Source organism: Arachis hypogaea, chromosome 19 (assembly GCF_003086295.3).
Source record: "Arachis hypogaea cultivar Tifrunner chromosome 19, arahy.Tifrunner.gnm2.J5K5, whole genome shotgun sequence".
NCBI classification, from domain to species: domain Eukaryota; kingdom Viridiplantae; phylum Streptophyta; class Magnoliopsida; order Fabales; family Fabaceae; genus Arachis; species Arachis hypogaea.
The window spans coordinates 84,237,416-84,309,504 of NC_092054.1; the positions used below are offsets into that span (position 1 = coordinate 84,237,416).

Genomic DNA, 72,089 nt, shown 5'->3' on the forward strand with positions numbered 1-72,089 from the left:
TGAGGTCAAACATTGGCTAAGGAATATCCTGGGAGGAGCTCAACGTTTATGCCAACGTTTGCCTCAAATGTGAGGTCAAACGTTAGCTTAAGAACACTCTGGAGGAAGAGCCACGATTGCACCAATGTTTGCCTCAAACGTGAGGTCAAACGTTCGCTGAAGATTGCCTTGGAGAAGCTTCAACGTTTGGCTCACGTTTGACCTCAAACGTGAGGTCAAACGCCAATGACAGCAGCTGGCTGGTTCTGCATAACTTACACAAAGACGTTTGAGTCAACGTTTGACCCAAACGTTGACTCAAACGTGAAGCACCAACAATCCAATTTGCACACAGATTTCTCCTAAAAGACCAAGAGCGATCAACTGGATCCATTCTTTCTCAAATCCAAAGCAAGCTAAGCCCATTACCATCACTCAAAGGCACAAGAGATAGTTAAAATAGAAATTTTATTTAATTGTAATTTGTTTTTAATTTCAATTTCATTTTCATTTTTATTTTGTAAAGCCTATATAAGGCATCATTTTCATCTTTGTTATAGAGGCTAGCTCTACTAGAGAGCAGTGGTAGTAGGAGCTCTCTTATTTTCTTTTTTGAATTTGATTTTTGGGAATTGGGAAGGAGAATTGATCTCTCTTCTTCCTTGTTCTTGCTTCTGCACTCTCCACTTCTTGTCTTGGATTTTGGGTGGAGAATTGAAGAAATTCTGTTTCAATCTCACCTTGAGATCTCCTTCTGATTAGTTGTCGACATAATTCAAGGAATTTTGATTTGGGATTTGAATTCTCTTTACTGCTTTCATTTTCTACTTCTTCTGCAATTTATTCTTTTACTTTTCTGCAATTATTCTCTTGTTGGATCAAGGAAGGACTTGAGATCTAGACTTGTTTTTTAGTCTCCTCCACCCCTGAGATCCTCAACTTCCCTTTAACTATTGCAATTAAGCTGCATTTTACTTTCTGTTTGGTTCCTCAATTCAGTCTACATTAAGCTTGCTGCAAATCTCATTTACATTTCCTGCACAATTTTAAATTCCTCTGCAATTACTCTAAAATCCTGATTCACTGCAATTTTGCTTCTCTGTTTACATTGCTCTCAATTTACTTTCCTACAATTTAAGCTTTCTGCAAGGGTTCTAAGCCTTGATCTATTGCTTCCTTTAATTTCCAGCACCCAGCCCCCCTTTACATTTGATGCAATTTACATTTCTTGTCATTTAAGATTCTTGCAATTTACATTTCTTGCTCTTTAAGTTTCAATACAATTTACTTTCTGCAACTTTAAATTCTCTGCACTTTACATTCTGTTCTCAAATTTTCACACAATTCACTCAATGTTAGCTTGACTAAACTAATCACCCACTAAAGTTGCTTGATCCATCAATCCCTGTGGGATCGACCTCACTCTAAGTGAGTTTTACTACTTGATGCGACCCGGTATACTTACCGATGAGTTTTAGGTGTTGGAATTCGGTTCCAACACATCAAGTTTTTGGCGCCGTTACCGGGGATTAATTTAGATCAACAATAATTAAGTGGGTGAGAAGTCTAGATCAAGCATTTTCTTTATTTTTGTTTTCTGTTTTAGATTGAAACCAAGGTGTTTGAGTTTTTGCCTCACTAAGAAATTCTCATCTCTGATATGAGCAATTTCAATTTTCAATGGTGTTGTGTTTTCCAAAATTCAAATGGAGTTCAACTCATCTTATGATCAAATAAATTTTATGGGATATTACCCACCATCACCAATCTCTAATGGTGGCTAGGAATATCACCAAGAAAATACAAATTCTAAGCACTCCAATCCATGGAGATTTGCTTCAGAGACACAAGATGAGCAGGAGAATCATATGGGATACCAACCACCACCACAAAATCATTCATATTATTATCCTCATGGTAGATGGGAGTATCATCAAAGAATGAAAGAGCATCCACCCTCACTTCCCAGTTGCTCATTTGAAAGTTCTTCATCACTTGATTATGCCTCAACACAAAGTTTCCTCCAAAATCCATACACGTCATCCCACCAATCACACAACTCATTCCACACCCCTCAACACAACTTCACCACAACAAGCCAATGCCAAGCCATTGAAATACACAGACAACTCGTGAAAAGACACACACAACCCCAATCCTAGAAAGAAATCCTCTTCAAGAAGATGAATAGGCCCTTAGAGCAAACAAGGAGGACCTTAGAACCATTAAACAGAGAGGATGAAGACCAATTTGTAGGTGAGAAAGTGGAAAAGCAAGATGAGGAAGCCTCTGTGTCAAGTGAAATTTCAATGGAAAAGCAGGTTATGGAGGTGTTTGAACCTGTGGCTTCATATTCACAGAAGCTAATTGAGGTGATAGAGGAACATGAGACTTCACTCCCAAAAGACTTAATGGAAGATCATGTAAAAGAAGAGGAGGAAGCCAATCAAGAGAAGTCACACTCAACTGAAGCAGAGAAGTGCAAAGAGGAAAAGCTCATGGAACCACCAATGTAAAAAGCTCTTGATGAAGAAATCACTCCAACAATCACACAACCACCAAGACTTGGACTCAAGGAAGTGAAGGCAATTAACAAAAGCACCGAGAAGAGGATTGTGACCAAGCTACAAAGGACAATATTCATGAAGAAGAGAAGGTCAACTACAAGCAATCCTCCCCCTGATTCAGCAAGCAAGCTTAATCAAGTCATTAACAAAAGAAAGCTTGCTAAGGAGAGACCAAGACAGGGGGCAATATATGAATCTTCTCCTCCCTTGAGGTCATTCCTCTTAACAAACTGGAAGAAGAGGAAGAAAGTGAAGAACAACATGCCAACAGTAGGTATAATTTCTCTTCTCTGCTTTGTTTTCTTTCTTTGCTTTGTTTAAATTCAATAAATTGGCATATGGTTACATTCTAAGTTTGGTGTTGCCATGCAACACTTTGTTTTCAATCCCCCTGGATGATTGCATCAATTTTAAAGTGTCACACTAAGATTCTAAGTTTGGTGTGCCACTTAATTTTATATGCAAGTCATCCAGCAGCACCACTTGTTTGCATAATCACAATACCTCTATAGTTTTATTTTTCTCTTTTGATTTAACACTTTTTCATTCTACTTGCTTTAGTTATTTTTCTGTTTTTAAATGCTTTCCTCTAGTTTGCTTATTAACTGTCTTTGTTAGTACATCACCAAGAGATCCTTATTCATGACAGATTCTTGGCTTGGTGATTGTACTTAACAAATAACAGTTTCATTTGCTTAGTTTTAATTCAAATAAATTGACATATGATTGCATTCTAAGTTTGTTGTTGCTATGCAACAAAATTTGGTTCCAATCCTTACTAGATACTTGCATCAATTCCAAGTGAAAGTGTCACACTAAGTTTGGTGTGCCACTTATTCTTTATGCAAAGTATTGTGCACACCTTCTTATGCTTGCAATCACAATGTTTCTGTTTCTCTGTGTCTTGATGGTTACTCTTAATTTCGCTTGCTTAAAACACATGTGCTACTAATGTTTCATTATGTAAGACCATCATGATCCATCTTAGCCCATAGCCATTGTTCTAAATTATTGCTTGAGGATGAGCAAGCATTTTGAGTTTGGCAAGGAAAAGGGAAGAATAAGAGGAAAATGACAACAATAGAGAAGATGAACTACAAGGTTGTAAAGTTCCTTTTCCTTTCATTTATTTTCAGCACTTTAAATTGCATGATTGTCTGTATCTCCTCTGTATGCATGTGTGTTATGAATAAGCATGGTTTGATTACCGATTTCTAACATGTTGTTGTGCCATTATGACTACCAATTTGAGTTTTGTGAGTTCAAAAGCAATAAAGCATCATGATCATAAACAAACAAGGAATTAAAGAAGAATTTAGCATGTGCATACAAGCATTGGAAGGCTAGTATGGTTGATTGTTGCTCAATTGCATTAGATTTTATTTCATTGAAGTTTTCATCTAGGACATTTTGTGAAATCTTTTGAAATCATGAAAACCTTGAAGAAGCAATTGCAAATTAAGACACGAAAAGCAAAAGGGAAAGAATGAGAAAGCTGAAGGCTCTGAGTACCAATGATAATTAATTTGTTAAGTACTTGTGGTGTTTATGTATCAAGCAAAAAGCTTGAAAACAAAACCTTTAGAGTCAAGGTTAGGCTCAAAGTGCAAAAAGCACTCCCTCAAAGCTCAAGGCTCTAAGTATCAATAATTAGAGAGTAAAGAAAAGAAACAAATGAACTTAAAGAAGTCCTCTAATTAAATGCTTGTGGTGCTTATGTATCAAGTGGTAAAACTTGAAAACAAAGCATTTAGAGTCGTAGCTTTGTTATCAACTCATGGGGCAAAGCACCCAAAAGGAGAAGCTAATAAGAAAATCAAAAGCTTGTTTCAAGGAAAAATTATAAGAAAAAGATTTCATAAATTGAGCTAGATAGAAGCATCAATCATTTACATTTCTTTTGTGATTGTAGCTTGCATTGAAAACTAGCTTACCATGAACATTGAGTTGCTATTCTTCTTACCTTGGATTGTCAATTTTTATTACATGATTCTTTTCTTGCTTGGGGACAAGCAAGGTTTAAGTTGGTGTTGTGATGACATGTCACCATGTCATGTTTTTCTATGCTTTTTCATACAAAAAATTGATAATTAGTGCTAAAATATTACATTCTTTTGTGCTTAAATGGTATATTTTCTTGATCTTTTGATTTGATAAATTTTGTAGGAAATAAGAAGAAAAAGAAGCAAAAGAGCACAAAATAAGCTAAAAAGAAGAAAATAGGAATTTTGGACACACTTTGAAGTTGAGCACGCTTTGGAGCCTTAGGCCACGCTTTTAAAAGCGTGGCCTATGACCATGAAACCATGGCATGTATTAATGCCTTATGCATGCATGGCGTTGCATGAATGAACACTAGCATTCACCAATTGGCTAATAAGGCCGAAGAATGCTTGCAAGTAATATTACATCAATCCTTTGACAATGCATTAATGAAAGCATGCATTTAATTATTAATATGGATGCATGAATTAATAACCAAGGCTTGCATCGTATTTAGAATGAATTGAATGAAAGCACAGCATGCATTTTCATTCCACTAATGCCATTGGGTTATTAAAGCATGCATTTCATTATCAATGCCACTAAAGCCATCATGCTTTAACGTAATGCATTAAATTAATGAAAGCATGCATTAAAGCTAAGCCAATGAAAGCAAAGGAAGCAAGCATTTCATGAACCAAGCGCTACAATGTGACAAGGAAAAAAGGCTTGGAAGAGCTCAACGTTTGCACCAACGTTTGCCTCAAACGTGAGGTCAAACGTTGGCTAAGAAATATCCTGGGAGGAGCTCAACGTTTGCGCCAACGTTTGCCTCAAACGTGAGGTCAAACGTTGGCTTAAGAACACCCTAGAAGAGGAGCCACGTTTGCACCAAAGTTTGCCTCAAACGTGAGGTCAAACGTTGGCTGAAGATTGCCTTGGAGAAGCTTCAACGTTTGCGCCCACGTTTGACCTCAAATGTGATGTCAAACGCCAATGACAGCAGCTGGCTGGTTCTGCATAACTTACAGAAAGACGTTTGAGTCAACGTTTGACCTAAACCTTGACTCAAACGTGAAGCACCAACAATCCAATTTGCACACAGATTTCTCCTAAAAGACCAAGAGAGATCAACTGGATCCATTCTTCCTCAAATCCAAAGCAAGCTAAACCCATTACCATCACTCAAAGGCACAAGAGATAGTTAAAATAGGAATTTTATTTAATTGTAATTTGTTTTTAATTTCAATTTCATTTTCATTTTTATTTTGTAAAGCCTATATAAGGCATCATTTTCATCTTTGTTAAGGAGGCTAGCTCTACTAGAGAGCAGTGGTAGTAGGAGCTCTCTTATTTTCTTTTTTGAATTTGATTTTTGGGAATTGGGAAGGAGAATTGATCTCTCTTCTTCCTTGTTCTTGCTTCTGCACTCTCCACTTCTTGTCTTGGATTTTGGGTGGAGAATTGAAGAAATTCTGTTTCAATCTCACCTTGAGATCTCCTTCTGATTAGTTGTCGGCATAATTCAAGGAATTTTGATTTGGGATTTGAATTCTCTTTACTGCTTTCATTTTCTACTTCTTCTGCAATTTATTCTTTTACTTTTCTGCAATTATTCTCTTGTTGGATCAAGGAAGGACTTGAGATCTAGACTTGTTTTTTAGTCTCCTCCACCACTGAGATCCTCAACTTCCCATTAACTATTGCAATCAAGCTGCATTTTACTTTCTGTTTGGTTCCTCAATTCAGTTTACATTAAGCTTTCTGCAAATCTCATTTACATTTCCTGCACAATTTTAAATTCCTCTGCAATTGCTCTAAAATCCTGATTCACTGCAATTTTGCTTCTCTGTTTACATTGCTCTCAATTTACTTTCCTGCAATTTAAGCTTTCTACAAGGGTTCTAAGCCTTGATCTATTGCTTCCTTTAATTTCCAGCACCTAACCCCCATTTACATTTGATGCAATTTATATTTCTTGTCATTTAAGATTCTTGCAATTTACATTTCTTGCTCTTTAAGTTTCAATGCAATTTACTTTCTGCAACTTTAAATTCTCTGCACTTTACATTCTGTTCTCAAATTTTCACACAATTCACTCAATGTTAGCTTGACTAAACTAATCATCCACTAAAGTTGCTTGATCCATCAATCCCTGTGGGATCGACCTCACTCTAAGTGAGTTTTACTACTTGATGTGACCCGGTATACTTGTCGTTGAGTTTAGGTGTTGGAAATTTTGTTTCCAACAAATCAATAAGCAGATAGCCAAATAGATACAAAGCACTCAAAGCAAACCATATTCATGAAGTGAACCAAAGAAAGGAGATTTCTTGGAATGCAAGCCAAATCTCAAACCAAGAATTCAAACCATATTTTGCACATTACTTGTTCATCAAGCTTAGGAAACACCATATCCAAAATAATGATAAAAAGACTTAGGTTGAAAACCAAAAGAAGTTAGTTGGTTAAACAAGTCAAAGTTAGAGATCAGTTTGAAAATCAGTGATATGGTGGTTACTAGTTCAATTCAAAAGAGAATGTACAAAATAAGAATATAAGCACGTTCATGGTGCACGAAATTGTGATCATCAATGGCGCCATCAACATGGTACGCACAATTGTAATCTCAACTCTTTATCACAACTTCGCACAACTAACCAGCAAGTGCACTGGGTCGTCCAAGTAATAAACCTTACGCGAGTAAGGGTCGATCCCACGGAGATTGTTGGTATGAAGCAAGTTATGGTCATCTTGTAAATCTCAGTCAGGCGGATTCAAATGGTTATGGATGATGAATGATTAAAAGATTAATAAAACATAAAATAAAGATAAAGATACTTATATAATTCATTGGTGAGAATTTCAGATAAGCGTATGAAGATGCTTTGTCCCTTCCGTCTCTCTGCTTTCCTACTATCTTCATCCAATCCTTCTTACTCCTTTCCATGGCAAGCTGTATGTTGGGCATCACCGTTGTCAGTGGCTACAATCCCGTCCTCTCAGTGAAAATGTTCAACGCACTCTGTCACAGCACGGCTATTCATCTGTCGGTTCTCGATCATGTCGGAATAGAATCCAGTGATTCTTTTGCGTCTGTCACTAATGCCCCACAATCACGAGTTTGAAGCTCGTCACAGTCATTTAATCCTTGAATCCTACTCGGAATACCACAGACAAGGTTTAGACTTTCCGGATTCTCAAGAATGCCGCCATCAATTCTAGCTTATACCACGAAGATCCTGATTAAGGAATCCAAGAGATAAACACTCAATCGAAGGTAGAACGGAGGTGGTTGTCAGGCACACGTTCGTAGGTGAGAATGATGATGAGTGTCACGGATCATCATATTCATCAAGTTGAAGAGCAAGTGATATCTTAGAACAAGAACAAGTTGAATTGAATAGAAGAACAATAGTAATTGCATTGATACTCGAGGTACAGCAGAGCTCCACACCTTAATCTATGGTGTGTAGAAACTCCACCGTTGAAAATACATAAGAACAAGGTCTAGGCATGGCCATGAGGCCAGCCCCAAAATGTGATCTAAGGTAGCATAGAACTACTCAAAGATTAGCCTACAAATACAATAGCAAAAGGTCCTATTTATAGAGAACTAGTAGCTTAAGATTTACAAAAATGAGTAAATGACGTAAATATCCACTTCCGGGCCCACTTGGTGTGTGCTTGGGCTGAGCATTGAAGCATTTTCGTGTAGAAACTTATCTTGGAGTTGAACGCCAGCTTTCGTGCCAGTTTGGGCGTTTAACTCCCACTTTGGTGCCAGTTCCGGTGTTTAACGCTGTGAATTCTGATGCTGACTTTGAACGCCGGTTTGGGCCATCAAATCTCGGGCAAAGTATGGACTATTATATATTGCTGGAAAGCCCTGGATGTCTACTTTCCAACGCAATTGAGATCGTGCCAATTGGGTCTCTGTAGCTCCAGAAAATCCACTTCGAGTGCAGGGAGGTCAGAATCCAACAGCATCTGCAGTTCTTTTAAGCCTCTGAATCAGATTTTTGCTCAGGTCCCTCAATTTCAGCCAGAAAATACCTGAAATCACAGAAAAACACACAAACTCATAGTAAAGTCTAGAAAAGTGAATTTTAAATAAAAACTAATAAAAATATAATAAAAACTAGCTAAAACATACTAAAAACATACTAAAAACAATGCCAAAAAGCGTATAAATTATCCGCTCATCACAACACCAAACTTAAATTGTTGATTGTCCCCAAGCAACTGAAAATCAAATAGGATAAAAAAGAAGAGAATATACAATGAATTCCAAAAACATCTATGAAGATCAGTATTAATTAGATGAGCGGGGCTTTTAGCTTTTTGCTTCTGAATAGTTTTGGCATCTCACTTTATCCTTCGAAGTTCAGAATGATTGGCATCTATAGGAACTCAGAATCCAGATAGTGTTATTAATTCTCCTAGTTAAGAATGTTGATTCTTGAACACAGCTACTTTATGAGTCTTGGCCGTGGCCCTAAGCACTTTGTTTTCCAGTATTACCACCGGATACATAAATGCCACAGACACAACTGGGTGAACCTTTTCAAATTGTGACTTAGCTTTGCTAAAGTCCCCAATTAGAGATGTCCAGGGTTCTTAAGCACACTCTTCTTTTTTTTGCTTTGGACCTCGACTTTAACCGCTCAGTCTCAAGTTTTCACTTGACACCTTCACGCCACAAGCACATGGTTAGGGACAGCTTGGTTTAGCCGCTTAGGCCAGGATTTTATTCCTGTGGGCCCTCCTATCTACTGATGCTCAAAGCCTTGGATCCTTTTTATCACCCTTGCCTTTTAGTTTTAAGGGGTATTGGCTTTTTCTGCTTTCTTTTTCTTTCTCTTTCTCTTTCTTTTTTTTTTCTGCAAGCTTTTCACTGCTTTTTCTTGCTTCAAGAATCAATTTTATGATTTTTCAGATCATCAAATAACATTTCTCCTTTTCCTTTCATTCTTTCAAGAGCCAATAATTTTAACATTCATGAACAATCAAATTCAAAAATATGCACTGTTCATGCATTCATTCAGAAGAACAATAGTATTGCCCCCACATCAAAATAATTAAACTGTTTTAAAATTCGAAATTCATGTACTTCTTTTTCTTTTTCAAATAAAAACATTTTTCATTTAAGAAAGGTGATGGATTTATTTTCATGGCTTTAAGGCATAGACACTTAGACACTAATGATCATGTAATAAAGACACAAACATAAATAAACATAGAGCACAATTTTCGAAAAACAGAAAATAAAGAACAAGGAAATTAAAGAACGGGTCCACCTTAGTGATGGCGGCTTGTTCTTCCTCTTGAAGATCTTATGGAGTACTTGAGCTCCTCAATGTCTCTTCCTTGCCTTTGTTGCTCCTCTCTCATGATTCTTTGATCTTCTCTAATTTCATGGAGGAGGATGGAATGTTCTTGGTGCTCCACCCTTAGTTGTCCCATGTTGGAACTCAATTCTCCTAGGGAGGTATTGATTTGCTCCCAATAGTTTTGTGGGGGAAAGTGCATCCCTTGAGGCATCTCAGGGATTTCATGATGAGGAATTTCCTCATGCTCATGTCCATGAGTGGGATCTCTTGTTTGCTCCATCCTTTTCTTAGTGATGGGCTTGTCCTCATCAATGAGGATGTCTCCCTCTATGTTAATTCCAACTGAATTACAGAGGTGACAAATGAGATGAGGGAAGGCTAACCTTGCCGAGGTAGAGGACTTGTCCGCCACCTTATAGAGTTCTTGGGATATAACCTCATGAACTTCTACTTCCTCTCCAATCATGATGCTATGAATCATGATGGCCCGGTCTATAGTAGCTTCAGACCGGTTGCTAGTGGGAATGATTGAACGTTGGATAAACTCCAACCATCCCCTAGCCACGGGCTTGAGGTCATGCCTTCTTAAGTGAACCGGATTTCCTCTTGAATCTCTCTTCCATTGAGCGCCCTCTTCACAAATGTCTATGAGGACTTGGTTCAACCTTTGATCAAAGTTGACCCTTCTAGTGTAGGGGTGTTCATCTCCTTGCATCATGGACAAGTTGAATGCCAATCTTACATTTTCCGGACTAAAATCTAAGCGTTTCCTCCAAACCATTGTAAGGTAATTCTTTGGGTCCGGGTTCACACTTTGATCATGGTTATTGGTGATCCATGCATTGGCATAGAACTCTTGAACCATTAAGATCCCGACTTGTTGAATGGGGTTGGTGAGAACTTCCCAACCTCTTCTTCGGATCTCATGTCGGATCTTCGGATATTCACTCTTTTTGAGTTTAAAAGGACCTCGGGGATCACCTTCTTCATGGCCACAACTTCATAGAAGTGGTCTTGATGCACCCTTGAGAGAAATCTCTCCATCTCCCATGACTCGGAGGTGGAAGCTTTTGCCTTCCCTTTCCTCTTTCTAGAGGTTTCTCCGGCCTTAGGTGCCATAAATGGTTATGGAAAAATAAAAAGCAACGCTTTTACCACACCAAACTTAGAAGGTTTGCTCGTCCTCGAGCAAAAGAAGAAAGAAAAGAGTAGAAGAAGAAGAAGAATGGAGGAGATGGAGGAGGCTTTGTGGTTCGGCCAAGGGGGAGAAGTGGTGTTGAGGTTGTGTGAAAATGAAGGAGTGAAGATGGGGTTATATAGGAGTTGAGAGGGGTGTAGGGTTCGGCTAGTATGGGTGGGTTTGGGAGGGAAAGTAGTTTGAATTTGGATGGTGAGGTAGGTGGGGTTTTATGTAGGATGGATGTGAGTGGTAAAGAGAATGGTGGGATTTGATAGGTGAGGGGTTTTTTGGGGAAGAGGTATTGAGGTGATTGGTGAATGGGTAAAGAAGAGAGAGAGTGGTGGGGTAGGTGGGGATCCTGTGGGGTCCACAGATCCTGAGGTGTCAAGGATAGCTCATCCCTGCACCGAGTGGCGTGCAAAATGCCCTTTCTGCCAATTCTGGCATTAAACGCCGGGCTGCTGCTCTTTTCTGGTGTTTAACGCCAGCTCCTTGCCCATTCCTGGCGTTAAACGCCAGTCTGGTGCCCCTTTCTGGCGTTAAACGCCCAGAATGGTGCCAGACTTGGCGTTAAACGTCCATTTGCTGCCCTTACTGGCGTTTAAACGCCAGCAAGCTTTTTCTCCAGGGTGTGCTATTTTTTTCTCTGTTTTTGCTTTTTCAATTGTTTTTGTGACTTCACATGATCATCAACCTATAGAAAACATAAAATAACAATGGAAAATAAATAGATATAATAGAATTGGGTTGCCTCCCAACAAGTGCTTCTTTAATGTCAGTAGCTTGACAGTGGGCTCTCATGGAGCCTCACAGATGTTCAGAGCAATGTTGGAACCTCCCAACACCAAACTTAGAGTTTGAATGTGGGGGTTCAACACCAAACTTAGAGTTTGGTTGTGGCCTCCCAACACCAAACTTAGAGTTTGACTGTGGGGGCTCTGTTTGACTCTGTTTTGAGAGAAGCTCTTCATGCTTCCTCTCCATGGTTACAGAGGGATATCCTTGAGCCTTAAACACAAGGGAGTCTTCATTCACTTGAATGATTAATTCTCCTCTGTCAACATCAATCACAGCCTTTGCTGTGGCTAGGAAGGGTCTGCCAAGGATGATGGATTCATCCATGCACTTCCCAGTCTCTAGGACTATGAAATCAGCAGGGATGTAGTGGTCTTTAACCTTTACCAAGACATCCTCTACAAGTCCATAAGCCTATTTTCTTGAATTGTCTGCCATCTCTAGTGAGATTCTTGCAGCTTGTACCTCAAAGATCCCTAGCTTCTCCATTACAGAGAGAGGCATGAGGTTTACACTTGACCCTAGGTCACACAGAGCCTTCTCAAAGGTCATGGTGCCTATCGTACAAGGTATTGAGAACTTTCCAGGATCCTGTCTCTTTTGAGGTAATCTCTGCCTAGTCAAGTCATCCAGTTCTTTGGTGAGCAAAGGGGGTTCATCCTCCCAAGTCTCATTACCAAATAACTTGTCATTTAGCTTTATGATTGCTCCAAGGTACTTAGCAACTTGCTCTTCAGTAACATCTTCATCCTCTTCAGAGGAAGGGTACTCATCAGAGCTCATGAATGGCAGAAGTAAATCCAATGGAATCTCTATGGTCTCAGTGTGAGCCTCAGAGATCCCATGGTTCCTCATTAGGGAACTCATTAGAGGCCAGTGGATGTCCATTGAGGTCTTCCTCAATGGCGATCACTGCCTCTTCTTCCTCTCCAAATTCGGCCATGTTGATGGCTTTGCACTCTCCTTTTGGATTTTCTTCTGTATTGCTTGGAAGAGCACTAGGAAGGAGTTCAGTAACTTTCTTACTCAGCTGACCCACTTGTGCCTCCAAGTTTCTAATGGAGGACCTTGTTTCAGTCATGAAACTTTGAGTGGTTTTAATCAGATCAGAAACTATAGTTGCTAAGTCAGAGTGGCTCTGCTTAGAATTCTCTGTCTGTTGCTGAGAAGATGATGGAAAAGGCTTGCCATTGCTAAACCTGTTTCTTCCACCATTATTGTTGTTGAAACCTTGTTGAGGTCTCTGTTGGTCCTTCCATGAGAGATTTGGATGGTTTCTCTATGAAGGATTGTAGGTGTTTCCATAGGGTTCACCCATGCAATTCACCTCTTCCATTGATGGGTTCTCAGGATCATAGGCTTCTTCTTCAGATGAAGCGTCCTTAGTACTGCCTGGTGCAGCTTACATTCCAGACAGACTTTGAGAAATCATATTGACTTGCTGAGTCAATATTTTGTTCTGAGCCAATATGGCATTCAGAGTATCAATCTCAAGAACTCCTTTCTTCTGATTTGTCCCATTATTCACAGGGTTCCTTTCAGAAGTGTACATGAATTGGTTATTTTCAACCATTTCAATGAGTTTCTGAGCTTCTGCAGGCGTCTTCTTCAGATGAAGAGATCCTCCAGCAGAGCTGTCCAATGACATCTTGGACAATTCAGACAGACCATCATAGAAGATACCTATGATGCTCCATTCAGAAAGCATGTCAGAAGGACACTTTCTGATCAATTGTTTGTATCTTTCCCAAGCTTCATAGAGGGATTCACCTTCCTTCTGTCTGAAGGTTTGGACTTCCACTCTAAGCTTGCTCAATTTTTGAGGTGGAAAGAACTTTACCAAGAAGGCATTGACTAGCTTTTCCCAAGAGTTCAGGCTTTCTTTAGGTTGTGAGTCCAACCATATCCTAGCTCTGTCTCTTACAGCAAAAGGGAATAGCATAAGTTTGTAGACCTCAGGGTCAACCCCATTGGTCTTGACAGTGTCACAGATTTGCAAGAATTCAGCTAAAAACTGATGAGGATCTTCCAATGGAAGTCCATAAAACTTGCAGTTCTGTTGCATTAGAGAAACTAATTGAGGCTTCAGCTCAAAGTTCTTTGCTCCAATGGCAGGGATTGAGATGATTCTCCCATAGAAGTCGGGAGTAGGTGCAGTAAAGTCACCAAGCACCTTCCTTGCATTGTTGGCATTGTTGTTGTTTTTGGCTGCCATATCTTCTTCTAGTTTGAAAATTTTTGTTAGGTCCTCTTCAGAGAGTTGTGCCTTAGCTTCTCTTAGCTTTCGCTTCAAGGTCCTTTCAGGTTCAGGGTCAGCCTCAACAAGAATGCCTATGTCTTTGCTCCTGCTCATATGAAAGAGAAGAGAACAAGAAAGTATGGAATCCTCTATGTCACAGTATAGAGATTCCTTGAGGTGTCATAGGAAAAGAAGAATAGAAGGAGGAGGTAGAAGGAGAGGAATTCGAACTTATCAAGAGGGATAGAGTTCGAATTATTGATAGTGGAGGAGTGTTAGTCCTTAAATAGAAGGATGTGAAAAGAGGGAAAGAATTTTCGAAAATTAATTAAAAGATTTTAAAAAGATATTTGAAAATTTGATTGAGATTTTCGAAAACTAAGATTGGGAAAGAAATAAAGTAATTTTTGAAAAAGATTTTGAAATTAGAAAACAAAAAGATATGATTGAAAACTATTTTGAAAAAGATGTAATTAAGAAGATATGATTGAAAAGGTGTGGTTTTAAAAAAGATATGATTGAAAAGATATGATTGAAAAACAATTTTAAAAAAAGATTTGATTTTTAAAATTAATGACTTGGCTAACAAGAAATTTAAAAGATATGATTCAGACATTAAACCTTTCTTAACAGAAAAGGCAACACACTTGAAAGTTTTGAATCAAATCATTAATTGTTAGCAAGTATTTTTGAAAATGGAAAGAAATTGATTTTGAAAATATATGATTGAAAAGATATGATTTGAAAAAGATTTGATTTTGAAAAATTATGAAAACTTGAAAAAAATGTGCATTAAAAACAAAATCTTCCCTCTAATGTCATCCTGGCGTTAAACGCCCAGAATGGTGCCCATTCTGGCGTTTAACGCCCAAATCTCTACCTTTTTGGGCGTTAAACGCCCAGCCAGGTACCCTAGCTGGCGTTTAAACGCTAGTTTTCCTTCTTCACTGGGCGTTTTGAACGCCCAGCTTTTTCTGTTTGATTCCTCTGCTGAATGTTCTGAATCTTCAATTCTCTGTATTATTGACTTGAAAAGACATAGTTTTAAAAAATATTTTTGAATTTTTTTGATGATGAGAAACAATAAAAATGCAACTAAGATCAAATAAACAATGCATGCAGGACACCAAACTTAAAAATTTTCATATAGGAGATACTAACAAATTGAGAATGCATATGAGAAACAACAAAACACACTAAACAAGAGAATTTAAAGATCAGAGCAAGGAAATCATCAAGAACAACTTGAAGATAAATGAAGACACATGCATGTAATTTTCGAAAAATGCAAGAAAAATAGAAACATGCAATTGACACCAAACTTGAAAATTAATACTAGACTCAAACAAGAAACATAAAATATTTTTGGTTTTTTTTATGGTTTTACAAATTTTTTTTTGTGATTTTCGAGAATTATATAGAGAAGAAAATAAAGAGAATCAAAACTTTTAATAAGAGTTCCAGGAATCATTGCAATGCTAGTCTAAGACTCTGGTCCAGGAATTAGACATGGCTTACTAGCCAGCCAAGCTTTCAATGAAAGCTCCGGTCCAAAACACTAGACATGGCCAATGGCCAGCCAAGCTTTAGCAGATCATTGCTTTCAGCAGCAAAATTGATAGAAATCAACAAGCTCTTGTGATGATAAGTTGAAACCTCGGTCCAAAAGATTAGACATGGCTTCTCAGCCAGCCAGACTTCAACAAATCATCATGAAACTCTAGAATTCATTCTTAAAAACTCTGAAGAACAAAACAGAAAATCTTTTTGTATTTTTGAAAAAAAAAATTTTGAAAAATAAAAAGGAAAAGTACCTAATCTAAGCAACAAGATGAACCGTCAGTTGTCCAAACTCGAACAATCCCCGGCAACGGCGCCAAAAACATGGTGCACAATATTGTGATTATCAATGGTGCCATCAACATGGTACGCACAATTGTAATCTCAACTCTTTATCACAACTTCGCACAACTAACCAGCAAGTGCACTGAGTCGTCCAAGTAATAAACCTTACGCGAGTAAGGGTCGATCCCACGGAGATTGTTGGTATGAAGCAAGTTATGGTCATCTTGTAAATCTCAGTCAGGCGGATTCAAATGGTTATGGATAATGAATGATTAAAAGATAAATAAAACATAAAATAAAGATAGAGATACTTATGTAATTCATTGGTGAGAATTTCAGATAAGCGTATAAAGATGCTTTGTCCCTTCCGTCTCTCTGCTTTCCTACTGTCTTCATCCAATCCTTCTTACTCCTTTCCATGGCAAGCTGTATGTTGGGCATCACCATTGTCAGTGGCTTCAATCCCGTCCTCTCAGTGAAAATGTTCAACGCACTCTGTCACAGCACGGCTATTCATCTGTCGGTTCTCGATCATGTCGGAATAGAATCCAGTGATTCTTTTGCGTCTGTCACTAACGTCCCACAATCACGAGTTTGAAGCTCGTCACAGTCATTTAATCCTTGAATCCTACTCGGAATACCACAGACAAGGTTTAGACTTTTCGGATTCTCAAGAATGCCGCCATCAATTCTAGCTTATACCACGAAGATCCTGATTAAGGAATCCAAGAGATAAACACTCAATCGAAGGTAGAAGGGAGGTGGTTGTCAGGCACACGTTCATAGGTGAGAATGATGATGAGTGTCACGGATCATCACATTCATCAAGTTGAAGAGCAAGTGATATCTTAGAACAAGAACAAGTTGAATTGAATAGAAGAACAATAGTAATTGCATTGATACTCGAGGTACAACAGAGCTCCACACCTTAATCTATGGTGTGTAGAAACTCCACCGTTGAAAATACATAAGAACAAGGTCTAGGCATGGCCATGAGGCCAGCCCCAAAATGTGATCTAAGGTAGCATAGAACTACTCAAAGATTAGCCTACAAATACAATAGCAAAAGGTCCTATTTATAGAGAACTAGTAGCTTAAGATTTACAAAAATGAGTAAATGACGTAAATATCCACTTTTGGGCCCACTTGGTGTGTGCTTGGGCTGAGCATTGAAGCATTTTCATGTAGAGACTTCTCTTGGAGTTAAACGCCAGCTTTCGTGCCAGTTTGGGCGTTTAACTCCCACTTTGGTGCCAGTTCCGGCGTTTAACGCTGGGAATTCTGATGCTGACTTTGAACGCCGGTTTCGGCCATCAAATCTCGGGCAAAGTATGGACTATTATATATTGCTGAAAAGCCCTGGATGTCTACTTTTCAACGCAATTAAGAGCGCACCAATGGGGCTTCTGTAGCTCCAGAAAATCCACTTTGAGTGCAGGGAGGTCAGAATCCAACAGCATCTGCAGTCCTTTTCAGCCTCTGAATCAGATTTTTGCTCAGATCCCTCAATTTCAGCCAGAAAATATCTGAAATCACAGAAAAACACACAAACTCATAGTAAAGTCCAGAAAAGTAAATTTTAAATAAAAACTAATAAAAATATAATAAAAACTAGCTAAAACATACTAAAAACATACTAAAAACAATGCCAAAAAGCGTATAAATTATCCGCTCATCAGTTCACAATCATGAAATGCATAAAGTCATTGATGATGAATTATGGTATAGTTAGAAAATAACTAATATGGAACAAACCATCAATCAATGCAATGATCACTAGAATCAAATGAACTTGTGTTGGTGAAGTCAATTCATAAAAAAAATCAATCAAGAATTATTCAACACTAAATTCAATAATGCATAAAAGTTACAAGCTGAGAAAAGAGTGAAAAACCTTATGGTCTATGTGGCTTAATGTCAATTATGCATGAACATGTGAATTAATTAGCCTCATAGATTAAAAACTTTCAACTTGTATGTTTATGCAAAAGAGGTCTGACATTTGAAGGAAGTCACAAGTTATGGTCAATCAGAAAATTCATTCAAACTATTCAATGCCTATACACAAATCATCATGCATATCGAGCAAAGAGTATAAGCAAGACCAAAACTTGTTCTTGAGGATTTTCCAAGACCATCTAGGTAACAAAGTACTAATTGAAATAGAAATCATCAACTAGAGTTTGCTATACCAATCAAAGCATCCTCAATTCATGGAACATGGTTAAGAAAAATTCGGCAGCATCTCAGCAGTAAATTGGCTATTTCCAAGTTTAAACAGCAAATCAGGTTCCATATGAGTTCATCAATGCTTGAAAACACAAAATCATATATATATGAATTCACATGGATGGAATAAACAGCCAATAATGCAGCAGCAATTCAAATAGTACAAAGAACAGCAGCGGTTGCTTTGTCAATCAAACACAAGCAAGCAGCATCATATACCAAATGAACAAAGAACAATCCAAGAGAACAGAGCAATTCAACGAAACAGAACAAATTCACACAGCAGTAAAGATTTCAATTAATCCTAAATCCACTACTCAACCCAGATTCGCTAACCACCTAAGTTAAACTAAACTAACTAGTTAAGCTAATCTAACCAAACTAACAAAATTATCATAAAACAAGTAAAAGGGAAGCAGAACAGGGGAAGCAGAAACCTGGGGAGACAGAGACTGACTAGGGCGGATGAAGGGAAGGTGTAGCAGAGGGAAGTGAGTTGGTCAAAGCAGACGGCGGTCTAGTGGCACCGTGGAGCAATCGCTGGCGACAATGGGGGGTCGCGGTTGTGCTCGTGGCGGAGCAGAGGTTGGCTGCGAGAGAGAACAAAAACAGAGAGGAGGGGGTAGAGGAGTGAGAAAGAGTGGGAGGGTGAAGAAGAGGGACGTTGGAGCGCGCGGCGACGGCGGTGGTGGACGCCAGAGTGCTCACCGGTTATTGAGAAGGGAGGTGGTTATGGATGAAAGGGAAATGGAACGTTTGCAAAGAGAGGGACGAGAGGGACTGTGCAAATGCACTAGGGCTTCGCGTCCCTGAGGTAAGTGAAAATTTGAATCCGCGCGCACGCACCGTGCACGTCCACTCGGGTGAGAAAATAGGGAAGTGGTGCGGAAGCGCCATACGCGCTTACGCGTAGATGGGAGAATTAGGGATCGGCGCGGACGCGTACAGTGCGCATTTGCGCGGGTGTGCTGGGCCAGAGGCACAAAAGAAGCCCAGAGTTGGCACAACTCTCGGGTCCTTTGGCCTAGGTGATGCTAAAACGCATCGACGCGCGCGTGCACTGTGCGCTTGCGCGTGGATGGCTTGAACTAATGGAATGGACGCAGAGGTGCCAGGTACGCCAACACGTGGGTAGTGAAACAAGGAGTGGCGCGAACGCGTACAGCGTGCGTCCGCGTGGGTCGAGACACAGAGTTGGCCCAAAAGTGGCACAACTCTCTGGTGATGCACGGAAAACTTGTCTCTCAACAAATTCCCCTTCGGCAAGTGTACTGAATTGTCGTCAAGTAAAACTCACAATAGAGTGAGGTCGAATCCCACAGAGATTAACGGATTAAGCAATCAATGGTTAATTGATTATTCTAGTTAGACGATTCAGATTTGGATGATGAGCAACAAGGAAATGTAAATTGACAGAAAAATAAAGAAAGCAATAAAGTGCAGAAAAGTAAAATGACAAGAAAAATAAATGTAAGAACTAAAAATAAAATGAACATTGGGATCAAGAGATATTGCAATCCTCCGGATCATGTTCATTCTCATCTCTTCCTCAATCAATGCACTCATTGATCTCCTTGGCAATCTTAAGTGATTGAATTACAATTTCTTGTAATTCAATCTCTCAAATCTTCATCAATAGCCAATTCCTTGGTCAATTGCTCACGAGAAGAGATGAAGTATGGTCACTGATTATACGACATGCATTTCCCAAATCAAGTATTGAGAGGGTTATAGTCACATACCCATCCAAACCCAACTTGGTCCAGCATGAGAAAGCATTTCTAGCTTGATCTCTTCATTTCTCTTTCAAGGTTCAAAAGAGATCCAAGTTTGAATAGCTTCTTTTCCAAGATAACTACCCAATTGGATGAAGACCGAAAGCTTTCAAGTAAAATCAAGAGAAAAGAAAGAAGAAGAAGAATAAGAACTACAATTGATCCATTGAATCACAATAGAGCTCTCTAACCCAATGTAAAGAGTTAGTTGATCATTGCTATACAAAAATAGAAAAGAAAGAAAGTGCAGAAAAGTAAAGATGAAGATTCAAAATGAAAATTCAACATTCATAAATGAAAATTACAACTAAAAGAAAGAGAAGGAAAAGTGAGTGAGGGGAGGGAGTCCGAAGACCCCTCTTCAATCCCCCATTCCAGAATTCCCCTTGTCCAAGCTAAGATGTTTTCAATTAAAAGACTAAAGCCTTTATATAGGCTCTCCTAAATTACAAAATGAAATGAAAAGCAAATTACAATTAAATGAAAATTCCTATTCTAGATGCTTCTTGTGGCCTTGATTGGTTGACAATTGTGGGCCTGCTTGCTTGAGCTTGGATGTGGGCTTGAGAGAGAAGTGAGTCAAGTTGAGGTCCAGGTGCTAAAGTTAGTGCCAAAGTTAGCCACACTAACGCTACAAGTGTGGCGTTAGTGCTAAAGTTATTGTGGCTAACGTTGCACTTGCTGCCCAGTTGGTGTTTTTGGGGCTTAAAAGATGCCCCTTGTTTGTGCTCAAATTTCATGCCCACTATAGATTATTATATATCGTTAGAAAGCTTTGAATGTCAGCTTTCTAACGCAACTGGAATCACCTCAATTGGACCTCTGTAGCTCAAGTTATTCTCCTTTGAAGTGGACATGGTTGCTGGCATATATGCCAACGTTACTGGAAATGTTGATTGCCAATAACGCTAGCGATTTCCCGTTTCTGAAGCTCAAACTTAGTGTCCACCCCATACTATTATATATTTTTGAAAAGCCCTGGATTTCCACTTTCCAATACCTTTGGAAGCGCATCATTTGGAGCTCTACAACTCGAGTTATACTTCTTGGAAGGTGAAGAGGTCAGTTGGCCTTAATACAGGTTGATACCATGTTCATCATTGCACTTTCGGGGCAGGTTTTCTCCCTCAAATTTAGTGTCAACCATGTAGTGCCATATATGCTTGGAAAGCTCTGGAATCCTAATTTCCAATGCCACTGAAATCACTTCATTTGGAGTTTTGTGGCTCAAGTTATTCTTGTTTGAAGAAGGCATGGTCAGGCTGCCAGGTGGGACTTTTGCCCACATTAACTACCACGTTAACTAAGTTAACGTGGGAGTTAACGTGGCTCTTTGTGGCTTGTGTTGGCAAAGTTAGTGACAATGTTTGGTGTCACTAACGTTGTCGACAACTTCTCTTCTTCACGTTAACTTCCACGTTAACCTAGTTAACGTGGAAGTTAACGTGACTCCTTGGGGTTGTGTGGTTGCTTTCAACGTTAGTGACAATGTTGGGTGTCACTAACGTTGTCGACCACCCTTGCCTCTTCACGTTAGCTCCCACGTTAACCAAGTTAACGTGGGAGTTAACGTGGCATTGTACACTTAGGCCAACGTTAGTGACAATGTTGAATGTCACTAACGTTTGCTTCCTTTCCCCCTTTTAACGTTAGAGGCCACGTTAACTAAGTTAACGTGGACTCTAACGTGGCCACTTATGAGCATTGGCCAACGTTAGTGATAATGTTAAGTGTCACTAACGTTGGCTCCATTTCCTTTCTTCAAAGTTAATGCCACTAACTTTTCTCACTAACGTTGTGGCTTTCCTTCCTTCCACGTTAGTGCCCACGTTAGTGTAACTAATGTAGGCACTAACGTGGCTCTTCTCTTCTTCTTTTGGCCTAAAATCAATCAAACAAAGTGCATCAAAGTCTTGCTCTTAATCATGGGATCATGCATCATCCAATTTATCATATAATTCATGCAAAATCCTCATGAAATCATGTAAAATGCACAATGTATGCTTGAATCAAGATGTAAGTGAATATCCACCCAAAACTAGCTTATTTCCTAAGAAAATGCATGAAACTACCTTAAAAACAGTAAAGAAAAGGTCAGTGAAACTGGCCAAGATGTCCTGGCATCACAACACCAAACTTAAAGCTTGCTTGTCCCTAAGCAAGTACTGGAACAAGAGAATGATGAATGGAATGCCAAGAAAAATGAGTCATTCTTGTGGAAGTCATGTCACTGATTTTATGGTGGTTTCATGCATAGCAACTTAGGTTCATTCCTTTACTGGCTTTCAGACCTTTATCATGTTCTAAAACACTGACTTTGCTTACAACCCATGAGACTTTTATTCATTGATCCTTTTGTTGTCATTTCAGGGCTTATTTTTGTTCTTAAGCTAAGTGCTCTGTAAGGGGGCAACTCTTTAAAATAAGCTTTCAGCCAACACTCCCAAACCAGTTGGTTCAAGGTGCTAGGTGTTGAAGTACCCCTAAGGACTTACTTGCTCAAGTCTCTCCCCCATACATACACACCTCAGGCACATAGTTTATTTATTTTCTTTTCTTGAGACCTTGGTGTCCAGCACCTCTTTGGGTAACTAAATGCTCTGTAGTGAGGGTTACTCTTGATAGTGGACTTTCAGCTGATAATCCCGAGTTAGTTAACCCAAGTTACCAAGTGATAAGGCACCCCTAAGAGCTTATTCATCCAAGTAGATCCCTCACACAGGAGCACCATAGACACATGCCTCAAGATTAAAACCATTGGTGCCTAGCCTTATTGCTTACTCTTTTTCTTTTATTTTTCAACCTTTATTGTTCTTTCCCTTTTTCTTATTAGGATCTTCTTATTTAGCTAGTCTCATGGGGTGTTTCTCAAGCACAGTATTCATGACAGATAGTTGTCCTCCCACCTTCTGGTTGAACCAACTTAGCTAACTTATGACCACACCATAAACTCATGAACTTACTCCATAGTATGAACTCTACTCTGGTCTTTAAAAATACTCATTCTCTTTTTATTTGATTCAAAGGGACAAGCATACTAGTAAGCAAAGTAAGGATGCAGTAATGACATTCAGACTAGAAAATACAGCCTTAATCAATAAAAAGTTTAAAAGACAGAACTGACATGCTTATTCACAAGGAGAAAGCACACATACATACAAAGAACATAGAAGACAATCATGCAAATTAAAGTGCTGGAAATAAGTAAGAGGAGAAAGGAACTTTACCACCTTGTATTTTATCTTCATTGTTGTTGCCCTTTTCCTCCTATTCTTCCCCTTCCCACACCAGACATAGAATGATTGCTTATACTCAAGCAACAATTAAAACAGTGGTGACGGAGTTTATGATGGATCATGAATGTCTTAAAATGAAGTGTGAGTATGCATGTGTTTCAGCAAGCAAGATTATGGATCACAACAAAAGCACAAGAAGTGAAACAGAGATAATGTGATTGCATTAATGAGTGGTGTTGGCATGGTACTTTGCATGAAAGTTAAGTGGCAACACCAAACTTAGTGTGCCACTGTCAATTTAGAATGTTGCAAGTACCCCAGTGAAGATTGAAAATCAAATTGTTGCATGGCAACACCAAACTTAGAGTGCAATCATATGCCAAATTATTGAAAGTAAACTAAGCAAAGCAAGAAAATGTTACCTACGGTTGGGTTGCCTCCCAACAAGCGCTCTTTTAATGTCATTAGCTTGACATGTTGTTCATGACTTTCTTCCTCTTCTTCCAGTTTGTTAAGAGGAATGACCTCAAGAGGAAAGAGGAGCCAGTTAATGCCCCTTGTTTTGAGTGCCTCTCCCCAGCAAGCCTTCTTCTGTTGTTAGCTTGAGTAAACTTGCTTGTTGGGGTGGGGGTGGGATGGCTTTTGGTTGACCTTTTCTTCTTCATGAATATTGTCCTTCTTTTCTTGGTCACCATCCTTTTGTTAGTGTTCAAGTTGATTGCCTTTACCACCTTGATTTCAGGATTTGGGTATTGTATGATGGGTAGAGCATCCTCTTCATCAAGAACTTCTCGAATTGGTGGTTCAATGAACTCACCCTCTATGCAACTCTCTGTTTCATTGGAGTGTGGGCTCCCTTGATTGACTTCCTCATTTGTTCTTGACCTTTGAATGAACTCCTCTGTTTCTGGAGAGACTGAAGTGGTCTCTCTTTGTGCTCTCAGCTCTTCAATGAATTGTTCTTCAGAATAGAGTTGTGCATTCTGTCTCAATTTTTCTTCATGGTCCCTTCTTGCTATTTTCTCCTCTTCATTTGTCTTTATTATTTCTTCAAGCAGGAGCTCTATCCTAACGAGTCTCTCTTCTTCTCTACTTCTTTTGAGCTCTTCCATGAAGAGTTCCATCCTAGCAAGTCTATCTAAAGGTGGTTGGGTAGGTTGTAATGGTTGTGAATGGAATTGGTTGTTTTGTTGTTGGTGAAATGAATTGTATGGATTTTGGATAGAATTTTGTGCTGAGGCATACTCAAATGATGAAGGATTTAGGCATGTGAAACTTGGAGGTGAGGTTGTATAATTGAGAGGTGATGGCTCTTGATGAATGGGGTATGAATGAGTGAAATCTCTTTGACTTTGATCTTCCCAGCCACAACTTGAGTAGTGATCAAATTTATCAAAATATGGACCATTTTGTGACCCTGGGAAGCACCCCATTTCATGTTCTTGATACTCCCACCCACCATGAGCATAGTAAAGTGAATCATTCTGTGGTGGTGGAGAGTTTCCCATGAAATTTGATTGACTAAAATATGATGGATGCTCCTTTCTTTCCTGCAGAAAGCTCTGTCTCAAACAATAATCACCAAAAGAAATTGGAATCTCCATTGTCACAGATGAGGAAATTTCCAGTGAGGCAATATCACAAACAGTTGGTTAGTAAAAGAAAATAAAGAAACAAAAGAAAACAAAGATAAAAGAAAAGTGTCTAATCTAGTAAATCAATTAACCGGTAGTTTGTTAATCACAATTAATCCCCGGCAACGGCGCCATAAACTTGATGCACGGAAAACTTGTCTCTCAACAAATTCCCCTTCGGCAAGTGTACCGAATTGTCATCAAGTAAAACTCACAATAGAGTGAGATCGAATCCCACAGAGATTAACGGATTAAGCAATCAATGGTTAATTGATTATCCTAGTTAGACGATTCAGATTTGGATGATGAGCAACAAGGAAATGTAAATTGACAGAAAAGTAAAGAAAGCAATAAAGTGCAGAAAAGTAAAATGACAAGAAAAATAAATGTAAGAACTAAAAATAAAATGAACATTGGGATCAAGAGATATTGCAATCCTCCGGATCATGTTCATTCTCATCTCTTCCTCAATCAATGCACTCATTGATCTCCTTGGCAATCTTAAGTGATTGAATTACAATTTCTTGTAATTCAATCTCTCAAATCTTGATCAATAGCCAATTCCTTGGTCAATTGCTCATGAGAAGAGATGAAGTATGGTCATTGATTATACCACATGCATTTCCCAAATCAAGTATTGAGAGGGTTATAGTCACATACCCATCCAAACCCAATTTAGTCCAGCATGAGAAAGCATTTCTAGCTTGATCTCTTCATTCCTCTTTCAAGGTTCAAAAGAGATCCAAGTTTGAATAGCTTCTTTTCCAAGATAACTACCCAATTGGATGAAGACCGAAAGCTTTCAAGTAAAATCAAGAGAAAAGAAAGAAGAAGAAGAATAAGAACTACAATTGATCCATTGAATCACAATAGAGCTCTCTAACCTAATGTAAAGAGTTAGTTGATCATTGCTCTACAAAAATAGAAAAGAAAGAACGTGCAGAAAAGTAAAGATGAAGATTCAAAATGAAAATTCAACATTCATAAATGAAAAATTACAACTAAAAGAAAGAGAAGGAAAAGTGAGTGAGGGGAGGGAGTCCGAAGACCCCTCTTCAATCACCCATTCCAGAATTCCCCCTGTCCAAGCTAAGATGTTTTCAATTAAAAGACTAAAGCCTTTATATAGGCTCTCCTAAATTACAAAATGAAATGAAAAGCAAATTATAATTAAATGAAAATTCCTATTCTAGATGCTTCTTGTGGCCTTGATTGGTTGACAATTGTGGGCCTGCTTGCTTGAGCTTGGAAGTGGGCTTGAGAGAGAAGTGAGTCAAGTTGAGGTCCAGGTGCTAAAGTTAGTGCCAAAGTTAGCCACACTAACGCTACAAGTGTGGCGTTAGTGCTAAAGTTATTGTGGCTAACGTTGCACTTGCTGCCCAGTTGGTGTTTTTGGGGCTTAAAAGATGCCTCTTGTTTGTACTCAAATTTCATACCCATTATAAAGTATTATATATCGTTGGAAAGCTTTGAATGTCAGCTTTCTAACGCAACTAGAATCATCTCAATTGGACCTCTGTAGCTCAAGTTATGCTCCTTTGAAGTGGACATGGTCGCTAGCATATATGCCAACGTTACTGGAAATGTTGATTGCCAATAACGCTAGCGATTTCCCGTTTCTGAAGCTCAAACTTAGTCTCCACCCCATACTATTATATATTTTTGGAAAGCCCTGGATGTCTACTTTCCAATACTTTTGAAAGCACATCATTTGGAGCTCTACAACTCGAGTTATACTTCTTGGAAGGTGAAGAGGTCAGTTGGCCTTAATACAGGTTGATGCCATGTTCATCATTGCACTTTCGGGGCAGGTTTTCTCCCTCAAATTTCGTGTCAACCATGTAGTGCCATATATGCCTGGAAAGCTCTAGAATCCTACTTTCTAATGCCACTGAATTCACTTCATTTGGAGTTTTGTGGCTCAAGTTATTCTTGTTTGAAGAAGGCATGTTCAGGCTGCCAGGTGGGACTTTTGCCCACGTTAACTACCACGTTAACTAAGTTAACGTGGGAGTTAACGTGGCTCTTTGTGGCTTGTGTTGGCAACGTTAGTGACAATGTTTGGTGTCACTAACGTTGTCAACAACTTCTCTTCTTCACGTTAACTTCCACGTTAACCTAGTTAACGTGGAAGTTAACGTGACTCCTTGGGGTTGTGTGGTTGCTTTCAACGTTAGTGACAATGTTGGGTGTCACTAACGTTGTCGACCACCCTTGCCTCTTCACGTTAGCTCCCACGTTAACCAAGTTAACGTGGGAGTTAACGTGGCATTGTACACTTAGGCCAACGTTAGTGACAATGTTGAATGTCACTAACGTTTGCTTCCTTTCCCCCTTTTAACGTGGCCACTTATGAGCATTGGCCAACGTTAGTGATAATGTTAAGTGTCACTAACGTTGGCTCCATTTCCTTTCTTCAAAGTTAATGCCACTAACTTTTCTCACTAACGTTGTGGCTTTCCTTCCTTCCACTTTAGTGCCCACGTTAGTGTAACTAACGTAGCCACTAACGTGGCTCTTCTCTTCTTCTTTTGGCCTGAAATCAATCAAACAAAGTACATCAAAGTCTTGCTCTTAATCATGGGATCATGCATCATCCAATTTATCATATAATTCATGCAAAATCCTCATGAAATCATGTAAAGTGCACAATGTATGCTTGAATCAAGATGTAAGTGAATATCCACCCAAAACTAGCTTATTTCCTAAGAAAATGCATGAAACTACCTTAAAAACAGTAAAGAAAAGGTCAGTGAAACTGGCCAAGATGCCCTGGCATCATCTGGTCCTTGGCCCAGAGTGTCGAAATGCGTAGCCGACGCGCGCGCGCGCCTTGCGCTTGCACGTGGCTTGGGTTGGTTTTTTTTTCTTTTTTTTTTCTTTTCTTTTTGATGAGCATCAAAGAGAGCTTATAACCTTCCTATCCTCCTCTAAAATTTTAAAACAAGCTAAGGTGCAAAATTAAGCATATTTTTGAGATATAGGGGATTTTTCAAACAAATTGAGGAAACTTGCAAGCCAAGCAAAAATTCAAATTCAAAGAATCATCCCTAATTAAAGCATAAAATGTATAGACACCTTAACAAGAAAATTGAAATGTACCAAGAAGCAAAGGATTTATATACAATGGAACTCAATTCATTCATTTGTTATATCTACAAGGGAATGGAAAGAGTTTACCATGGTGGGGTGTCTCCCACCAAGTACTTTTGGTTTAAGTCCTTAAGTTGGACATTTAGGAGGCTTCTTGTCAAGGTGGCTTATGTTTGTACCCATCCTTGAACCTCTAAAAGTGCTTGTCCTCCAATCGGTTGTCAAAAGTTCCAACCATCTTCAATAAGCTTTGATAAGGTCCTCTCCAAGACATGAGCTCCCAAAATTGACTTCCATAAACTAATCTAGGATCCCATATCTTGTCCTCTCACCCATCTTCTAACTGATTGCCTTGACCTTTTCCGGGCGACAAGAAAGCAGAATTCTCATGGAAGCACTAAACTACTCTCCTTGACCCATTTACTTGAGCATTACACCAATCTATGTTCTTCAATCTTGAGCTTTCAACCATAATGAATCTAGATTTACAACGCTAACCACTAAACATCCTTCTCTTTCGCTTAATTCCACAAAGCGCCCTAAGTTGGCCATTCGTCTCAAGCAAACCATACTCAAGTGGGATAATAAAGCTGAGGGTTAGAAGTTTTACCCACTCAAGCGTAGGATTGGATGATGAACTAGGTGAAGGAGTTCCCAAGGGTCTTGATAAAGTATGCTCTACTCCCGTCCATCCTCTTCTGGGAAGTTCCACCATTTTGCAAGGTTCTTCAAGTTTCTCCTCATGCCAAGCTTTCTCAAGTTCACATTCTTTTTCACCAATTTCTTCTATCTCCTCCCCATCACTCTCATCATAGATAGGAGGTCTAGTGAAGTCTATCTCCTTATCAAGTGCAAGCATTTTGGGGAAGGACTCTTCAAACTCGAAAGGGTCATATGTCGATGCGGAATCATCATAAATAGGAGGGCTTGTTGCTTGGAATACTTCTTCCAGTTCTTCACTTACAATGGGTTTTGAAGGCTGTACATCCTTCTCAACCTTGCTTTCCAATCCACTGGGAGAGGGTTCAACAAGATCGTCAAGGGAGATGATCAATGTGGGCAAAAAATCACTAGTGATGGAAACCACTTCTTGATCATTTTCCTTCAACTCTCCGTTTACTTTTGCAACTTTACTCTCCTTTTTAACATCCTTTATGAGCTCAACGTATCCCAAACATCTATCCACTACTTCCTTTTGTTCGCTAATCTCTATCTTCTCCTCTTGTTGCACTTCTTGCTTCAACTCTTCTTCCTCACCTTGGAGCTTCAAGATTATTCCCTCGCTAGGCTCCTTGATAGTTTCTCCGCATTCAACAATGGGAGTGCTCAGGGTACATGAACCTAGGTGAGATGTTAGGTGATTCACGGCTTCTACCATGCTAGCTATCCTTGCTTTTAGCTCCTTAAACTTAGCTTCATCCTCCTCTTGTCGCCTTAAGATGCGAGATTCAAGATCTCTTAGTTCTAATATGAAGGCTTCGTCGGAAGGTGGTGGTGAAAGATAGGGTTCAGTGTTTGAGGGAAGATTGTCAATGTTGGAGGGTGGTTCATATTAGGGGAATTCTTGAGGTGGTGTATGTGGAATTTGTGGTTCTTGGGAGTATTGGTATGGGAATGGTGGTTGTCCTAGATGTGATTCAAATGGTGGTTGATATGGTGTGTATGAGTCATGGTCACATGGAGTTGAATGGTGATGTGAGGCTTGTGAGTATGGTGTGTGGCTATATTGAGGAACGGGATCACATGCATATGATGATTGTGGTTGACAAACACAATGAGGGTCATCACACACATTGGATTGATACACATTAGGATCAGGATTATACCCATAGGAGTTTATAGAAGGTTGTTGCCATAAAGGTTGTTCATATGCTTGAGGTTCCTCCCATCCTTGAATTCCAAACCCTTGATGCATACTCTCATTGGAGCTTTCATTTCCTACAACATAGTTTGAACTACACTCATAGCCAAAAGGATGAGAATTCATAATGAAAGAGAAAATAAAAACAAAAAAACAATAGGAAACAAAGAAGATAAAATCCTAACTAGTAAAATCTAGCAAACAAACCAAAATTCAAGCTATTCACAATATATACAATAGCCAATAACATAGCACCATTGCGTTCCCCGGTAACGGCGCCATTTTTGATGAACGAGATTCTCTTGATGGTTTAGAATTCCACTAATGAAGTCTCGTTGTGAAGTATAGTTTCCAAACCAATCAAGAATCCTTTCATGCAAAAAATATTGGTTGTCACATGTACAAACCCTAATGAAAATTGTCCTAAGTATTTGGACTCTGGATCATCTCCCTAGGAACACAATGTAATACTTAGTTATTGGCTATGAAGGGGTAAAAAGGGGGATTTGGGTCATGAGAGGGCAAGAGAAATAGAATTAGCAAGCGAATAAAGAGAGCAAAATAAAGAACCCTTGGCTAAGATTTGGGTAATTGAGGTCACCATCCTTGTCAACCAAATATGTGACATTTAAGTATGTGACATTTACTCCTAAGCTTGAAGTACGTCAAATAGATTTGATCACATCCACCCTTAAGTCCTAACTTACCTACTAATTAACTTAGTAGTGGGTTAGCGTCAATGGGTGTCAAATTGATCACCATGGGTTCTCAAATCACCAAATCAAGCATACCCAATGACTCAAGATTATCCAATTCCCTTGGCTTAGGCCAAGAGTTGACAAAACTACTCAAAAATTAAGAAGAGCATTTTAACAAACACATAGAGTGCAATAAAAGTAAGCATCATAAGTTGCAAGAATAATAAAATCTAACAACTATTAAGTGCAAGAAAAGTAAGATCACAACTCAATTCATCAATAAAAAGAACATCAACACTAAATTACATTGAAAACAAATCAAATCCAACATGAGTTCATCATCACAAAAGAGAGCAAAATGAGAAATTAACATCATAATTAAGAAAACCAAGATGTAGGAATGAGAAATTATAAAAGAAACAAGATGAGATCAAGTAATTGAACTTGAATTTAAGATAATCTACCCTAATCCTAACCTAATTCTAGAGAGAAGAGGGAGCTTCTCTCTCTAGAAAACTAACTAAAGGCTCACCCTGCGAGAAATACAGGTTATTCTTCTTGCGAGGTGACAGGACACTCACCCTGTGAGGTTTTCTCTGTCTGCGAGGGGTACATGACACTCACCCTGCGAGATACATACAGTATACATATATGCGAGATAACAGTAGAGAGACAATATCCGGGTTAGCTACCGGATGTGTTGGGTTCTGGCAAAGTAACCGACATGTGAGCTCATAGCCAGTAGGACAGGCATACATCATCTGTATTTGATTGATTTGTTTAGGTTTGCTACTTGTCATGGCTTGTTTATCTGTGTATATTAAGTGACTATGTGCTAGTTGCTTTACCTGAATTTACTTGTATATTATTTGTTTGTCTTGCTTGTGTTTGAATATCTGAGAGGTCCCTAACGTTAAGATTTTTGCCAGTAAAGAATTTTATAAAAAAAACAGCCGCGTTGTAGGTATAGTTTCTAAACCAACAGAAATCCCTTCGTACAAACGTTTTGGTTGTCACAAGTAACAAACCCCTAAATAAATTGATAACCGAAGTATTCAAACCTCGGGTCGTCTTCTCAAGGAACTGCAGGGAAGTATGTTCTTATTATTGGTTATGAAAATTGTAAATTGGGGTTTTTAAGATGAGGAGCAAGTAATTTAAATTGCAATTGAAATAAGTAAAAGACTGTAAAGTAAATAAATAACTATAGAATAAACTTTTGGCAAGGTATGAGAAATTAGAAGTCCTATCCTAGTTACCCTTATCAATGATGATGAAGATTGAATCTTAATTCCACTCAGTTAGTCTTTACTTAAAGTAAGAAAAGTCAAGTGACTAATTAGTTAGATCCTCAAATCCTAGTTAATCCCTAAGGAAAGATTGGGATTGTTGAAGTTCAATTCAATTAGCAAAGATAACAATTATCAATCATGTTTGAGTTTGATAACTCCTGAGTTACTGATTTCTTAACCAAGACCAAAAGGGAAAAAAGTAAATCTACCGGAATAAAAATGTCTTCAGATTGGAAGCAACAGTAATATAAATAAAAGAGAGCAATAATAAACTGAAATACCTCAATTAACATTAATTCAAAGGAGTAATCTGTAACATGGAAGAGTTCATAAATTAAATTGAAAAGATAAATAAAAAAGAATGTTGAACCTGATAAAAAGATAATCCTAAAAGCGAATAAAATCCTAAATCTAAATCCTAATCCTAGAGAGAGAGGAGAGAACCTCCCTCAAAACTAAATCTAAATCATGAAAAGTAACTAATTGGCGACTCTCCCTGAATGGATGCATTTCCTCACTTCATAACCTCTGATCTGTGCCTTCTGGACTTGGATTTGGGCCAAAAAGGGCTTCAAAAATCACTGGGAGCGTTTTCTGTAATTTCTGGTGCGTGGCCTCTGTCACGAGGCTGCGTGGGTCACGCGGTCGCGTCACCCGGAGTTTTCCTTATCGCGCGGTCACGTCAGTCATGCGTCCGCGTCAAGCACGCGGTCGCGTCGCTGTTAATTCGCGCTGGCATGCAGCCGCGTCGTCCATGCGATCGCGTTACTGCCTGTTTCTTCAAAAACTTCATTTTATGCTTTCCTTCCAATTTTGTATGTTTCCTTTCCATCCTTTAAGTCATTCCTGCCTTAGAAGATCTGAAATTACTCAACACACGAATCACGGCATCGAATGGTAATAAAGGAAAATTGAAATAATTACTTTTAAAGCATAGGAAACATGTTTTTCACATACATCACATAATAAGGAAGAGAAAGTAAAACCATGCAATTAATATGAATAAGTGAGTGAAGGATTAAATAAATCACTTAAATTAGGCACAGAATGTATCATAAAATATGGGTTTATCAGTCCCTCATGTTAGTGTTAATTGACGTTGGGGGCTGTTTTGTTTGGAGATTGTTACCACTTTTGAATGGAATGGTTGGATATCAAATTTACTGAGTTTGAACCATTGTGACAATGAGAGAACTGATGACTTGTGTTGATGAGAGTTGAGAACTCGAAATCACTAAATATGCTGAAACTAAATATTGAGAAAAAAAATAAATACTATTGAGATGAGATTATTTTGATAATGGGTTATTTAAAGTAATTGAGATTGGATATATATGTATAGCTGAGATTAGCCTATTTAACCTGCCGAGATTTAAAGAGGACTCTAGGCTTGGATCTTATCTACTGGAGTTTTAGGATTGCCTAGTGGGTTCGTGTAGTCTTTATATCGTCTCTGTTTGAAATTTTTACCCTGCTGAGAACCCTGTAAAGGATGATGTTCTCGCCCGTTTCGGGAATTTATACTTTACAGATACAGGACGTGACGCACCTCGCTGATCATGCAGGATCTGCTCTTGGAAAGCAAAGATTTCTTTTGGGATTTATATTCTGTACTTAGATTATATATATATATATTCTTATCTCTTTTGTTTTCTCGGTTATGCACATTTACTCAACGCTTTGCGATTGATACGTACTTGTTTTGATTATTCTTTTCACAAACTCCTAGTTAACATATATTCCTTAAAATACTATGTATGTATTTTGTTTTTAAAGGTCGTAATATTTCACCACCTTTGATTTACAACTTAAGTGTAAAGCTCTATGTGGTAGGGTATTACAGTACACCACCACGATCCTTGCTAGGTGCATAAGTTACATATAATCATTTATATTCACAATCATTCTTAATTAACATATTTAGCACTAGATAAGAAGTACACCACCACGATCCTTGCCAATCAGTAATCACATTCATAGTCACAAACTTAATCAATTCTCATTGTCAATAACAATCATTTATCATCAATCATAATCTCTCCATATATTCTCAAATCTTAGCCCAGAACGAGTAGAACAAAGCCATAACCCTTGCATCTACCCAAGAAATATCATATCAATCAAACTTATTTTCATCATCTAATTCATCATTAATCATAATCTGCCAACATATATCTAAATCATAATTTTCATCATAAGCCTCACTTAAATTCTCAATCAGTTTCATATAATATAATTCAATGTAAACCCATAATTCTTGAAAATCTCAACTTAATATAACCATAAAAATCAAATTTTTTTAAAAACAAGTTCCCAAAACCGATTTTAATTTCATTTCTAAGTTTAAATCATTCTTAGGAGACTCGAAAATCATATCGTTGCGCTAAATCAATTCAAACACTTTAAATTCACTAAATATATCTTCAAAACATAACCTTTTATTTAGAAGTAATCCAATGAAACTCATTTTTTTTAAACTAATTTTCCAAAACTAACTTTAACTTCACTTTAAGTTTAAAATTTCTTCTGAAAAAAATTCAAAATCATTCTTATTTCCCAATTAAAATCTCAATTGAAATATAACCACTTATTTTGGAACAATTACTTTAACATAAAAATACCCCAAAACACAATCATTTACATAGTTAAATCAAAATTAAATAAATAATTTCTCAACCTAAATTTTTCAAATAAGACTTCAAACAAAGTCCTTAGGCTTTAGGAGGGTAACAACCAATCTCATTTTTTTATTATTTAATTTAATCCAAACTTATAAAAATTTTGACAGCACCTCTCTTAAAATTTGGACTTTACCACCCTTATAGGTTCCATCAATCACCGCAAATCACTGACCTTTTTCTCAACAAAAATAAAAAGAAACAATGTTCTTAATCCGTTCAATTTGGAAACAAAAGTGACATCATCAATTTATCCAAAACTTACAGCAAGCATTCCGTCTCAATAATCAGAAATAGCCACAATCCAACCATCATCATAACAACTTCAAACCAAATACAAAATCCAACTGTAACAGCCCAGACCACCCGCTAGCACGATATTGTCCGCTTTGGCACACAAGGCCTCACGGTTTTGCCTTTGACGATAGGGATGATAGCCTAAACCCCCCACACTCACTCGTCAAAACGCGTCATGCTAGGGAGAGGTATCCACACCCTTATAAGGCATGCTTCGTTCCCCTCTCCAACCGATGTGGGCCTTACAATCCACCCCCCTAAGGGAGTCCAGCGCCCTCGCTGGCACATCGATCTGGGTTCTGGCTCTGATACCATCTGTAACAGCCCAGACCTCTCGCTAGCACGATATTGTCCGCTTTGGCACACAAGACCTCACGGTTTTGCCTTTGACGATAGGGATGATAGCCTAAGCCCCCCCCCCCACACTCACTCGTCAAAACGCGTCATGCTAGGGAGAGGTATCCACACCCTTATAAGGCATGCTTCGTTCTCCTCTCCAACTGATGTGGGCCTTACACCAACTCCATTCGACAATTACTTATCACGTTTCAATTTCACAATCAATACATTATATCAAGCAACCACTTCAGCAGCAATCAACTAAACATTTTCAATCGATCAATAAACCAACAAGGCAAGCAATTACATTCATTCAAAGTAACTCAGTTCAATCTATAAGACTTACGAAATCATAAAAATACATTTTTCGCATTCATATCGACTTGTAACAATTCTTTAAAGTAAAAGGAATTTAAGAAAAATCCACAATCTCAAACAGTCGAAACTCAAAAACTATAAAATGCGTCAAAACCCTCTTTCTCCTGGCCTGCAATAGCGACAGCCGTAACTTCAACTCCACTCCACTTTCACAGCAACTGTAGCAACTTTAATACACATGCGAAAATCAAAACTCAATCCTATGGCAATAATGCCACAAAAACCTCAGCAACATATAACAGAAACAGCGATTAAAAGGGTTTCGGAACAAAAACAAATTACTGCATAAAAAGGAACCAAGAACGGAATAACAACGGCTCCAGTGACGATCTCCGGTGATGACAATGTCGTTTTCCGGCGACCAAGCATGGCAGCACAACTAGAATAGAACCAAAAGGAGCGGTGGCAACTCCCGAGCAGCTCCGGTAAGCTCCATTAGTGGCCTCTGGCAGCTCCGCGGGTGGCGACGAGAGCGAGGCGGCACCAGCCACGACTGGGACGAGCTCCTCCTCTTCTTCGCGTTTCTCACACTTTGGTCTCGGTTCCCGACGGCGATGCCTCCCCTCTCTCGCGTCGAGTTCTCCTCGTGGTTTCTCAACGGCAGCTCAATGGCGACAACAGCTATAGCTACAGTAGTGACGATCGTGGAGCAACGGCGGTTGGGCATTGAGGACGAAGCCATCTTCTCCGTCACGTGTTCAGCCTCTCTCTCTCTCTCTCTCTCTCTCTCTCTCTCTCTCTCTAACAAATTTTTTAACAGAGAGATCATATTATCCCAAAATAAAAAGGTTGAGGGTCGAAGTGTCCTTTTTCTCTCTCTCTCTCTCTAACAAATTTTTTAACAGAAAGATCATATTATCCCAAAATAAAAATGTTGAGGGTCGAAGTGTCCTTTTTTTTAGACAGAAATTACTGTCTTTCGTAAAAATGGACAAGGACCAAATTAAGTGTTTATTCGAACTTTTAAAGAATGACGGAAGAATTAAGAAATTACATAAGAGATCAGTTACCACAATATATGCATCATTAATATTTTATAAGTTATGAATATGTATCCATTTATATTTCTTTTTATTTATATAATCAAGTTGAGCAAAGATGCAGTGGCTATATAAAGATTATTAGACTACTAAGGGAGATTATGTAGCGCTTTATATTTTAATATGTTAGTAGCATGCATTAAGAGTTGAAAAGTATAAAAGAAGTGTTGTGGTTACTAGTCATGAGTCTTTTGTTTTGATCTTCTCCTTTTTATGTAATTTAAATAAAAAAATATTTTATTTTTATTTTATTCAAATAAAATTAAAAGTACTTTTTTATATAATTTTTTTATTAAAAAAATATTTTTTTAAAAAATAAAAAAATTTAAATAATTTTTTTAAAAATCAATCCAAACTAACCCTTAATAAATAAACTATAGGCTGAGACAAAGCACCTTAAAAATGTTCATATTCCATTAATTCTTTTTGCAGAAAAATTCTTAACTTGGCTATTAGGTCCCCTCAACCATGTGCAACTTAATTTATAAAAGTTTTGCAAAATTATCTCCTTTCATGGAAATACCGCTAGAATCATGAAGCAAAGCAACTTCACCTATTAATTGTAATATATTGTCTATGTGCAGACAGAAGAAGTAGTAATTTGGAACATTTAGTTGGAACGCAATGGTAGAATTTTCAATCATAAAGAAGCAGGTGTTGAGATCATACAACATAGAACGTATTGGAGCTACAACGAATGGACTAACAGTAATCCTTTGGGTTGTTGATGGCACTGCAGGAGATGAGGGCGGTTTCAAATTTATTATATTAATTATTTTCGTATCTGTTTGTTCATGCTCCACTTCAATGTGTTAAGCTTTCTTTGTTTCAAAAAAAAAATTGTCTATGTGCAGTATTGTAACAAAAATGCGATGACATCAAATTCTAAAAGGGATGCAGTGAACTATATCGTTTTATTCATTTCCAAAATCATGTACATATAAACTATAATTACTTTGGACCGAGTAAACAACTTCTTTCCCATGACCATGAGTAATATACTAATATATAATAATTCTTGGTATTCATACACCTGTGAACAACTCCAGAATCCGGATGCTTACATTGCAAGAAGAAAATCGATCACATTAAAAAATCCCATCACATTAAAACTAAAATCGCACAAGTGTGACTTCAGAGGTAGAAGGCCGTTGGATACTTGAATATGAGAAGATTCAAATCCAAATACACTATTGAATAATACTGTAATTATTGGAGTATATACACATAGAAAGTCTCAGCAATAAATTAATTCACATTAATGTCAAGTAAATAAACACCTCATTACTTGCCAATCTACTAAGCTATCAAGCCTAAAAAACACCAGTGCAAGTTTGCAACAAGGGAAAATAAACCTCAGATGGGAGCTGCACATGTGGTTCTAAAGTGGCCTGTTTGATTACAACGGCTACAATGCACCACACGCTTGACACGGCCGCGGTCCTCTGCACGAACACGCTTCTTCCTTGGTCGTCCAGGTGGTCTGAGTGATTTTGGAGGATTAATGACAACATCAAGAGCATTGGTTGCATTGGGATCCCCTTCAGACAACTCCTTCCATAGAGATTTATCAGGAATTGGATGTATGGTTTGGGAATATGTCTTCCGGTATGTTGCAACTGTAAAGCAGCTCTCCGTGAATCTGTGGACATTCTGCCTGCAAGAAAGAAGTGCTGCCACTGCATGCGCACAGGGCAAACCATAGAGCTGCCAGCCTCGACAAAGACAGCAACGATTCCTAATATCAACTATATTTGTTCCTTCATGAGAAATAACTTCAAATTCAGCTTCATTGGCACGAAGAACCTGATATGTACGAGCGCGTTCAAGAGCCTCTGCAACACGTCTCTCGGCAGAAGGAACAAGTATTGATGTCCACTGCATGCTGGTCTCTCGCCGTTCATTAAACCAAGTCATTAGCTGCCTTCTGATGCATTCCATCATTTGAATTATGGGAAGGCCAGATGCCTCCAATATCCAAGTGTTTAAAGATTCAACAATGTTAGCTGTCAAATGACCAAACCTTTGCCCCTCAAAATATGCAGTAGCCCACAGCCGCGGAGGAATTCTTCGAATCCAATATGCAGCATCTTGTGATATCTCTTCGATCTCCAGAACTTTTGCTTCAAATTCGATCACCGTAAGTGCATTGGCTGCTTCCCAGAGGAGATTACCAAGCATAGTGTTATTAAATTCTTTTCGAAAGCTGTCGCTCAAGTGACGCATACAAAATCCATGGAATGCTGTAGGAAAATTCGCTTCCACACCATCAACAATTCCCTTAAGTCTATCAGACAGAATTGTAAGCCTTGGCATGTTTTCAGTGTTAATCTCAAGCAGGTTGTGAAGCTCAGACAGAAACCACATCCAATTATCATCATTCTCTTCATCAACAACACCAAATGCCAAAGGAAAGAGGGCACCGTCACCATCAAATCCAGTAGCAAGAAGCAAGGTACCAAGATACTTGCTTTTTAAATATGTTCTATCAAGCCCCAAGAGCGGCCGACAAGCATTTAAAAAGCCATATATACAAGCTTGAAAAGAAACAAAGAGACGTTGGAAGCAATTATCAGTGGGACTTCCATATACAGATGCAATACTTCCGGGATTTGTGCGTTTCAATTGTTCGCAGTATTGCGGAAGCAATCTATATCCTTCTTCGAAAGAACCACGCATTGCAGCCATGATACGCTCCTTGCCTCTCCATGCCTGCTTGTAAGATAAGGTAATACCATGAACCCTATGGATCTCTTCCAATATTTCCTTTGGCTTGCAATTAGGGTTCTCTTTCAGCCTTTGCTCCACAGAATTAGCGACCCACTGAACTGAGGCTTGTTGATGGCCAAGATGGGCAATTCCTCCACATGTATGATTCTCATGGATGGTCCTAATGGTAAATGTTGGAACCCCTGGGAGCTTGGCCGCATGAATGCGCCACGGACAGCCTTCACTTGCACATTTAGCAGTAAAGCGGGTCTTGTCGGATTTTATGGTTTGCATCTCAAAGTGCAAAGCAATTGCTGCATCCCTCAATGCCCGTCGACAACTCTTCACATCAGGGAATTCTTGCCCAACTGAGAGTTCGTAAGTGGGATTTACAGCAACAACACGTGCCTGAATTACAGGAGTAGATAGCATAAGCTGGGACTGTTCGATACCCAAATGATCGGCAGAATCAATGCCCATCTCCGTGTTCTGAACCACAGTCAGGGCCATGTTCTCATCAAATTCATGGTTCTCAGAAACGGGCAAATCATTGTTCTCCGACAGTACCAACTCATGATTATGTTCAGGAAGGGGTAACTCACGGTCATCATGCTCTGGTTTGTGATCCATGGAGAGTTCATGCTCATGGCCATAAGTGTGACAATGCTCACCTTCTTGATCATGGCTCTGTCTCATCTCCAACTCATGGTCTTGGTCTTGGGCATTTCCCAGGCCAAGTTCATGATCATGACTTTGCCCCAGATCCATATGATGCTCATGGCCTGCCCCCAGTTCCAATGCATGACCCTGGCTGAGCCCCATATTATGATCATGGTCCATCACTAATTGTTGGTCATGGCTTATTGCTAAATTGTGATTTTGACCAAGTATCAAATCTTGATTAGTCATCAAAGATATAAATGACCACTGCACAAAGTACAACACCAATAACTGATTAAGGACCGAGACACTGCTGCAAGATCCTGCAGATACAATGGAAAAGTCAGATACAGCATATCAATCCTATGTCCTGCACAGAAACATCAAAGGTGCTGAATTGCATGCATCACAAGAAAGCTACAACAGGAACAAAATGAAGATGATGCACGTAACCATTTCACACAGAATATGAAACAAGTCAAGTGAAATCTCTAGGCAGGCAGCAAACAAATAGAAGGCAGGTAATTCAAGAAGCATCTAATAAAGAGAACATATTACTTTTCTTTCCTTTCTTCAAGTACTCTCCTACCTTAAGTACATATTAAATGCGATTTGACAGTATGTACATACTACAGAATCATGTGAGTCATATTGGCAGAACACACAGAAAGTAAATTGCTCTAATGATTGCCACAATATCTCCCAAATAAGAAAAGTAAATAAATAAATGACAGATATGCCTACAAACTTAAAAGAAGAGCTGTCCACCGTTTTTAATATATAAGTACAACAATATAGAGGACCCAATCCAGGGAGGAAATACCCATGAAGAGGTGGTCGAGGCCATATATAATGAAAGAAATGGCCAAATACCACCACAATCATACATCCTAGTCCTTCGACACAAACTCATAAGATATATGACACATTCTTATCCACGCTCATAGTCTAACTTTTATGACTATACACCATATATCCGCAAGACAACATGAACTGACACTTTGTCAAAGGAACACTAAGAAGCCATTTAAGTATCCGTTTCAAATAAGCTAAGACCATCAACCACCATTATCAAACTAGAAAACTCGCATGTCATCTTCAAGTCATTTCTTGACCCATTTCAATCACCCTTCTTACCCACTACACAAATTCCTTAATACCATATGATTACTCTCCAGAATTCCCCCCTTATATAAACATATGTAATTATCCAATTCCCCCCTGTGGCATTACCATCAGGGGTTCATGGATACCAGTCCCAATCACAAATTGCATTATGCAAAATCAGCTGCTGATTACAATTTTACAGTTGCACAGCTGGAAATTCATACCCACACATCCATGATCAAATAGATAACAATCAAATGGTCAAACCCACACAACTGACATTGTAATAAATTATTTACCAGAAATTAAGATCAAAATCACCACTTTATTACAGCAAAATAGTAACAATAATAATTCAGAAAAATAGTGTAACAGAGCTAAGGTGAGAATCTATGTAAACAATCAAGAATGAAACTTTCATAAAACATAAGACATACAGAATTGATGTAAAAATATACAGCTCAGTTAAAATAATAATAATAATAATAATAATCTTTTACCTTTTCCAGGAGGGGTATAGTGCCATGGCCTTAGGATCTCGAAAGAAACACAAAGACGAAGTGAGTAACGCTCAGAAAGACACTACATCGAGGGTTCAGAGTATTAGGAACCGGATCAAATAAAGAACAATGGTTTTGCAATAGAGGGAAGAAGAAGAAGACTGAGAGTTTTGAAAAGGAAAAATGGCGGGGAAGTGGAGAAAATCGGAATTTAGGGTAAGAAGGGTAAGGAGAAGAGAGGAAGATTGGGAATTAGAAGGGTAGAAGCAGCATCGGTTCCGAGGGCTGAGAAGGGAAAAAATTTTGGGGAAAACAGGTTTGAGGCTAACCACAAAAAGAGGGTATTTAGGTCAAAGGAATTTTGCTTTTTTTTTTTGTGCTTCTTGAAATTACTGTTATGCCCCACTCCAATTTAAATTTAACCCATTTCATCTCGCCTCATCACTCATCAGTCATCAAGTCATCATAATTCACTACGTAAGATATAGTAAGGATTTTGTGTCTGGGTCTTCAAATAGATTGATAATTAATATTAATAATTAATTTTTATGTTTGTACGAAATCTAAAAGACTAAAACAATTGATTATTGAGTTTAATATTTTTCATGATGAATTATACTTGTTTGGCTAAACTTTGCGCAGAGAATCTCTTTTAGAAATATTAACAAAATTTAAATCAAAATATAAATACTTAAAAAATGATTTTTGTATTTAAGTGTAAAAGTAATTCTTATTCACTTATAATTATGAATCGTAAAAAAAGCTCACACCCGTAGATATTTACGAAGATTATTTACGACAGAGATCTGTAAAATTTTCATAGGACAGAGTCCTCGCAAATAAATGGGGATGGGGTGGGGATTGAGATACGCGAAAGAAAATTTACTTAAATATCCTTATATATAAATTGTGTAAGTAACCCTAATTTATTTTATTTTAATTTATATGTTGAAAATTTTTATGTGTATGTTATTATGTTATATGTATGAATTATGTTTGATTTGACATATTTGGTTGAATTATAAAATATTTTATTATGATTGTGTTAAAAAAAAATTTAAATTAAAAATTAATAACTATAGATATCCATGAGTATTCGCCTTCCTTGCAAGGAGAAATAAATAAGACCCATGACGGAAATAGGACGGGGACAAGGCCATTTTGCTAAATGGAAACAGAAAAGAGGAGTAGAGTGTAACATCTCGCATTTTTTTAAAATCTAAATATAAAAAAATTGTGATTTTATCTTGTTAAGTTTAAATTTTGTAATTTTAGAAATTATTTTGTTAGGAATAAATAAATAGATTCGGAGATAGTTTTCTTTTGAATCAATTAATATTTTTAAGTAACCTTATTATAACAGAATATTTTGTATAATTTTAGTAATTGAAAAATAAGAAAGAATTGTATAATTTAATTTAAGTAACTTTTATTCTAAAAGGTTACGATTTATTTTATTGATTTGATATCTTATTTTATAAATTAATTAATTGAGAGTAATTAAATTAGTTTTATTAATATTTGGAGTCAAGTTAATTAATATTTTTGTGTAAATTTTTATAATTGGTTATTTTATCTAATTTCAAATTAGAATTCAGTACTGGAAGTGTTATATAATTAAATTTAAGAAATTTCTATTATGAATAAATTATGATTTATTTTATTAGTTTGAACTCTTAGAGATTAATTTACTAGAAAATGATTAAATTGATTTTTATAAATACTTTGGGTTTAAGTTAATTAAGGTTTATGTACAATCTTTACTATAATTAGAGTTATTTTATATAAATTGGAATTAATGTTTTGATAATAGGAAAGTAATGAAAAAAATTATGTCGTATAATCTAAATAATTGATATTTTCGGATTTAAACCGTATTTTATAAAATGTGATTAGTATGCTTATTTTATAATTTAAATTAGAAATAATTATTTGAGCTCGTTAATAGATTGATAGATAAAATCTTATGCGTTTTGAAAGTAATCTTTATAGTATTATATTTGAATCTTAAATTGTTATTCTATCTCAAATATTTTATAAAATTTATGTTACTTGTATATATTTTTTCTAGTCTTATGTTTCTTATTTTAATACGTACCGTTATTATCTAATACGTATAATCCCTAACCAATCACAAACGCATACGCACACTACCACTAACCCTTTCCCCAAGTGATCCACGTTCTTTCATTCCTTACCATTCATTTACACTCAACAATTCACCACACATTTTCAATAGTATAACGCATAGAGGGAGAAAAGAGGGAGACGAGACACTGAGAAATAGGGGAAGAGGGAGTAAGAGAGCACGAGATGCAGAGGGAAGAGAGGAAGGGGGGAGCAGCGCCGGTGAGTGTCACTGCCACTGTTGCTGCTGTTGCTATCGAGTAGAAGAGGGAGGGAGGCTGTCGCACTTCTAGCCGCCACTGCTGAAGCTCCCCTCACCACTGTCAACGTCGGTTAGGGCAGAGGAGAAGAGGAAGAATAACGGAGAAGAGAGACTGACGGGGAGGGTAATACGGTTGCTGTTGATTTGGAGCTGCTACAAGAACGGCGGTTCCTGCTTCTAATCCCTGTCCTTTTGATTTTTGGAGCTGCGGTGGATGGAGCTTGTCATCGGAAAAAGCAAGCTGCCGCCACCAACTCTCAATTAAGCTAGGATCCTTCTCCTTGTTCTGATTTCAATTTTCCCATTTTTGAAACCGTAACACTCTCACCTTTACTCTGATTATACTTTGTTTCTCTTCCATGTGCTTGTTTTAATTATGGTTGCCTATATTTTTGTTGCTCAGCTCCCTTTTTGGCTCCTATTTCCTGCTACAATTAGGTCGAGTATTGAAGCTGGTGCTGCCATGGGACGGTTGAAGCCATTACTGATTCTGATTTTGTTATTGGGGTACTGGTCTTATCTTCTCCTTAGGGTTGATCCATTTACACGTTTTGTTTTGTCACTGCTATGGTTGCCATGTTCTGGTTTTAATTCTATTTTAGTTCTTGCTTTGTCTTGAATCCCTAGAGCTGAAATTGCTTGTGATTCTTATCCAATTTGAATCCTCTATTTTACTGCAACCATGGTCAGTACTGCGAAGGCTAATATTGTTGCTGTTCCGGTTGCGTGAGAGTTACCGCTGCTGCCCTGAAACTAAAAGAGAAGAGAGTTGTTACGTTAAAGTATGCGATTGCGACATCGAGGTAGGGGGTTTAAAATGATTTTAATTTATGAATGCCAACAAGGTTTACTGAATAACTGCAAATAGTATTAATAGCTGTGAGTAATTAATTGATTATATGAATGTTGGATTGTGATTGCGATTGTGCTTGGTGCTGTGATTGAATTGATTGTAATTATGTATGGTAGATGATTGAATTATTGATTGTTGGTTGTTGAAATGGTTGTTTGGTATATTGCTATGGCTGTGAAAGTGACTTGAGATTAGTAGAGGATTATGGTTTTGACTGATTATGTATAAATGGTTGAAATTAAGATAATCATTTGATATATTTGATACTGGATTGAGAATTGTTGAAGAATTAGGGCCTAAAAGACTAAACTATTATTAAGAATCTGGTTTTCAAAATAGAATGGTTACTTTGAGGACGGCCTAGTAATTTGCTAGCGATCGAAATGGTATGAGATTAAAATCTGAGTAAACTTTAACAAGTGTAGTTGTTAGGATTTAAATTTGAAGGTTTCGTATTAACTGAAAATTTAGTTATGATTTTTCAAAGTTAAGCCATAAAATCTGATTTTCTGCATTACCTTTAAGTGAAAACAGTAACTTTGAAAGACTGTAACTAATTCTGTGATGATCGGAATTGCGTTGAACCAAGTCCTGGTTAAACTTGGAAATAATTGGGACTGAATTGGAGAGTTTGAGATCTTTTCATTAAATATAAGATTTATGGTGAATTTTTGAGTAATGGTTGTGGGATCTGATTTTTACTGCAGAATTTTTGGAACAGCAGTAACTTGTTGGCTCTGTTGTGAATGTTCCGAATTAAATTTTGAAGCGAAACCAATTTTAAATAAAACTTTATTCCTATTATTTTAATATCGTAAAACTTCAGAACAGTTGAACTTGCGGTTTAAAAGATACGAATTTTTGAAAGATGACGCATTATGCAGAAAAAGCCAGATTCTGTTTTCTTAAATTAGTAACTTTGAGAGTTTATAACTTTTGATCCTGGATAGATATTGAGATTCAACCAATTGGAGGTGAAAATTAAGTATGTTTATCATATGTGATTTAAATTTCAGGGTTTTCCATGTTTTAATAAGTGAGTTATGGGACTTGGAAGAGGTTGTATTCAATGATTTGTAAATCAGAATTCTGCAGAGAATTACCTAACTTCGAAGCTACGTTACTTCTTCATTAAAAATGGTATGACCCTGGAACTAATTTAGAAAGAAATTTGGATAAGTTTTGTTTAACCACATTAATTTTGAAGGTGGTTGGATTTAATTTGTATTTTATATGAAATTTCGAATATTGTATGTTGCTGCTGTCTTCTGGTTTTAAGGCACTACAGAGCAGTCACGGTTTTGCTTATATTCCCGAAGCTAGAGTCAGCAAAAAATTGTGATTTTTGGTTTAATAAAAAGCTTAATCTGAGACGGTCGCATGGATATAAGGTTTGCATAATTCCGAATTCGTTTGATATTTTAAAAATAAAATTGAAATTAGATTGCCGATGTTGTTTTGGTGATTACTTCGATATGGAATTTAAGAAAATAGATTTTCTATACTATTATCAAATGCTTTTGAGAATATATTATTGTGGCAATTGCTGATAAGAAGTTGGTGAAATGTTGAGAAAGAAGGACCCGAAAGGGTGGCTAAGTCCTATTTTTAGAGGAAATTATGTCCAAATTTTTATAAAAGTATAAGGATTTAATTAAAATAAATTTAAGGCTTGATGATAACTTCACTGATTCTTTTAAAAAAAGATTATTTGGTTTATGAGGTTGTTGGCAAGGACATGGGTCTAGTCCCGCTTGCGTATTTGCAATTATGAAAGAAAAAGGAAAGAGTAAAGTACTTATTGTATGATTATCTGTTGCTTGAGGCAACCCAAGAGATATTTGTTTATTTGTTTGTTGCTTGAAGCAACCCAAGAGATGTTTGTTTGTTGCTTGAGGCAACCCAAGAGATATTGTTTGCTTATTTGTTGCTTAATGCAACCCAAGAGATAATATTTATTTATCTGTTGCTTAAAGCAACCCAAGAGCTTCTGTAGGGAAACTAGGATACGTACAGCAATTTTCCGTTCCCAAGAGTATATTTCCTGCGAGTAGAAAGCATAGGCTGTCTCAATAGAGCTGCTAATAATTATATGCGCATTTATTTGAACGGAAAATCGTATTCGAGAAATCGTGAACTCGTGACCGGATAAATGTCGGGAATGCATGTGCTAACCGACACATGAGCTCATGGCCTGCACTAGGACTAGACATTCATCATATGCATCTATGTGACATTGTTTGGGTGTGTATATTGTAATTGGTTTGCCTAAGTGAATAATTCTGTTTAATTGCTAATTGCTATACTTGATGTAATTGCTCTTAATTGTGTTTGTACCTCATTACCTGTGTTTGTAACTGATTGTTTGGAATGTGGTGATTGGATGTTGATTGAGTTGTTTGGGCCTGAGGCCGTGACTGGTACGTTTGAGGTCTAGTTCTGTATAAAGTATCTGACTGGTTCAGCATAGACTTAATGAACCTATACTTAGAGCAGGATGATCATTTATACCGCGTAGGTAACTTCTTTTATGTTATGGTCTAGTAAAGTATGAAAAAATCAAACTGGTTCAGCATAGACTTAATGAACCTATGCTTGGAACAGGTTGGTCATTCATACAGTCTAGGAAAACTTTTAAGAGCTTTATAAAGAAAATATAGGTCTAGGATTTTGAATAATTAACTAATGCTTTTAAAGAAGGTTAATTTTCTTTTAGATGTCTCTGAATGAAATTAACTATTTGCGTTTTATTCTTTACTTTCACGGCATTCTCGACCTCTACTAAGAACATGTGGTTTGGTTCTCACCCCAAATTTTCCACCCTTTTAATAACACAGGTTTGAAGATGCAATATGAAGCTGCAAGCGATTAGTAGGCCTTCTTTACGGTTTTAATTGCTTTCATAGAGTCCCCTCGCTGTCGTCCCTTGAGATTTTATTTTACATAGAGGGGTAGGTTTAGTATATTGTATTTGAATTTTATTTGGTTTCTTTTGTATTAAGAGTTATTATTAATAATATTTATGTGATTATTATTTGTTGGAAATCTTTGAAACACGACTTTACTAAATAAAAACAAAAATTTTCTGGCATTTCCTTAAAACTGAAACGCGAACTCGATACAAAGGCTCGATAATTAAGTAATTAATACTAGAAAAGGTTACGTAATGTTCTTTCCAGTAGAAATACCCTGACTTAAGCAAGGTATTTTGCTGGAAGGGATGTTACATAGAAGAGGGGTCCCCATCACAATAGAGACCCATTGCCATCCTTACTTATAACAAAAAAAATGTTAAACAAATATTTGATTATATATTATCAATAAATAATAGGTTAAATTACACAATTAATCCCTATATTTTTAATGAAATTATAATTTAGTATTTACATTTTAAAAGTTTATAAGTGGGTTCTTATATCAAATATAATTTTATAGTTAAGTTTTTATCGTATAAAAGACATCAAAATTAATGAAATATTCCTCAAGGAACATAATAGAGAACAAACATTGATATACTTCAAAACTCCAAATTTAAGAATGACAAAAAAAATTCATAAATGCTCTCTTCCCAAAAAAAATACACACTTATAAAGACTTAAAAGATACCATAAGATCAATTGGAATTTTTAGAATTCATACTTCACATGCATGTAAGAACCCAGTTTTTGATAAACTAACTTTTTCAGGTCATTTTGCAACTTATTCTGCAAAATCTGAGAATCACAGTTCATCATGAATTAATGAGACGAGCCCAGACTGTAAGAACCGCGACAAATTGACCGCTTAATTAATTAACATTCTAAATTGTTGGATCCTATTTTGGGCAATTAATTTAATTGATTAAGCAGTTAATTAGTCGCGGTTAGGATGCGAGCGGGATACTCTTGCCACAGACCTTACATCTCAACATAAGCGGGATTAACCAACCGTCCTTGCCAGGCGCATAGCGTCTCAACAATCTCAATATAAAACAATATTACAGTGATTTTCAGAAATCATGTTCAGTACTCAGTCCACTCTGAGTCCTAGACTCGTCTCAAAGTATCATCAAATCCACAACTCCACAATTTCATCATGCCAATCATCTTTACAATACTCTATCATTTCACTCATCTAATCTACCCTAAGTACTCTAGAATCCTAAGTCTCCGATTTCTAAATTCATACAAAAATTCACGAAATCAAATTACTAACTCATCTCTTAGAAATATTAGGACCTAAGTAGTATGTACTATTCCTAAATGGCATTCAAAGAATGTTTGGAAAGTATGAGAACCTTTAAAAATGAATAAAAACAATTTTTTAGCAAAACAGGGGTCTCGCGTACGCAAGCCCCTACCTCGCGTATGCATGCTGTTGAAAAAGGGGTGGTCACGTATGCAACCCCCTGCTCGCGTGTGCGAGATGTCCAACCTGTATGGGTTGCTCGCGTCGCGTGTTACAGTTCGCGTACGCAAGGGTTTATTTTTGAATAGCTCACGTACGCATGCAGTGCCTCGCGTACACGAGATACCCAACCCGAATGGTTTGCTCGCGTCGTGTGCACTGTGTCGCGTACGCAAGGGTCGAAAGTCTGCTGGTTCATGTACGTATGCAGGGCCTCGCGTATGTGAGATGGCTAACCCGAATGGGTTGGTCACGTCGCGTGCACCATGTAGCGTATGCAACCCTCACCAGACTCAGAAAATTTCAAAGTTGTAGAATTCAGTTTTTGGCACCAAACTTTAAACAGTCATAAATTCTTCTACAAAAGTCCATTTTGGTCAAACTTTATATCAATGTAAAGATCTTTAAATGAGCTTTTGTTTTCAACAAATTTTGAAAACTGAGGCTCAAGTTATGATCCGTCAAAGTTCACCAAAAACTGGTTTTTACCTAAAGTTAACAAGGTTCTTAACTTCCAAAATTCACAACCAGAACCAAATATCCTACAACCAAAACAATTTGAATAGACCTAAATAATGTCTACCTACCTTCCAATTCTTTCCACAACCTATTGACATGAAATTTCACCGATTTCATCCAAAATTCTCACTTACCTTCCTCAAATTCTCAATGATTACACTCAAACATCATTCCTCCATATCCAATATTTATCAATATCAATAATGCTCATAATTCATTATCAACACTCAAAATCATCTTTTTCAACCTCCATTTCAATAATCAACAACAACATCCAAGTTCAACATCATAATTCATCAAAACTAACAAAGCCATCATACATTATCAAATTCAACAATTTCCAGCAATCAATTTAATCCTATCCTAAATTCCACTAGCCTAAGTGTCCAGAAATATTATATATTACATAGAGAAAACTAAAATCATACCTTGGCTGATTCCTAATATGCACAATACCCCAAGATTTGATTTCCAACAAGTCTCAACTCACCAACAAGCCACCAATTCAAGAACTAATGCCCTAATAATCACAATTTCAAGCTAGACATACATAATTTACCATAAATCAACACCTAGGGTTCATAAAAATTACAATTTCACAAGGTAAAGAGCTTCTTTATCTTCTCCGATGGTGTTTGGGGCACAAACTACCAATAGTCCAACCTTAGATACCACCTAATTAATCAAAACACAAAAATTCACTCAAAACCAAAACTTAAAATTTCAAATTTCTTAGGACAGAAAACTGGGCAAGAAATTTTGAGAAGCTTACCACAATACTTAGCTAGAAGTGACGGGCTCGTCGAGAGCTTCGCATAGTCGCTGACGGCACGCGAATTGGAGCACCGTAGCTCAAGTTATGGTCACCGAAAGTTGTATGTGAATTGTGTCACTTCTCTTCTCCTCTCTTCCCACTTGCAGCTGGTGTGTTGGTGTTTATGAGGGTTATGAGGCTGAATGGTCTTCATTAATGGTGTTATATGTGTTGGGCTTGGGCCCAGTCCAACTCGTTATTGTTTTTGGTCCGTTTGGCCCAACTTTAGACCAAACATTTAAAATTAGTGCCCGATTTTTAACTTTAATTTATTTTCTAAGTTTTTCCACTGTTTTTGTTAATCTTGCACAGTACTGGACAGACTTAAGCTGGTACTGCCGGTTAATTTTCCGGTTTGTGTTTTTTTGCGGTTTTTTGCAGAAAATTATATTTTCCAACTTAGAAGAATCTACTGGGTCCAAAAATCATATTTAAATTTTCTAATTAATATTCTAAATTTTTGGATTCTATTTTGGGCAATTAATTTAATTAATTAAGCAGTTAATTAGTCGCGGTTCTTACATAGACAAAAAAATAGAAAATAAATAATAAATATGATAATTAATAAGTCAAAATTGACATGTATCTCGTTTACACTGTAAAAGAGATCAGGCTAGTAATAACGCTGTCGTATCACGTTTATACATGTGTTGTGTAATGGCCTTATCTCGTTTACACTGTAAACGAGATAAGAGAACCGGAGGCCGATATATATGTATCTCATCTATAGCCTCTTCAGACCCTTTGACTTTTTTTATTTTGGTATTTCTCTCACTTTTACCCATTTCTAATCATATTTATGAGTTACTTGAAGAATATGGCAAGCGCTGATAATCACGATAGTGACATTAACAGACTAAACGTGACTTGACACATTGCACAAACGTTTAAGTTATTTATTTTACTAAACATTTTCAATATTCAAGTAAACTTTTTATTGTAAATAAATTTATAATTTAAATTTATAATTTATTATTTATCAGAGGCTTTGCCTACTTCTTCCGAGGAGAACAAATCACATACTCCCACCACTAGACGCTATTGTCCCGTACCTGAGGGAGGCCGGGTTCAGTGATGATTGTCGCTCAGAAATTTTGTGTTCAACAACTCCCTGATGATGATATTCGTCGAGCGTTGGCACCCAAAGACTCACACCTTCCACATGCTGTGGGGTGAGTGCACGATCACCCGATAGGACATCGCATACCACCTCGGGCTGCATGCTAATGGAGATCCCGCGGGTGGTTTCTTTCGTGAGTTTCACATGTGGTACGGGATTGGGGCTTCGGAGTGGGTTGAGAAGCTACTCGGTGCTAGACCTCTTGTGGTCCAACAACAGGGAGCACAGAGGAATGAGTCTTTCTCCCTGAAGCTGACATGGCTTTGAGATCGTGTCCGATAGATGTCGCCCAGTACTGATGACTCAGCCACCCTCCAACAATATGCGAGGTGCTACATATTGTTGATGATCGGAGGTTACTTGATGACTGATAAGTCCAATAATGAGGTTCATCTCCGGTGGCTCCCACTACAGGAGGACTTTGTGAGGTGCCATAGTCGGTCATGGGGATCTGCAGTGCTAGCATGGACGTACCACTCCCTATGCTCTGTGGCCCACCGTTCTACCACAGACTTTATCAGGTGCACTCCTTTGCTGGTTTTTTGGACGTACCAGAGGTTCCCTAAGTGGTCTCCACCTGAGCGATAGATTCACATGTTCCTTATAGCTGCGAGGTAACTATATATATTGGTTTTTATATTCTTCATTTTTTGCTTAACATTATTAATATAGATTGATTGAATGGTGGTTAATGTTGCAAATGTCCATAGGTTGATCGGCATGACATAGCAGAGCAGGGACTAGCACGAGCAAAGGATCCGCAAATGGCATCGGGAATTGCATCAGTTACTCTGGGATGAGGTAAGCCATGCATCATTTTATTTGGTCCAGTTGCGTAGATTAGTCAACCTTTTGTAGCATCTGTCACTGACACATGTTTCAATGCGTCTGTTGTAGTTCACATTGACGTCGTACGACAACCCTACTCTGCAAGATATGTGATGCCAAGGCATCTTAGGCTAGTTTCACTAGCCTTTTTCACTTGTTTTCATTAAGTTTTATGCACTTTCTTGAGCAATAAGTAAGTATTTGGATAAATATTTCATGCAGACCTTGATTCAATCAAGCATGGATAAATTGATGCATTTTCATAAGATTTATGCTAGATTTACTTGTTTGTTATAAATGTTGCAAACATCTTGTGATTATAGAAAACTTTGATGCATTTGTTTGGTTGATGATAGGTGGAAGGAAGCAGAGGAATGACAAGGAAGAGGCAGGGGAAGCAACGTTGGTGGCCAAAGTTGGCTCACCAACGTTGCCTCAAACATTGAGGAAGAGGGCCATGCAACGTTGGTGCCAAAGTTGGCTCATCAACGTTGCTAAGCAACGTTCTACAATGGCTTAAAATGCAACGTTGGTGGCCAAAGTTAGCTCACAAACATTGTTGGCAACGTTCTTACAAAAAGGGGTACAACGTTGGAGGGAATGTTGGCTCACCAACATTACCTCCAACGTCTTCAATAAGACTCAAAGTTGGAGCTGAGAAAATTGCCTTGTGTGCGTACCCATGGCTTTGTGTGCGTATGCAAAAGAAGAAAAAGTTCAAGTGTGCGCACGCACAAGGCAGTGTGCGTACGCACAAGCATACAACATTGGAGGTAACGTTGGGAAACCAACGTTGGGTCCAACGCTTGGGATAAAAATTTCAAATCTGGAGTTCAAAAATTTGCTGTGACACGTACGCGTCGATGACGCGTACGCCTGAACGTGAATTTTAACCAATCTGGCAAACGCGTGAGCAACGCATACGTGCAAAATGCTGTTTTGACACGTACGCGTGGGTGACGCGTACGCGTTGATGAACGAACGTTGGTGCACCAACGTTGGGTCAAACGTTAGGTGCAACACTCAATCCTTTTTCAAAGAACGTTTGACCCAACGTTTTCCTGTAAACGTTGATCACCAACGTTGATGCTGACTCCACCATAATTGAGCACCCATGTAGAGTATGAACGTTAGTTTGCCAATGTCCCTTCCCAACGTCATTGAGAGCCAGTTTAACTGCTTCAACGAAGGCCAAAGCCCACTCCAAAGACTTGAAGACTGATGGAAGAAAGTGTGTAAATAACAGAGAGTTTGAGTTAGAAAGGGAGATTGGCACATGGGAAGATCCAGGATTGCAAACACTTTGTATTACTTTCTGCAATTCAGTTTTATTACAGAATGTACTTTTCAATTTCAATTTCCATTTCCAGACCTATGAACAACTAAACCCCTCTTCATTGGGTTAGGGAGCTCTGTTGTAGTTCAATGGATAAATAATAGTTTTCATTTTTCTTCCTCTTTCTTTTCTCTTGATTTTACTTGAAAGCTTTCAATCTTCATCCTATTGAGTAATTGTCTTGAAAGAGAAATTGCTCATACTTGGATTTCCTCTGAACTTTGAGAGAGGAATGAGAAAATCATACTAGAAATGCTTTCTCACATCGGATTAGGTTGGGGGTTGGATGGATATAGTGACATGGAACCCTATCAATACTTTTATCTATGAAAGTGTGTGGTATAATCAGTGACCAACCTTTATCTCTTCCCATGAGCAATTAAATCAAGACATTGGGCAATTGTTCAAGCTTAGAGAGATTGGATTGCCAAGACATTGGGATCCAATCACCTAAGATTGCCAAGAAGATTAATGAATGCATTGATTGAGGAAGAGATGAGAATGAACTTGATCCGGAGAATGCAATATCTCCTAAGCCCAATGAACCTCCCCATTCTGATCTTTCCCTTTCTTTAATTTTTTGTTGTTTACATTTATGCTCAATCACCCCCACTCCCATTTAATTTCTTGCAATTTACTTTCTGCAATTTAATTTTTGCCATTTATATTCTGCTATTTACATTCCCGTTCTTTACTTTTCCTGCCAATTCAAATTCTGCAATTCTCAATCCAAATTTTGCTCAGTTCAACTAGAACACTCCTCTAATTAAAGTTGCTCAACCAATCAATCCATGTGGGATTCAACCTCATTCTATTGTGAATTTTTACTTGACGACAATTCGGTAAACTTGCTGAAGGGAAATTTGTTGAGAGACAGATTTTTATGCATCAAGTTTATGGCGCCGTTGCCAGGGATTGATTATGCATTGACAATGATTAAATTGGAGGATAACTAGATTGAACACTTTTCTTTTCTTTTGATTGCTAGTTTTTTATTTCAGTTTGTTTACTGCTATTCTCTGCAATTTAAGTCATTTTTCTTTGTTCATTTACTTTCTAGCACACTAATCCACTAAATGTTTGATTAATTGCACTAACCACTCTAACCATAACACTTAACAAAAGTTAATTCTCCACTTGCTGTTTGCTTGTTGTTTGTTGAGTGTATAACAGGTAGAAGAAGAGGAGCATCGGCTTCTTTTGACAATGAACCAGAGAGGTCTTTCTTTAGACTAAGGAGGGAAGCAAGAGGTAAAGGCATAGTTGGTGAAGAAGAGTTGGAAGAAGATCTGGACATTACAATGGATGAAGAAGTTCATAATCACGCTGGAGAAGGTGTTGGTAACCATGTTGGGCAGGAGAGAAGAGTTATAGGCTCCTACATCAACCTAAACCCTGGGAATTGTGGAAGCAGCATTCTAAAACCAACCATTCATGCCAATAATTTTGAGTTAAAGCCACAACTCATCACCCTTATTCAAAACAATTACTTATTTAGAGGAAGTGCCCAGGAAGACACCAATCAACATCTAACCACATTTTTGAGAATATGTAATACTGTGAAGTCCAATGGTGTTCATCTCGACACCTACAAATTGCTTTTGTTTCCCTTTTCTCTCAGGGATAAAGCATCAAAGTGGCTAGAGTCCTTTTCTAAGGAGAGTTTGACAACATGGGAAGATGTGGTGAATAAGTTTTCGCAAGATTTTACCCTCCCCAAAGAGTTAACATATTGAGGGCTAAGGTGCAAACATTCAGGCAACAAGATGGTAAAACTTTCTATGAAGCATGGGAGAGATACAAGGAATTGACAAGAAAGTGCCTTCCAAACATGTTCAATGAGTGGGTACAGCTGCATATTTTCTATGAAGGATTGTCACAAGAATCAAAGAAGGCCTTATATTACTCTTCAGGAGGATCTCTCAACAAGAAAAAGACAATTAAAGAGGCTATAGATGTCATAGAAACTGTAGCCAACAATGAATACTTCTATGCCTCTGATAGAAGCACCAACAGAAGAGTGCTGGAGCTGAATCATATGGATGCACTGCTAGCTCAAAACAAGCTAATCACTAAACAATTGGCAGACCTCACCAAGCAAATGGAGAGGAATCAAGCTGTAGTAGTCAATACTCAACCACAAGCCCAAGAAGAGTTCAATGCAGAAGAAGGAGGTGATTGGGAGCAAGTCAATTATGTTGGAAACTCATCAAGACAAGCCTATGATCCATACTTCAAAACCTATAACCCTGGTTGGAAGAACCACCTAAACTTTGGGTGGAAAAACCAGCAAACCCAGAACCAAGATCATAGACCTCACAACTCCACCTACCAACAAACTAACCAAAGACCATACCAAGCCCCACACAACAACTCTTTCCAACCTCCATATCAAGCCCAAAATAGCCATTCTTAGCATCCCAATTCCAACTTACCATCACCATCTGAGGATAGACTATCCTAGATTGAGGCCTTGCTTAGAGATCTGTGCAAGGAAATTCAAGACAATAAGGCCTTCAAGGATGAAGTAAGGTCTAATATGAAGAATCGGGGAGATACCATCAAAAAGCTTGAATTTCAAGTAGGATACCTCTCTTAGCAAATTCCTAAGCCTACTGACAAATTTCCAAGTGATACTGAGAAGAACCTAAGAAGAAAGACCAAGAATGTGAGATGGAAGAATGCAAGGCGATCACTCTAAGAGATGAAGAGATTTCAGAGGAAGAATTTAGCAAGCCATCAGAGCATACTCAAGGAGTTCCACAGGAGATACTGGAAGAGAAAGAACAAGGAAGTGACCCTGCACAAATGAAGGAACCAATAGAGAAGGAAGTTCTGAAACCATATATACCAAAAGCACCATTCCCTCAGAGGCTCAGGGGTGGTGAAAAAGAGAAGACATATTCCAGGTTTTTAGATGTATATACATCTCTTCATATCAACATTCCCTTCATTGAAGCCATCCAATGGATGCCATCATACATTAAGTGCATGAAGGAGTTTCTAACCAAGAAGAGTACCTTAAAGGGTGGGCAAACAGTAGTGATGACTAAGGAGAGCAGTGCCCTCATCCAGAAGGATTTACCATCAAAGAAGAAGGATCCAGGGGGTTTTCACATCTCTTGTGCTATAGGAGACACAATGATCGATAGGGGACTTTGTGATCTGAGAGCGAACATAAATTTAATACCTCTATCCCTCATGAGGAAGCTGCAAATCAATGAGTTAAAATCTAAAAACATAATCCTTCAACTGGCTGACAAGACTCAGAAACAAGAATTAGGAGTGGTTGAAAATGTATTGGTGAAGGTTGGGAAGTACTTCCTCCCTATAGATTTTTTTGTTCTTGAGATGGAAGAAAGCTATCTCCATCCAATCATTCTGAGGAGACCATTCTTGGCCACAGCCAGAGCACTCATAGATGTTGAGTAGGGAGAGTTGATATTGAGAATACATGATGAACAACTCACATTTCATGTCTTCAAGCCCTGACATGAATCTGAACAAGAGAATAAGGACCTGAAGGATGATCACAAGGAAGCAATCTTGGAGGAAACAAGCAATAAATTACAAGCATAGCCTCTGAAGACATCCTTGTTGGAAAAAAAGAAATCCAAGTGGTACAACAACTAAAGAAGCCCAAGGAGGAGCTGAAACTACAAGATTCAAAAGGGATAGGCAACAAGATCCCTCCTGACAAAGAGATCACAAGGAGTAAGGCACTACCAGAAGAAGGAAGAAAGAAAATGCCAAGAGGTTGGAGGAACAAAAAAATTCCCACTGAAGATTTTTCTCCAGGGGACAAAGTGATATCAATCTACCACCCATAAATCCCACCTCATCTTCCTAATATTCCAGCTTAGCTGCCTCAAGTGTACACAATCAGTAAAATCCTATCCTTGGAGCATGTATAGATTCTCAAAGAAGCAAGCAGAGACAGATTTACTGTGAGAGAAGAAGATTTGAGATATTGCAACCCTCCCTGACAGAAGCCAACCATCAAGCTAATGATGTTAAAGAAGCGCTCCATGGGAGGCAGCTGATGAATCCATATTTGATGATGATTTTTGGTTGAAATTGAATGGATTTCGTCATATAAACTTGCACTTATTCCACTAATTAGCATGCATTTGAACTTTCCTCCTAATTTGTGCTTGATTATGAAAACATACTCTTTTGTACCTAATTTGATTAATTTTATTCTATTTACCTTCCATTCGATGCCTTGATGTTATTTGTGAGTGATTTCAGAGGTATAAGGCAGGAATGGCTTGGAGAAAATGGAAGAAGAGCATTCAAAGTTGAGGAAGCATGAAGAATCAAAGGAGAAGAGTGATAAACCACTATTTTATGGTTTATATTGTGTTTATTTATGTGGTTTTATCATGATCTCTACCCACTTATTCATTAAATAAGCATGCATTTATAATTCCTTCCTAAAGTTATTGCATGATTGAAAACTTGCTTCCTAGAGACTTTTAATTATGTATTTTATTTCTCCTTTATTCCATTCAATGCCGTGATCTGCGTGTTAAGTGTTTCAGGCTTTATAGGGCATGAATGAGTTGGAGATTTGAGAGGAAGCTTGCAAAAATGGAAGGAACACAAGGAATTGAGGAGATGACCAGCGAGAAGTGATGCGGCCGCATGTATGACGCAACCGCACGAAAGAGAGGAAATCGCAATGACGCGGACGCATGGATGACGCGACCGCGCGGCATGGAATAGCACGAGTGACGCGGCCGCATAAATGATGCGACCGCGTGGCAAAGCAGAAAGCCGAATGATGCGGCCGCATGGATGACGCGACCGCGTGACATGCGCGATCTGCATAATCTGCAGAATTGCTGGGGGCGATTTCGGGCCTTATTTTGACCCAGTTTTTGGCCCAGAAAAGCAGACTAGAGCCAGAGAACATGCAGAAACCAACAACAACATTCATTCTGCATAGTTTTTAGTTTTTAGATCTAGTTTTCCTCTCCTCTAGGTTTTTCTCTCTACACATTCATAGTTTTTAGGATTTGTTATGTTCATTGTTTTTGCATTGGGATATTGAGAAGAGTTATTGCCTCATCAAGACTTCGACATTCTACTTCGTTCTCTTTACTTGTCTCTTACTCTTCCATGTTCCTTAATTTACTTAATTTTACCATTGGATTATTTTAGCATTTATCAATACAAGAATTACTTTTATTTTTAATTAATCTTTTGATCATTATTTATTATGTCTTTCTTTAATTCTGTTTCTTATGTTATGAATTTTACATTTACAATGAGCGAGTAGTTCCCTAACTTGATGGGGAGTTGATTGAAAGAAACCCTTGAAGTTGGGATGCTCAAGAGAAAGGTTGTAGTTGGGTTTATTGTTGGATTGCTCTCTAGTCACTAACACCAATCCTCCCAAGAGCGGATTGGAACTTGTGGATAGAGATAGCATTCCAACTTGTTTAACTTTCCCTTACTTAGTGAGGGACAACTAAACAGAATAATCCCTAATTATCAATTAGTCTTGAGAGTACTGCAACAAGAATAGGGCTTCCAACTAATCAATTCCCAGTCAAGGCTTTTATTTAAATTTATATAAATTCTCTAATTTAATTTTCTGCCATTCAACTCAAACCTTTTTGAAAATATCTGATTAATAAAATAGCACACTTTTCTGCAACTCGTTGGGAGACGACCTGGGACTCATACTCCCAGTATTTTGATTTTAATTTCTGTGACACCCTTCTAAATTGATGAGCAGATTTCTGGTTGGTTGAGAACTATACTTGCAACGCATATTTTATAATCATTCTTAACTCGCCAATTTCCGCTCGCATCAAAGAGCTCAGCCTAGCGTGCGTGTGCACAGACCTGCGTGCGTACGCACATCCATCAAATCAGAGCCACGCGTGCGCGTGAGTCACACCGTGCGCGTTGCGCATTCCAATTAAGTATCACCTAGTGTGCGTGCACACAACCTTCTGTGCATACGCACGGGTCGAGATTTTTCGCAGAGTGTGCGGACGCACACGTTTGTGCGTCCGCACAGGTGAACGCACATGCCTTCATTAAAATCTCACATGACTCGTAATTTTGGTGGTTTGGAGGCCCATTTCTGAAGCCATTTTAGGTCATAAGGAAGGGAAAATGAAGACCATACCATAGCATAACATTAGGGTAGCTTAGGAGTAGTGGTAGATTGCTTTTAGTGTAGTTTTTCTTTAAGTTTTTCATCATCTTCTCTACTAGGGTTTATACTAGGATTTTTACATTCAAGTGCCATTTCAATTTTGATCTTGGATTTTGCTAATTCCCATTGTAAGTATCTCTTTGTTACTACTCTTTATATTTGCATTGTTCTTACACTTTCTTATAATTAAAGTTATAGTTCAATTTCACTTCTCTTTTGTAATTTCTATTTCTTGTTGATGAATTTTATGTTTGATGATTGTTACATGCTTTCTCAAGTCTTTATTGTTGATTGAGATCATTTGTTGCTTTTGGTTTCAAGCTTTTTCTCATTTTTCCCATGTTTAAGGTTTTTGCCCACCAAGTGTTTGACAAAATGTCAAGTATGATTTTGGGCTAGTTTTCTATCTCTTGGCTTGGGAAAAGTGAGCAATTAGATTCCTAGAGTTGGAATGTCTAATATTTAGTGTCAATTTTGGATTGTTAATTGTTCTTGTTCCCACTAACGCTACGTTGTTGCTAAGGTAATTGGCAAGCAATTTAGGATTTGTGGGTTAAGGACATTTATGCTCATTTAACTTACTCTCCGATATGAGGGTTGATCAAATGAGATTGATCCATTCTAGTTGGCATAGTTGTGGTTCTAACAAGGAAAGGACCCTTAGCTCACTCTAAGCCAAGACACCTTTTATGCTTCAATTCCTTCATACACATTTACATTAGTTCTTTTTATACCTTACTTGACTATATTGCATAGTTACTTCATTAATTCCTTTATTAGTTCATTTATTACAATTTTGCATGTTCTTTTATTGCTTTATATATTAATCTCTTTATTGAAAACCCCATGATCCTCACAACCAAGATTGCACACTCATTGGTCTCAAGTGTCCTTAGGAGACGACCCAGGAATTGAAACTCCCGGAATTGAATTGGTTTTGAATTGTGACATATCCTTTGGATTAAACATTTGATTTGGGGATTAATCGTTGGTCTAGGCTATACTTTCAATGATAGAATTCTAATTTGTAAAAACCTAGATCGACGTGCAAACTCCACGCATCATCAGCCTATGTTTAAGCATTCTTTTACTGCTTTATTCTCTATAATCAATGGTCCTCTCACATGACTTTAGTCTTTCATGAACAAATTTGACAACTGCATATAGCATCTTAAAGCATATGTTTGAATTCTAAGTTTGGTGTGCCTAAAGGCACTCTAAAATGGTTTTCTAAGCATAATGATCATATAGCCATCTTAGGATATATACTCATTCATTTTCTTGAAGTATATAACCAAATATTAAGTTTGGTGTTCTACATATGCTATAAGTTTAATGTGAGTCAAGTTTGTTTCAAGGCTAGAGTTTCATGAAAGATGAACCATGTTCTGCATCACTTTGAGTTACATTTTTTTGTAGTGTAGAAAAGGTGTTCCTTACAATGATTAAGTCAAAAGATGACAAGAATTTTATTGAGCTTCCACTTGCATTATTTGGTGGATAACAAGTCTAGTGTGTCAAACTACCTAGGATGATGCACAAGATTCATGAATTGTACGTCCTAGGAAGTGAATTCAATTCTTTGAACCATACTACCAAACACTAAGTTTGGTGTCCACCAAGGTTGTATATATGATCACAAGAGTCACGGCTACTCATTGTTGCATAAGGAACACTTAGTTAAAATTTTCAAAAAGTCAAATATTAGTTTTCATTCTTTTTAAATTCTGTTGCCGCCAAGTATAGTACTTTAATTTTTGTTTTCTTGTGGTGAATAGGCATGAGGAAAAGAAGATTGATGGAAAGGACAAGGCAAGGCAATGTACGGCTATCATAGAGCAAAAAGCAAGTCACATGGCCTTGGAAGTTGCTCCTTGGGAAGAAAAATTCTGCACATTGGTTGGGGAGATACATCACCTAGATGACCGGACCTACATACCCAATGAGGAAGAAATCCTTGTCTTCATCCAATTTTACATGCACACCATCCATTTTCACCACCTCAAAAGTATCCTCACCATTCATTCTCCATCAATTTTTGTTATAAATGACCCCCACTTGAATCGAGCTTCACACTTTAAGTTTGCACCCTCTTGCATTCATAATTTTTTCTATGCCCTTAAAATTGCAAGTCATAACCGTGCTCTCTGTTTGTTTTATACCACTTTTGCTCTTACTTGATCAAAACATCTTGCTTCACCCTCAAGCCACATTCTCATCTTACATTACACAAGATACTAGCCACTCTTCCTCACCACTTCTCATTCTTCTATTTGGCCAATATTAAGGCAACCATGGCAGCTTCATCAAGCTCCAAAAGAAGAAAGGGAAAGGAACCAGTTAAAGAAGAAAGTCCCTATGACAAATGGAGATTCAAATCAGCCTTCCATGAGGTACAAGCTGAATGGATGAGACCCAAAGGAATACTTTCAGAAATCCCATTCCAACTTCCTAATGATGAGTGTCAAAAGATAAAAGAGAAGATTAGAAAAAGAAAATGGGAGCTCCTCACTTCCCCAATTACGAGAATAAATGCCAACATTGTGAAGGAGTTTTATGCCAACACAGTGAGGGAGGATACAAGCAAAGACACCTCTTACAAAAGTTATGTAAGAGGTGTAGAGGTTGACTTTAGTCCAAAGGCCATCATGAAGGTCCTCGGCCTAAGAGCAACACACTTTGATGAAGCTAGTTACCATGAGAGAGTGAGTGGCAACCCGGATTGTAATGAGATTGCCAGTGATATCTGTGTACTTGGGGCTGACTGGGTGAGGGATTCTAATGGAATGCCAAAGTTTCTAAAAAGAGGAGACCTCACCCCAGAAGCCAAAGGATGGTATGAGATCATCAGGAAGTCCATCTTGCCCAGCATTAACACCTCATATGTCAATATCAAGAGAGCTACTATGCTACATTGCATCATGATGAGGGGAGAGATTAAAGTTCATGAGTTCATAGCCAAGAACATCCAAAAGCTTTCTAAGAAGAGCTCCTCTGAATCTTTGCTCCATTACCCTAGCACCATTCTTCATCTGTGCATAAAGGCCAAGGCGGCATTAGAAGATGCAAATCTTATTTGGTTGCATCTGGGCAAGCCAATCACCATTGAGAGAATGACTTACGTCACGGTTGCCCAACAACAAAGAAGACCACAAAGGAGGAGAAGAAGGGAGGAATCACAAGAAGAGGAGCACCAAGAAGAAGAGTAGTAAGAAGAGTAACAAACGCTAGCACAACCACTCTTGACATGAGCCGAATTCAAGAGGCCATTGATGGCTTATCCCAACAATACATGAAAGCTCAGGAAAGACAAGAAGAGTTCCGGATGAGAATGATGGATCAACAAAGAGACTTTCAATCAAGGTTTCTGGATCTGCAAAAGGGAACAGTATGCTGAATTCCAAGAATCCTTCAACAAATTGTCCCAACAACAAGCTGAGCAAGAAAAATACCTCCAAAACATATATCTTTGGAAAAATATATATCATACAGCTGGAGAGGCTAGGCATTTAGATAGGCTTGAATATGACATAGACACCCAAGCCAAGCTTGACTATCTAATTGCTAGCATGCCTGTATTAAACCAAAAGATCACACCATATCAACAAGTCACTCAGCTAGGAGAAGCACAAAAGGCAAGAGCTAAAATAAATGAGGAAAGAATAAAGCAAAGATTAAAAGATGCTGGACTTTGGGAAGAAGAGTTTGAGCCTGGAAAACAAGAAGAGGAAGCAAGAAGGAAAAAGAAACAGGAGCAAAAAAAAAGGGGAGTCAAGTAAAGGAAAACAACCCAAAGAATGAAAGGTGGTGTTGCTCCTTAATCATCAAAGTTAATAAGGAAGAACTTGCTTCCAAATTTTCCTGTTTTATGAGTTTGCTTTAAGTTTAAGTCATTTGAATTCTGTTTGTTTGTTTTCTTTAATTTTCATTTAAGTGTTCTAGCCTAAGTGCATGTTTCAATTTCATTCTGCTTGAATGTATGTCTTGTTCCCTTTGCCTTTTTGATTAAATAAAAGAAAATGTTTGACACAGAAAGAATAATTGTCCAAGTTAGTAGGAAATAGAATAAGGATAAATGGTGCTACATGTTTGATTGTTTAGCTAGTTCACTAATAAGGATGAAAGGTAGAATGTCCCTTTTAAGCATGAATTTAGTTGCTGTGTGTGAAACCTTAGTAAATAAACATCCTTGGAAGAAAGAAAGAACAAAAGGAAAAGAAACAAAGAATAAATCTAGGCACCAAGAGTTTGAACCTTGAGGCATGTGTCTGTGGTGTTTTTGTGCAAGGATCTGCTTAGATGAGTAAGTTCTTAGGAGTGCTTCATCACTTGACAACTTGGGTTAACTAACCCAGGATTGTCAACTGAAAATTCACTATCAAGAGCGACATTGTCACAAAACATTTAGCAACCCAAAGCGGTGCTGGACACCAAGGTCTAAAGAATGAATGACAAACCATGTGCCTGTGGTGTATATGTGTTGAGGAGAGACTTGGGTGATTAAGTCCTTAGGGGTGTTTCAACACTTAGCACCTTGAACCAACTGGTTCAGGAGTGTTGACTGAAAGCCTACTCTAAAGAGTTACCTCAAACACAGAACACTAAGTTACAGATGAAGAATAAGTCTCTAAGCAAAAGAAAAACAAAAATCAAATACCAAGGATTAATAAATAATAAGGTTTCATAGCAGCACCTTAGCTAGCACTTAAAGGGACATTTCACACCTGGAAACTAATAAAAGTTGAGCTGCAAACATATCCTGCATCAAACCCCATGAAAAAAGTTTAATTACTTTCTGATAAGGACATACATTTCTCTCTGTTTACATTCATTCTTCTCATGATTGACTGCTTGCTTGGGGACAAGCAAGATTTAAGTTTGGTGTTGTGATGTCAAGGAATCTTAGGCTAGTTTCACTAGCCTTTTTCACTTGTTTTCATTAGGTTTTATGCACTTTCTTGAGCAATAAGTAAGTATTTGGATAAAAATTTCATGCAGACCTTGATTCAATCAAGCATGGATAAATTGATGCATTTTCATAAAATTTATGCTAGATTTACTTGTTTGTTATAAATGTTGCAAACATCTTGTGATTATAGCAAACTTTGATGCATTTGTTTGGTTGATGATAGGTTGAAGGAAGCAGAGGAATGACAAGGAAGAGGCAAGGAAAGTAACATTGGTGGCCAGAGTTGGCTCACCAACATTGCCTCAAACGTTGAGGAAGAGGGCCATGCAAGGTTCTACAATGGCTTAAAATGCAAAGTTGGTGGCCAAAGTTGGCTCACCAACGTTGCTGGCAACGTTCTTACAAAAAGGGGTGCAACGTTGGAGGGAACGTTGGCTCACCAACGTTACCTCTAACATCTTCGATAAGACTCAAAGTTGAAGCTGAGAAAATTGCCTTGTGTGCATACTCATGGCGTTGTGTGCGTACGCACAAGAAGAAAATGTTCAAGTGTGCGCACGCACAAGGCAGTGTGCATATGCACAAGCATACAACGTTGGAGGTAACGTTGGGAAACCAACGTTGGGTCTAACTCTTGTGATAAAAATTTCAAATCTGGAGTTGGAAAATTTGCTGTGACACGTACGCGTGAACGTGAATTTTAACCAATCTCGCGAACGCGTGAGCAACGCATACGCAAAAAATACTGTTTTGACGCGTACGCGTGGGTGACGCGCATGCGTGGATGAATGAACGGTGGTGCACCAACGTTGGGTCAAACGTTAGGTGCAACGCTCAATCCTTTTTCAAAGAACGTTTGACCCAACGTTTTCCTATAAACGTTGATCACCAACGTTGATGCTGACTCCACCATAATTGAGCACCCATGCATAGTATGAACGTTAGTTTGACAATGTCCCTTCTCAACGTCATTGAGAGCCACTTTAACTGCTTCAACAAAGGCCAAAGCCCAATCCAAAGGCTTGAAGACTGAAGGAAGAAAGTGTATAAATAGCAGAGAGTTTGAGTTAGAAAGGGAGATTGGCACCTGGGGAGATCCAGGATTGCAAACACTTTGTATTACTTTCTGTAATTCAGTTTTATTTCAAAATGTACTTTTCAATTTCAATTTCCATTTCCAGAGCTATGAATAACTAAATCCCTCTTCATTGGGTTAGGGAGCTCTGTTGTAATTCAATGGATCAATAATAGTTTTCATTTTTCTTCTTCTTTCTTTTCTCTTGATTTTACTTGAAAGCTTTCAATCTTCATCCTATTGAGTAATTGTCTTGAAAGAGAAATTACTAATACTTAGATTTCCTCTGAACCTTGAGAGAGGAATGAGGAAATCATACTAAAAATGCTTTCTCACGTCGGATTAGGTTGGGGGTTGGATGGATATAGTGACATGTATTCCTACCAATACTTTTATCTATGAAAGTGTGTGGTATAATCAGTGACCAAACTTCATCTCTTCCCATGAGCAATTAAATCAAGACATTGGGAAATTGTTCAAGCTTAGAGAGATTGGATTGCCAAGACTTTGGGATCCAATCACCTAAGATTGCCAAGAAGATCAATGAATGCATTGATTGAGGAGGAGATGAGAATGAACTTGATTCGGAGAATGCAATATCTCCTAAGCCCAATGAACCTCCCCATTCTGATCTTTCCCTTTCTTTAATTTTCTGCTGTTTACATTTATGCTCAATCACCTCCACTCCCGTTTAATTTCCTGCAATTTACTTTTTGTAATTTAATTTTTGCCATTTACATTCTGCTATTTACATTCTAGTTCTTTACTTTTCCCGCCAATTTAAATTCTGCAATTCTCAATCAAAATTTTGCTCAGTTCAACTAGAACACTCCTCTAATTAAAGTTTCTCAACCAATAAATCCTGTGAGATTCGACCTCACTCTATTGTGAGTTTTTACTTGACGACAATTTGGTATACTTTCCAAAGGAAAATTTATTGAGAGACAGATTTTCGTGCATCAATATGTGCCCTCTATGGTTGAAGGAGGAGACAGAGTGGGGGACATGTTTATGGTGGAAAAACGCATCCGCACAAACTACCGGCAAGTATACCAGGTCGTATTAAGTAGTAAAACTCACAAGAGTGAGGTCGATCCCACAGGGATTGATGGATCAAGCAATTTTAGTTGGGTGCTGAGTCTAGTCAAGCTAATATTGAAGGAGTTTGGTGAAATTAAATGAGTAGAATATAAATTGCAAGAAAATAAATGCTGGAAAGTAAAAGACAGAAACTTAAATGGCATAAAATGTAAAGTACTGGAGAAATAAATGCTTCAAAGCCAATGACAAGAACTTAAATGGCAAAAAATGTAAAGTGCAAAAACTTAAAGAGCAAGAAATGTAAATGACTTGAATCTTAAATTGCAAGAAAGTAGAGTGCAAATGTAAATGACAATAGAAACTTAAAGCGCATGAAAACTAAAGGGGTCTTAGGTGCTGGGAATCAATAAAGCAGTAAGCAATTGCAATTAAAGTAAATTCAAGGCAATCTAAATTGAAGAAAATTCAAAGAGAAAGATTCATTAGGGATTGGAGATATAATAATCCATCATGAATCAAATGGGGCTCAACTTCCTTCTCAATCATATGAGTAGATCTATGGCGGATTGTAATTGATTGAATCCCAATTCCTTGGCAATCCAATCTCTCTAATCACAATCAATCTTTCCAATTCCTTGATCTAATTTTCATGAGAAGAGGTTAAGCATGTTCTCTTATCCATGAGCCACACAAATCCTCAAGACCTCAATTCCTACCGAATAGTGTTGGTCAAGAGAATTGTGAAGGATAGAGCTCCAATTATAATGCTCATGATTCCCTTCCGAGGCGCACATAAGCATTCAACAGATTCAAACCCCCTTACCTAATGAGTGAATCTCAATCAAAACAGAAGATATCCTATAGCTACACAAGTGGATTGAGAAGAAGAAGATGTTCATTCAATCATTAAGATTATAACAGAGTTCCTCCCCTAATGAAATGGGGGTTTAGTTTATCATTACTCAATTAAAACAAAAAGGAAAGAAAGTACGTAAACTAAAAGAAAAGTACAAAGTAAAATGATTTCAGGGTTTCTCAATTAGGGTCCCTTGCTTTCCAGCCTCCTTTCTAACTCAAAATCTATCCTATTTATACACTTTTCCAATCAATCTTCAAGTCTTTGGATGTGGGCTTTAGCCTTTGTTGAAGCAAGTTAGGAGTAGCTTTTAGTGACGTTGGCATGGGCGTTAGTTAACTAACGTTCACAAGCTTGCATGGGTGCCATTGAATTGAAGTTGGTACTAGCGTTGGTGGGCAACGTTAGTTGTACAAACGGTACCACAAACGTTGCATGCAAAGCCCCTTTGAACTTTGCCACTAACGTTGGGCTCAACGTTGGTGGCATCAACGTTCGCTTGGTCACGCGTGTGCGTTGCCCACGCACACACGTCAAAGCTGGTTTTTTGCCATTTTACGCGTGTGCGTCGCTCATGCGTGCGCGAGACTTGCCATTTTTCCACTTTCATGCGTACACATCGCTCACACGTACGCGTCGCGTCAAAATTTTCCAACTCCAACTTGAAATTTTATCGAACACGTTGGTGGTAACGTTGGTCTCACCAATGTTCCTACCAACGTTGGGCACCATTCTTTGTTGCAACGTTGCTAGCAACGTTGGTGAGCCACCCCTGGGCTACCAACATTGCATGCTAGGCTTTGGGAACGTTGGTTCTCATGCTTGGAATGTTTGTTGCAATGTTGTTAAGCCAAACTAGGACACCAACATTGCTCATCCTCCTTCTTAAGCCAAAGTTTGTAGTGACGTTGGTCAGCCAAACTAGGCTACCAACGTTGTTCACCCCTTCTCAAGCCAATGTTTGTGGCAATGCTGGTGAGACAAACTGGGCCACCAACGTTGCTCATCCTCTTCCTTAAGCAACGTTTAAGGTAATGTTGGTGGCACCAACTTTCCCACCAATGTTGCTTGCTTGCTTCTTTACAAAGTTTGTGGTAACGTTTGAGGTAATGTTGGTGGCACCAACTTTGCCACCAACGTTGCTTTCTCTGCTTCTTCCTTGCTCTTCCTCTGCTTCTCCTCACCTATCATCAACCAAACAAATGCATCAAAGCCTTGCCATAATCACAAGATTTTGCGTCATTCATAGCATTCAAGTAAATCTTGCATAAATCTCATGAAAATGCACATTATTAACCATGTTTGATTGAATCAAGATATGCATGCAATTCTCATCCAAAGCTTACTTATTGCCTAAGAAAGTGCATGAAACCAAATGAAAACTAATGAAAAAGGCTTGTGAAACTAGCCTAAGATGCCTAGGCATCACAACACCAAACTGAAATCTTGCTTGTCCCCAAGCAAGCAGTAAAACATAAGAAGAATGAATGAAAATAGAGAAGAGTTTAAGTCCTTATTGGAGGGTAATCAATCTTGGTTCATGGGGTTTCATGCAAGATATCTTTGAAGCTCAACACTTATTGATTCCAGGCCACAACATCCCTTTAAGTACTAGCTAAAGTGCCTCTATGAAAACCTTTTTATTCCTTGATCCTTGGTGTCCTTCTTCTTTCTTAGAAACTTATTCTTTATTGAGATTAGTGTTTTGTGTTGAGGCAGCTTTTTAAGATAAGTTTTCAGTCAACACTCCCGACCCAGTTGGCTCAATGTGTTGGGTGATGAAGCACCCCTCAGGCCTACTAACTCAAGCCTCTCCTCAACACATACACACCACAGGAATTTGGCTTGTAATTCATCCTAGAGACATTGATGCCCCGCACCACTTTGGGTCATTAAATGCTTTGTAGTTAGGTTGCTCTTGATAGTGGACCTTTGGTTGATAATCCCAGGTTAGTTAACCCAAGTTATCAAGTGTTAAAATACTATTTAGAACCTAATCATCTAAGCAGATCCTAATACAAAAGTACCACAGGCATGTGTCTTAAGGTTCAAGCTATTGGTGCCTAGCTTATTACTTGTTTCTTTCTTTTTTTGCTGCCAACGTTGGTGCTACCGTTGGTGGCCCCAACTTTGCCACCAACGTTGGCTTTTCTTCCATTCTTTCTTTTTCTTTCTTTCTTCCAAGGATCCTTATTCACAAAGGTTTCATGTAAGACAACTAAGTTCATACTTAAAGGACATTCTACCCTTAATCTTTATTAGTGAACTTGCTAAGTTTTTAAGCATTTACCACCACTTAACCTTATTCTATCTTCTTACTAAAGATGGCCTTTTACTCTTTCTTGTTTTCACAACATTTTCTTTTATTCAAGCAAAGGGAAACAAACATGTAACTTAAGCAAGATAACATGGCATAAACACTTAGGCTAGCACACTTAAATTACAATCAAAGAAAGTAAACAAACAGAATGTAAATGACTTAAACTAAGGACAAGCTTATAAACTAAACATGAAAGCATGTTCTTTCTTATTCAAATTGATGAACAAGGAACAACACCACCTTTCATTCCTTGGGTTGCTTTTCTTTCTTCTTCTTCTTCTCCCCTTCTTCTTGGTCTTCTTCTTATGAATTGCTTGTGTCTCCTTTGTCTCTTTGTTTCCCCTTTTGCTTCTTCCAAAATCCAGCTTTCTTCATTTTCTTCTCCACCTTTGTGGCCTCCTTTGCTGTTGGGCAACCGTGATATATGACATTTTCTGAGGTGTGATTGGCTTGCCCGGGTTTAACCAAACAGGGTCTGCATCCTCAAGCATCACCTTGGCTTTCTTGCGTAGGTGAATGATTGTGCTTGGATTGTGAAGCCAAGAGTCAGGGTCACTCTTCTCGGATAACTCTTGAATGTTCTTGGCTATGAGTTCATGGACTCTAATCTCTCCTCCTATCATAATGCAGTGCACCATGGTGGCTCTCTTAATGTTGACCTCTGAAGAGTTTACACTAGGTAGGATGGATCTCTTCACAATTTCATACCATCCTTTGGCTTCTGGGATGAGGTCTCCTCTTCTTAGAAACCTTGCATTCCATTGGAATCCCTCACCCAGTCAGCCCCAATGACACAAATATCATTGACAATCTGCTCACAATCAGGGTCGCCACTTACTCTTTCATGATAGCTAGCCTCTTCAAAATGTTTCGTTCTAAGGCCAAGAACCTTCATGATGGCCTTTGGACTGAAGTCAACTTCTACACATCTTACATAACTCTTGTAAGAGGTGTCAATGTTTGTATTTTGCCTCACTGTGTTGGCATAGAATTCCTTCACAAGATTAGCATTTATCCTTGTGATTGGATTAGTGAGGAGCTCCCACCTTCTTCTCTCAATTTTTTCTTTGATTTCTTGGCACTAATTTGAAGGAAGTTGGAATGGTATCTCTGGTAGTATTCCTTTAGGTTTCATCCATTCTAGTTGTATTTCATGAAATACTGACTTGAACCTCCAATCATCAAAGGAAATTTCTTCAACGGGCTCCTTTTCCTTCCTCCTTTTGGAACTTGATGAGGCTGCCATTGGTTGCTTTATATGGACCGAATAGAAGATAGAGAATGGATGGGGAAGATTGGCTAGTGTAGCTTGTGCAAAGTAGAATGAAAGTGTGGCTTGAGGATGAAGTACAGTGTGTGATTGAGTGAAAACAAGAGTGGTTTGGAACAAAGAAGAATACACGGGTATAACTTGAATTTAAGGGGTTACAAGATGTGAAAAGTGAATGCAAGAAGGTGTAGCCTTGTGTGTGAAGCTCAGACCAAAATGAAGGGTACTTATAAAGAAAGTGGTGCGGAAATGGATGGTGGGGATGTAGTTGAGATAGTGAGAATGAAGGGTGTGCATGTTATTAGGTTGGTAGGTTCGGTCATCAAGGTAACACACCTAACCAAACAATGTGCAAGATTGTGCTTACCCATGAGCAACTTCCAATAAGACATGTGACTTGCTTTAGCTCTAGGATAGCCGAGCCTCTCCTTGAATTGTCCCCTCCATCAATCTTCCCTTCCATGTACCTATTTATCACAACAAAACAAAAATTAAATCAACTTAAGTGGCGGCAAAATGAAAAGCATTAACTAAATTTGAAAATATGAAAATTTGGCTAAGTGTTCCTCATGACTCCTCAATCAAAACGTGACTCTTATAAACACATATATGATGTTGGTGAACACCAATCTTAGTGTTTGGCCATGTGATATAAAGTGTTAAATTCACTTCCTAGGATGTACATATTGTAAGTCTTATGCACCATCCTAGGTGCCTTGCATGCTTGTTATCTAGCATATAACTCATGTAA

General features: G+C 38.1%; 1 protein-coding gene, 2 long non-coding RNA genes and 1 other non-coding gene across 4 annotated transcripts; 3 read left to right on the plus strand and 1 right to left on the minus strand.

The window, feature by feature from the left end:
• Positions 1 to 13,539: 13,539 nt before the first annotated feature.
• LOC112781252 (small nucleolar RNA R71) lies at positions 13,540 to 13,647 on the plus strand. The gene has a single exon (XR_003192039.1). It is a non-coding gene; the product is annotated as a small nucleolar RNA R71 (small nucleolar RNA).
• A 23,990-nt stretch (positions 13,648 to 37,637) lies between these two features.
• On the minus strand, positions 37,638 to 41,779 carry LOC112775800 (uncharacterized). The gene is made up of 2 exons (XM_025819654.3): positions 41,448 to 41,779; positions 37,638 to 40,163 (listed from the first exon to the last, which is right to left on the minus strand). Exon 2 carries the CDS (start codon positions 40,087 to 40,089, stop codon positions 37,828 to 37,830), a length of 2,262 nt encoding a protein of 753 aa, XP_025675439.1. The 5' UTR covers positions 40,090 to 40,163; positions 41,448 to 41,779; the 3' UTR covers positions 37,638 to 37,827.
• A 1,758-nt stretch (positions 41,780 to 43,537) lies between these two features.
• On the plus strand, positions 43,538 to 47,734 carry LOC112776429 (uncharacterized). Its single transcript, XR_003189934.3, has 4 exons — positions 43,538 to 44,151; positions 44,240 to 44,343; positions 44,527 to 44,639; positions 47,527 to 47,734. It is a non-coding gene; the product is annotated as an uncharacterized lncRNA (long non-coding RNA).
• Positions 47,735 to 51,391: 3,657 nt separating this feature from the next.
• Positions 51,392 to 53,811, plus strand: LOC140181953 (uncharacterized). The gene is made up of 3 exons (XR_011877653.1): positions 51,392 to 52,142; positions 52,239 to 52,329; positions 52,426 to 53,811. It is a non-coding gene; the product is annotated as an uncharacterized lncRNA (long non-coding RNA).
• Positions 53,812 to 72,089: the final 18,278 nt, after the last annotated feature.

Excerpts from the sequence above, each read along its gene's own strand:
- LOC112775800 (XM_025819654.3), bottom strand. The coding sequence starts at position 40,089 with ATGACTAATCAAGATTTGATACTTGGTCAAAATCACAATTTAGCAATA.